The sequence below is a fragment of the Procambarus clarkii genome, chromosome 34, assembly GCF_040958095.1.
Source record: "Procambarus clarkii isolate CNS0578487 chromosome 34, FALCON_Pclarkii_2.0, whole genome shotgun sequence".
Taxonomy (NCBI): Eukaryota; Metazoa; Arthropoda; class Malacostraca; order Decapoda; family Cambaridae; genus Procambarus; species Procambarus clarkii.
In genome coordinates this window covers 9,149,653-9,221,741 of record NC_091183.1, presented here as the reverse complement: position 1 = coordinate 9,221,741, position 72,089 = coordinate 9,149,653, and the positions used below count along the sequence as shown (strand labels likewise).

General features: G+C 41.2%; 3 protein-coding genes across 3 annotated transcripts; all 3 read right to left on the bottom strand.

Annotated features, from left to right (window-relative positions):
• Positions 1-4,318: 4,318 nt before the first annotated feature.
• LOC138370990 (mucin-19-like) lies at positions 4,319-5,485 on the bottom strand. Its single transcript, XM_069335629.1, has one exon. It carries the CDS (start codon positions 5,483-5,485, stop codon positions 4,319-4,321), a length of 1,167 nt encoding a protein of 388 aa, XP_069191730.1.
• A 39,780-nt stretch (positions 5,486-45,265) lies between these two features.
• On the bottom strand, positions 45,266-57,870 carry LOC138370989 (uncharacterized). The gene is made up of 2 exons (XM_069335628.1): positions 57,385-57,870; positions 45,266-45,301 (listed from the first exon to the last, which is right to left on the bottom strand). The coding sequence occupies exons 1-2, from the start codon at positions 57,868-57,870 to the stop codon at positions 45,266-45,268; spliced, it is 522 nt and encodes a 173-aa protein (XP_069191729.1).
• A 1,457-nt stretch (positions 57,871-59,327) lies between these two features.
• On the bottom strand, positions 59,328-59,909 carry LOC138370988 (uncharacterized). Its single transcript, XM_069335627.1, has one exon. It carries the CDS (start codon positions 59,907-59,909, stop codon positions 59,328-59,330), a length of 582 nt encoding a protein of 193 aa, XP_069191728.1.
• Positions 59,910-72,089: the final 12,180 nt, after the last annotated feature.

Genomic DNA, 72,089 nt, shown 5'->3' with positions numbered 1-72,089 from the left:
CCCTGTATATATATAAAGAAATGATTTCCTTCTCATGCTCTTGTACTGTCATTTACTGCGTCATTCAGTCTTTTAATCAAATCTGTATTGAAATAATTAAATTCATATTAATGAGATAATATTTAAAGAAATCAAATTCCCCTCTTATGGCATCTTCGGTAGTCTGGGACTATCTGCTACATGCTATTCTGGTAATTAATCACCTGAATGTGGCTTGTGGGATATCTGCGGATTCGTCTTATCAGGATCTTACCAAATATATTCTTTATATCCCGCCCAGACACAAGGGTGGGATAATTCACTCAAAAATTTACTTTTAACTGGAACTAATACTTCAACATTTGTGGTGGCTGGTGACATCTGACAACTTCCAAGTCTCCAGTTCAGTTGCACATATTCTCTTGTGCCGTCGACCCCGTTATCTTGCACCTCTGCTGACCAGTCATGTACCTCTTACTGACTACCTGTACATTCCTGTTAATCTCCATCATACACCCTAGTACTTAGCTCAGGGCCCCACCTCACTCGTGGACCCTGGTGTTCTCTGGTAACCTCACAGTTCAGTTTTCTCACGGCTCAGGCCAACCTTCCCTCCATTCCTCGAGCTCTAACTGTGGGGAAATTTACTCTATAATATAATAACATCGAAAATTTCGAAGGACCAAAAAATTATTAAAGAATCAGAGAACTATTGATCTATGGATCTCATAAAATAAATTCAACAATATAATCAAAATAATTTTAGAGAAATGAACTGTAATATTTCTATTAAATTTAAGAGTTAATCCCTGACACTTTCTTTTGGGGGGTAAATTTATGATGTTAGTATACACATATTATTGAATTAACAGATTCATAAAATATTAAATCGGTGAAAGGGGGTTAATTTGTTAACTACAATATGGAGACTGAAACGGCTTAGCTGCCAAAGATGAATGTAGATTTCGTCCAGAGCTATGACACGTTTGATCTAGTCCGAGTTGGCTATCCCTAAAGACACGTGACTGTACTGGTGGAATTGTGTTTCTCTTGAAGTTAACTCCATGCTGAAAGATGAATCTTATGTAATTTCCACTCCTAGTCATATGTTCATACATTAAATCATGAAATCTAAATGGAATTAGGAAGGCCACTCACGTGGGTTATGGGGATGTTAAGCTGGATAACGACAAGACACCAACATGATTATATAAAAATGGCCAAAATTAATGAATCAGTGATACTTTGTCCTACCGAACGTGGTGTCCGTAAACTGTGGAAGCTGTGGATTGGATCTGAAGCTCGTTGATAGATGGATGCTCCTTTGTTCGATCGATGATAAACCCAACTCCAGAACACCTGATGCTAATGGCGGCTATCCCTGCCCAAGTCACTTGCTCGACTCCTCGACTGGTGGCGCATGCGCACTAGCCCCCAATGTTGGAATTAAATCGTAATAATTTATTCAACGTTCTGAATAGATGGAGACGTTGTTGACAACATATTACTTCATAATAACATGCTTTATAACAACATTTATATAACAGCAAATTGTTTCTTGCTGTGCAAGTAATTTAAATTGAATGATGTTAATTGAGCGAGAAATATTTTGAGTGGAAATTCAGTTCATCGCTGTTTACAGGAACAGCTGATCTTAACTGAATAAAATATTTCCAATAAACGGCAATATAATTGCTAGAAATGAATCTATTACGAGTCGATATTCCTTAATAAATAATGCAAGGTTAGATTGAATTTAAAAAAAAAAATCAATACGTGAATATGTGGAAATTATTCTCACGAGTTGATCGGCTGATGCAATATGCGCCATGGATACTGGAAAAGATCTGGCATAACTATGTCGCAGAATAATAAGAATTAATATTGTTACACTACTGGTTAATTGTATTAGTAAATTATTAAGTCTAGCACAAGAATTACCTCTTATCGTACTAGAGGTTAATATTGGGATGTTGGAAATTTCCAGCACTAACCTCTGGTCCCCCAAACTTACACGGAGATTGACTGATCCTCACTGAACTCCCGGGGCTCTAACTCTTGGCCCCCACTCTCTTGTAGTCTTACAGTAACTCGGTTAGTGCTGGTTCTTCTCATCTACCCTGAGGTATCCACCTCATCCATTATTTCAGCAAAACCTCGCACCACCGTTCATTCAACGGTCGACATCTGGTTGCTAAGGAATACAGCTCCGGTCCTTCACTGTTCATTTAATAATGCCTTAAAGACACTACAGGTCTTTACCTTCGGCGCCTGTAGATCATACCGTTAGTGCGCGTAGGTCCAGCTCCTGTCCACTGACCAATGGTAGCGCGCACTTGACGATAACCGAGCCTCTTCACCCAGAGATTGCTTCACTGTGGATTCCTACCACAGTGACACCTCGTGCACCAGCCCCAGCCTCTTCTTAGATGTTGCTCTTGAAGCAACGTCGTCCTCTTGACGAGAAACGACCGCCTCAATGGGGTCAAGCTCATGGTCGCCGCGATGTGTCACGCCCTCAGCACTTCCTTACCCCTTCCCGGCGAATCTGTCTGCACACGCAGGAGGACAGCTCCTTTGCCTTGGTCCTTCTGGGGGCCTCAGCCGTGACTATTCTTGGGTTCGGCCTTCTCACCAGCTTCTATTTTGTTAAGACTAAACCTGCGAAGGTCAAACACAGAGACAGGACGTCCGCCGCCTCTCATTGTCGGAAGTGAATTGACGAGCTCTCTGCCCGTCAGCGTCTTCTCGGTGTAACTTCACTATCTTGCGAGACGCTGATTGGTCCATACAGACTTCGCAAACACATTCTCAGTTCGCAAGCACTCTGCATTTCCTAGGTTCTCCCATCTCGTTCGAGAGGAGGTACATTTATGTCTGACTCCTTTCTCACAATATTTACTCCTTAACTCCATGGAATCTCATTAATCCCTCTATCTTACCTTCCTACTTTCATCTATTAACCTACATAAATATGAACAGATATCAAATAAGCAGGGCAATACCTGGACACAACTCAGACCTGAAGGCAGGCTAGGCTAGGCCTACTCATAATCATGACAGTATACATTACAAGAGCACCAAAAATAGAATGTTTATTGTTCTTTAGCAAATAATATAGTACATATGTTAGTGACACGAATATATATGTGCGTACCTATGATTTACAAGTTCTGTAATACACATAGCATTATTGACAGTCCATTGTATCATTGTACTTGAAAAACGATGTTATATCCTTAGAAATACAAATAAAATAAAATATATTCAATGCTTGCTGTTACATTTCATGCAAACCATGTTGAGACAGGCTGAACTCTTCGCCGCATGTTATGAGGTTATCACACCCATCACAACAACTTAGTAGTTCATAATCATGCTTGCAAATGCACATATTTATATTTGAAGTGTGTATACAGTATAATAACTCCAAAAATATTGTTTTTTGAGAATTCCAATGTTCCATAAATTTTATTGTATAAATTTATATAAAAAATATGGCATTGAATAACATTACTGGAAAAAATAACAAAAAACTAATAAAAAATATTGATATAAATAAGTACAAAAAATATTCGCAGCAACACCCGCCTGACGGCTTGCTCGGAGCGCAACCTGTCCTCTTAAAAAGAACGTCGCTTTTGGCCGTTTGCCCGTATGGCCGAATTTGGACGTAATTTGAAATTGAAAAAAAATATGAAAATAAATTTGGGATTTTTTTTTTCAACAACAGTAAGTTAAGGGTCCTCTGATAGGTTAGGTGGGCAGGAAATTCTCATAAAGTTTCAAAACGTTATGAAAAACGTTAATTTAAAGTGTCCTCTTATAACCTCTGCGCGTACGCCGGACGACTCAAATAGAAAACGGAACAGAACGTCACTTTTGTGAGTGGATTTCATTTCAAATTACGTCCAAATTTGGCCATAGTGCGCATACCAGCCAAAAGTGACGTTCTTTTTAAGAGGACGGGTTGCGGAGCGACCACCCGCGGCGCAACCCGTTCTCGCACTTGCTTATAGTCAATATTGTCTTATTTAATAAGTGCATATGTGACATACTAATTGATTGTGAATATTTTAGTTTACCTTGAAAAGCTTCATAGAAAACACCGTCCTCACCTAACCTTCTTAGTATGTAGAGATAAGCATCTTATTGCTTCTTATTTACAATTATTACTTAACCTATCAACGTTATAGGTTAAGTAATAATTGTAATTAAGAAGCAATAAGATGCTTATCTTAACATACTAAGAAGGTTAGGTGAGGTCTGTGTTTTCTATGAAGCTTTTCAAGGTAAACTAAAATATTCACAATCAATTAGTATGTCACATATACACATATTAAATAAGCCAATATTGACTATAAGCAAGTGCGAGAACGGGTTGCGCGGTGTTGCCTTGATGAGCGCACCTGACATGTGACGCCATTCCCAGACTCTCAGCTTTCACCACGGCCATTCCCAGACTCTCAGCTTTCACCACGGCCATTCCCAGACTCTCAGCTTTCACCACGGCCATTCCCAGACTCTCAGCCTTCACCACGGCCATTCCCAGACTCTCAGCCTTCACCACGGCCATTCCCAGACTCTCAGCCTTCACCACGGCCATTCCCAGACTCTCAGCCTTCACCACGGCCATTCCCAGACTCTCAGCCTTCACCACGGCCATTCTCAGACTCTCAGCCTTCACCACGGCCATTCCCAGACTCTCAGCCTTCACCACGGCCATTCTCAGACTCTCAGCCTTCACCACGGCCATTCCCAGACTCTCAGCCTTCACCACGGCCATTCTCAGACTCTCAGCCTTCACCACGGCCATTCTCAGACTCTCAGCCTTCACCACGGCCATTCCCAGACTCTCAGCCTTCACCACGGCCATTCCCAGACTCTCAGCCTTCACCACGGCCATTCTCAGACTCTTAGCCTTCACCACGGCCATTCCCAGACTCTCAGCCTTCAACACGGCCATTCTCAGACTCTCAGCCTTCACCACGGCCATTCCCAGACTCTCAGCCTTCACCACGGCCATTCTCAGACTCTCAGCCTTCACCACGGCCATTCTCAGACTCTCAGCCTTCACCACGGCCATTCCCAGACTCTCAGCCTTCACCACGGCCATTCTCAGACTCTCAGCCTTCACCACGGCCATTCTCAGACTCTCAGCCTTCACCACGGCCATTCCCAGACTCTCAGCCTTCACCACGGCCATTCTCAGACTCTCAGCCTTCACCACGGCCATTCTCAGACTCTCAGCCTTCACCGCGGCCATTCTCAGACTCTCAGCCTTCACCAAGGCCATTCTCAGACTCTCAGCCTTCACCAAGGCCATTCTCAGACTCTCAGCCTTCACCAAGGCCATTCTCAGACTCTCAGCCTTCACCACGGCCATTCTCAGACTCTCAGCCTTCACCGCGGCCATTCTCAGACTCTCAGCCTTCAGCAAGGCCATTCTCAGACTCTCAGCCTTCACCAAGGCCATTCTCAGACTCTCAGCCTTCACCAAGGCCATTCTCAGACTCTCAGCCTTCACCAAGGCCAAAGTAAGTCACACACAATTTTTGTATTAGTTTTCCCATGATCAGGAAATGCATTTTAAAAATATTACAAGGAATTTTTTTATGCGCACCTTGTGGGAAATATTTACTGAAGGAATTTATTTTATTATATTATTTAATTTTAATTTAATTGTAATTGTGGACTGTAACTCAGCAAATAAGCTTGATATTTTTTGTTAATTTTCCTTGCTAATATCTCCACAAACTATTGGGGGGGGGGGTTATAGTGTTAGTAGGTTAGGCTAGAGGAAGTAATTTATTTAATTTGGATGATTTTATTATTAATGTTATTTGAAATATTTTTGATAAGACCTGCTCTATTTTTGGGTTAGTATGTACAAAGGCAGCTTAGCTGTTCAGTAGAAATTATCGTCATGGCTTGGGCTTCTTCAAATAACGACGCGGTAACATGAGCCTACACAATGGAAACACGCAATAATTGTTCCCATACCGAAGTCCAATAACTTTGGTAATTACAGACCAATCAGTCTCGTGTCATGCACTTGCAAGATGCTTGAAAGGATCATCCTAAACCGACTGTTGCACAAAATAGGCAGGTTAGGGGAGGGGGTTAATGGATTTGTTAAAGGATGGAGCACAGCAAATTGTATAGTTAATTACTTGGATAATGACACGGCTAGGTACTCTGTATTTGTTGACATCAAAGGAGCCTTCGACAAAGCACAGGAGATTGCGATCCTGGACGAGCTTGCATGCATGGGTGTCAAGGGGAGACTCATGAAATGGGTTGAAGACTACCTCACAGGGAGGAAGGTCAAGGTCTGCTTCAATGGAGCAGTCTCAAGAACAATGAATATAGAACTCGGGACCCCTCAAGGCGGAGTCTTAAGCCCTACACTATTCAATATACTTATGAACGCCACTGCAAATATTGATTTCCGGAAGGAACACAACAAGTAAGATATGCAGATGATGTTCTAATACAAGCTCCCACCTTGGGAAAAATTGAACAGTCCATTGAACTCCTTGGAAGGAAATGTATTGAGCTCGGTTTCACTCTCTCCACAACCAAGACGAAGGCATACTCCCATCACAAGCGGAGAGCAAATGAAGAACTTCAAATTAATGGTGTAACACTTGAATGGGCTGACCACTATCGGTACCTTGGCGTCACTGTCGGCTCTAACAAGGGGAAGAAAGAGGAACTCAATCAACTCATAGGAACATGCAAAAGTCGACTCAGGGCACTTATAGCTATGACCTAGAATGGACATGGAGCTTCTATTGCCGTGCTTAAAATGATGTACACAGCTTATGTGCGCTCCGTCATAGACTATGTCGCACCAGTTCTGTGCACCTACTTCCAAAGTGATATGAAAAGGCTTGAAAGCATTCAAAATGAAGCCATGACAAATATTCTTGGAGATCGAACTGCCAAAACGTCTAATCTACGAGAAGAGTTGTCCTTCCCCAGTGTTAAAAGCAGAATTAAGGAGCTCAATGCTAAGCTTGCAATTAGGATAGCCAGAGATCCCCATTACAATGATATTGCTTAGAAAAAAAACTGAGTTCTGTGCTACTTTCAGAGGGAAACAGGAGAAGCAAAAAATGGCATCACAGATCAGTCTGCTACCTCGAAGAGCTTCACCTGCTTGAGCAAGCCCGTGAGCTCCTGCCTGTAGAGAGGTTACCTCCCTTGGAGGATGACTCATGTAAAATTATCATCAATGAAATGGCAATGAAAAAAATCCCACATGTTACCACAAGGAATGAGGCACAAGTATCTCGAGGAAATTTGTAAAGAAGCCGGAGATGAACTAGATCAAATCTACACTGACGGGTCATCTAATACTGTCAATGGAAGGGCTGGTGCAGCATACACGGTAATCAAGGATAATACTTTCCAACGCAGAAATGAAGAAAAAGCGCGTATTGAGAACTATGCCTCTTCAACGCAAGTAGAGCTAACTGCGATTATTATGGCGTTAAGATTTCTTGAACGTAACACTAATGGTGCAGTGATTTGCACCAATTCAAAAGCAGCACTGCAAAGCCTAAGCAAAAATCGGGCAGCAAATCTTGCAATAGTCGCTGAAATTGAGAGAGCTGTGAGAGTACTTACCAATCAGGGAGGAGTCATCAAGTTTCTGTGGATCCCCTCCCATGTTGGAATATGTGGGAATGAACGAGCAGATGTGCTGGCTGCTGAAGGCGCTGAAGGAGACCATATTGAATACTTCATACCCAAGTCTCTACTACAAATTAGAGGTAATGTCAGGCAACATCACTGTGACAAGGCAACTGAGGAAAGAAGGATAGAAGCACAAACCAGTGAATCTGTACGATGGTACAACATGGTTATAGCTGGCAATCCCACTCATTATGGCCGAAGAGGAGGAGGACGAGGGAGAGAATCAATAATAGCGAGAATCCGTCTTGGGTTCAAATATCCATGGAGATATGGAATGGAAACAACAGTTGATCAGCGAAGCTGTAGAATTTGTGGTGAGAGTGGACACCGCCTTGACCACTATCTACGTGAATATGAACACCTGAGAGACATCAGAAGTATGTGTAGAATAATGCACCCCACATTGTTTGAGTTAGGAAAACACTATTTGTCAAATATTGATACTGTTCTTAAAAGATTCCCCCATTTTGCACCCGCAAGATAACGTAAGCTATCATGGGTTGATAGATGTTAATCTTCTAAGTTTGAGGAGCTGTTCACTTGAGACAGTTAAGCAAACCCCAGGCGTGTCTGGGTACAAGTGACAGGATGAACAACCCAGCGGGTTTTCTTCCTATTGGGGAGTGTTGTATATGCTGCTATGGCAGTATGTCCACTCACAAGATGAGTGGCGCTGCCCAATAAACTCGCCACTCGGGGCAAAATTTAAAATTAATCAACACCAAGAGCACTAGAGCAAGTGAGGGGTCATTTTTACGTTCCGAAATTACCATCTTTTTTAAGGGTCTGAGCGGTGGTGCAGTGGGCTTACCTGTTATGCCAGTTACTGGAAGGCTTCTGTGCTGGCTAGGGTTCGAGTCTCCTGGTGGGAAAGTGTTCTAAAGTTGTATAACTTCACTCTCGTGTTTAGGAGAGTTGTGCATCAAGCATAGACACAGTGTTCTCCCATATTAACAGGGACTTGATGAAAAACGTAAAAAGGACCCCTCACTTGCTCTAGTGCTCTTGGGAGATGGAGGTCTTTGGTGTGTATAAATACTCCGAAATTACCATCTCTTTTAAGGGTCTGAGCGGTGGTGCAGTGGGTTAAAGGCGTACCTGTTATGCCAGTTGCTGGAAGGCTTCTGTGCTGGCTAGGGTTCGAGTCTCTTAGTGGGAAAGTGTTCTAAAGTTGTATATATATATATATATATATATATATATATATATATATATATATATATATATATATATATATATATATATATATATGTGTGTGTGTGTGTATATCACGAAAATAAACACGTGATTAAGAATGTGACCATGTCAGACCACGGAGGAAAAATGAAACAGGAAATTTCCTTAAGTACTTTTGTATATTAAATACATCTTCAGAAGGTCATTTTACAGATCGAGTGATGGGTATAAATAGGCAGGAAGGAGTGGTGAAGTAAGGTGAGGTACAATACTTGGACAACGCAGACGGCCCATTGGCCCATCAGATGCACCCAATTGGCACATCCGATGTAGCCCAATGGCCCATCTGATACAGCAGACATACAAGCATAATATATAGGTAATTATAACATAAAGAAGTAAATATATACAATAAATTAGTGAGACAAATGTTTTTCAATGATTCTACTTAAATCGCCCTTTAGCTGATCTATTAGAAATGGATCTAAGTTATATAGACCACTGCTAATATTCAAATTACTTTCTTTGGTGATCTGTATCAAAGCAGATTCAATTATGTTTCTGTTATAGGTGCTTTTACAATTTATTGAAGAAGCACTCTCCCAATCAATTTGGTGAGCTTTTTCTGACAAATGCACAAACAAAGCATTAGACAATTGGCCATGTCTTACAGAGTATTTATGTTGCGATATTCTACATTTTAAATCTTTAGATGTTTGCCCGACATAGAACTTGTTACATTCCTTACAAGGTATTTTATAAATGACGCAATTATCACTACGAGGGCTGTTCCTTACTAATAGCTTACCAACAGTGTTTTCGTAGCTAAACATTACATCTATATTAAAAAGTTTCAAGGCTTTGACAATATTCTCAAACCCAGAGAAATATGGTAAACATAACACATTCTTTGGGCGAATCCTTTCACTGCATACATTATTATAATATGTACGACGAGCTTTGTTACGACAAACTTCCAAAAAATTCAGTGGGTAACAAAGCTTAAGACCAATCGAATCAATATTCTTAAATTCTTCATCTAAGAATTCTGGACTCACAACTCGAAGAGCTCTTAGATACATTGAAGAAAAAATTGACTTTTTTACATTGTATTTATGCCCTGAAAAATAATGAACATAAGATAAATTGTTCGTAGGTTTTCTGTAAACACTAAACTTTAATGAAGAGTTTTCCCTATGAATAAGCACATCAAATGATGTGCTTATTCATGAGTCCAGAATTCTTAGATGAAGAATTTAAGAATATTGATTCGATTGGTCTTAAGCTTTGTTACCCACTGAATTTTTTGGAAGTTTGTCGTAACAAAGCTCGTCGTACATATTATAATAATGTATGCAGTGAAAGGATTCGCCCAAAGAATGTGTTATGTTTACCATATTTCTCTGGGTTTGAGAATATTGTCAAAGCCTTGAAACTTTTTAATATAGATGTAATGTTTAGCTACGAAAACACTGTTGGTAAGCTATTAGTAAGGAACAGCCCTCGTAGTGATAATTGCGTCATTTATAAAATACCTTGTAAGGAATGTAACAAGTTCTATGTCGGGCAAACATCTAAAGATTTAAAATGTAGAATATCGCAACATAAATACTCTGTAAGACATGGCCAATTGTCTAATGCTTTGTTTGTGCATTTGTCAGAAAAAGCTCACCAAATTGATTGGGAGAGTGCTTCTTCAATAACAAATTGTAAAAGCACCTATAACAGAAACATAATTGAATCTGCTTTGATACAGATCACCAAAGAAAGTAATTTGAATATTAGCAGTGGTCTATATAACTTAGATCCATTTCTAATAGATCAGCTAAAGGGCGATTTAAGTAGAATCATTGAAAAACATTTGTCTCACTAATTTATTGTATATATTTACTTCTTTATGTTATAATTACCTATATATTATGCTTGTATGTCTGCTGTATCAGATGGGCCATTGGGCTACATCGGATGTGCCAATTGGGTGCATCTGATGGGCCAATGGGCCGTCTGCGTTGTCCAAGTATTGTACCTCACCTTACTTCACCACTCCTTCCTGCCTATTTATACCCATCACTCGATCTGTAAAATGACCTTCTGAAGATGTATTTAATATACGAAAGTACTTAAGGAAATTTCCTGTTTCATTTTTCCTCCGTGGTCTGACATTGTCATATATATATATATATATATATATATATATATATATATATATATATATGTCGTACTCAGTAGCCAGAACGCACTTCTCGGCCTACTATGCAAGACTCGATTTGCCTAATAGGTCAAATGATTTTCTTTACTTTCAATAAAATGTATCCAGTTGGTTTATTTTAAATATTTTTATTATATTATATTAAGAACATAAATAATTGGTTTAGTTACGTTAGTTTACGTCAGGTTAAGATAGGTTAGGTTAGGTTAGGTAGGGTTGGTTAGGTTCGGTCATATATCTCCGTTAGTTGTAACTCAAATTTAAAAAAATTAACTGATATATAATGAAATGGACAGCTTTATCATTTCATAAGAAAACAAATGAAAAAATATTGAAATTCAGCAAAACTTGGCTTATTAGGCAAATCGGGCCTTGCATAGTAGGCCAAGAAGTGCATTCTGGCTACTAGGTACGACATATATATATATATATATATATATGTCGTACTTAATAGCCAGAACGCACTTCTCAGCCTACTATTCAAGGCCCGATTTGCCTAATAAGCCAAGTTTTCATGAATTAATGTTTTTTCGTCTACCTAACCTACCTAACCTAACCTAACCTAGCTTTTTTTGGCTACCTAACCTAACCTTACCTATAAATATAGGTTAGGTTAGGTTAGGTAGGCTTGGTTAGGTTCGGTCATGTATCTACGTTAATTTTAACTCCAATAAAAAAAAAATTGACCTCATACATAGAGAAAAGGGTTGCTTTATCATTTCATAAGAAAAAAATTATAGTAAATATATTAATTCAGGAAAACTTTGCTTATTAGGCAAATCGGGCCTTGAATAGTAGGCTGAGAAGTGAGTTCTGGCTACTAGGTACGACATATATATATATATATATATATATATATATATATATATATATATATATATATATATATATATATATATGTCGTACCTAGTAGCCAGAACGCACTTCTCAGCCTACTATGCAAGGCCCGATTTGCCTAATAAGCCAAGTTTTCATGAATTAATTGTTTTTCGACGACCTAACCTACCTAACCTAACCTAACCTAACTTTTTTGGCTACCTAACCTAACCTAACCTATAAAGATAGGTTAGGTTAGGTTAGGTAGGGTTGGTTAGGTTCGGTCATATATCTACGTTAATTTTAACTACAATAAAAAAAAATTGACCTCATACATAATGAAATGGGTAGCTTTCTCTTTTCATAAGAAAAAAAATTGAGAAAATATATTAATTCAGGAAAACTTGGCTTATTAGGCAAATTTGGCCTTGCATAGTAGGCTGACAAGTGCGTTCTGGCTACTAGGTACGACATATATATATATATATATATATATATATATATATATATATGTCGTACCTAGTAGCCAGAACTCACTTCTCAGCCTACTATGCATGGCCCGATTTGCCTAATAAGCCTAGTTTTCATGAATTAATGTTTTTTAGACAACCTAACCTACCTAACCTAACCTAACCTAACGTTTTCGGCTACCTAACCTAACCTAACCTATAAAGATAGGTTAGGTTAGGTTAGGTAGGGTTGGTTAGGTTCGGTCATATATCTTCGTTAATTTTAACTCCAATAAAAAAAAATTGACCTCATACATAATGAAATGGGTAGCTTTATCATTTCATAAGAAAAAAATTAGAGTAAATATATTAATTCAGTAAAACTTGGCTTATTAGGCAAATCGGGCCTCGCATAGTAGGCTGAGAAGTGAGTTCTGGCTACTAGGTACGACATATATATATATATATATATATATATATATATATATATATATATATATATGTCGTACCTAGTAGCCAGAACTCACTTCTCAGCCTACTATTCAAGCCCCGATTTGCCTAATAAGCCAAGTTTTCCTGAATTAATATATTTACTATAATTTTTTTCTTATGAAATGATAAAGCAACCCTTTTCTCTATGTATGAGGTCAATTTTTTTTTATTGGAGTTAAAATTAACGTAGATATATGACCGAACCTAACCAACCCTACCTAACCTAACCTAACCTATATTTATAGGTAAGGTTAGGTTAGGTAGCCAAAAAAAGCTAGGTTAGGTTAGGTAGGTTAGGTAGACGAAAAAACATTAATTCATGAAAACTTGGCTTATTAGGCAAATCGGGCCTTGAATAGTAGGATGAGAAGTGCGTTCTGGCTATTAGGTACGACATATATATATATATATATATATATATATATATATATATATATATATATATATATATATATATATATATATATATATATATGTCGTACCTAGTAGCCAGAACTCACTTCTCAGCCTACTATGCAAGGCCCGATTTGCCTAATAAGCCAAGTTTTCATGAATTAATTGCTTTTCGACTACCTAACCTACCTAACCTAACCTAACTTTTTCGGCTACCTAACCTAACCTAACCTATAAAGATTGGTTAGGTTAGGTTAGGTAGGGTTGGTTAGGTTCGGTCATATATCTACGTTAATTTTAACTCCAATAAAAAAAAATTGACCTCATACAAAATGAAATGGGTAGCTTTATCTTTTCATAAGAAAAAAATTAGAGAAAATATATTAATTCAGGAAAACTTGGCTTATTAGGCAAATCGGGCCTTGCATAGTAGGCTGAGAAGTGTGTTCTGGCTACTAGGTACGACATATATATATATATATATATATATATATATATATATATATATATATTTGTGCAATAATTGGCTGTTGATTGCTGGTGTTGACTTCTTGATGTGTAGTGCCTCGCAAACGTCGAGCCGCCTGCTATCGCTGTATCTATCGATGATTTCTGTGTTGTTTACTAGGATTTCTCTGGCGATGGTTTGAGAAAAACGGCCAGCCTACTCATGAGAAACTCTCCAGACACGAAACAGAACGCTTTAAAAGAGACTAACGTCGTCTATGCCTTCAAATGCCCACTTGGGGACTGTAAGCTCCAAAAAACCCAGTATATAGGCAAGACAACAACATCTCTTTCTAGGCGTTTAACGATGCATAAACAACAGGGCTCCATTAAGGAACATATAATCTCTTCCCATAACCAAACCATCGCCAGAGAAATCCTAGTAAACAACACAGAAATCATCGATAGATACAGCGATAGCAGGCGGCTCGACGTTTGCGAGGCACTACACATCAAGAAGTCAACACCAGCAATCAATATATATATATATATATATATATATATATATATATATATATTAAATATGACCGAAAAAGTAAGATTAATAATTCTAACACGAATTTTCTCAATCTTTCGTACATTTCTTTTCACTGTTGGAGGTAAATCAAAAATCAATTCTCCAAAATTCATTTTTATTTCTAGTCTGACGCGACACGAGCGCGTTTCGTAAAACTTATTACATTTTCAAAGACTTTAGTTCACAAATACACAACTGAATAGAACTTATGCATCTCCGATTTTATATCTACATTTGAGTGAGGTGGAAGGGGTGATGTGGCATTAACACAAGACAGAACAAGAGGTGGCATTAATAGGGAATTAATTTCATCAACACAAGACAGAACAAGAGGTGGTATTAATAGGGTATTAATTTCATCAACACAAGACAGAACACGAAACAATGGATATTGAATAGAAGTGTTTGTAGAAAGCCTATTGGTCCATATTTCTTGATGCTTCTATATTGGAGCGGAGTCTTGAGGTGGGTAGAATATAGTTGTGCAATAATTGGCTGTTGATTGCTGGTGTTGACTTCTTGATGTGTAGTGCCTCGCAAACGTCAAGCCGCCTGCTATCGCTGTATCTATCGATGATTCCTCTGTTGTTTACTAGGATTTCTCTGGCGATGGTTTGGTTGTGGGAAGAGATTATATGTTCCTTAATGGAGCCCTGTTGCTTATGCATCGTTAAACGCCTAGAAAGAGATGTTGTCTTGCCTATATACTGTTTTTTTGGGAGCTTACAGTCCTCAAGAGGGCATTTGAAGGCATAGACGACGTTAGTCTCTTTTAAAGCGTCCTGTTTTGTGTCTGGAGAGTTTCTCATGAGTAGGCTGGCCGTTTTTCTGGTTTTATAGTAAATCGTCAGTTGTATCCTCTGATTTTTGTCTGTAGGGATAACGTTTCTATTAACAATATCTTTCAGGACCCTTTCCTCCGTTTTATGAGCTGTGGAAAAGAAGTTCCTGTAAAATAGTCTAATAGGGGGTATAGGTGTTAGTTGTCTCTTCAGAGGTTGCATGGCTTTTCACTTTCCTTCTTATGATGTCTTCGACGAAACCATTGGAGAAGCCGTTATTGACTAGGACCTGCCTTACCCTACAGAGTTCTTCGTCGACTTGCTTCCATTCTGAGCTGTGGCTGAGAGCACGGTCGACATATGCGTTAACAACACTCCTCTTGTACCTGTCTGGGCAGTCGCTGTTGGCATTTAGGCACATTCCTATGTTCGTTTCCTTAGTGTAGACTGCAGTGTGGAAACCTCCGCCCTTTTCCATGACTGTTACATCTAGAAAGGGCAGCTTCCCATCCTTTTCCATCTCGTAAGTGAAACGCAGCACGGAACTCTGCTCAAATGCCTCCTTCAGCTCCTGCAGATGTCCGACATCAGGTACCTGTGTAAAAATGTCGTCAACATACCTGCAGTATATGGCCGGTTTCAAGTTCATGTCGACTAAGACTTTTTGCTCGATCTTAAACACCTCCTGGACTCCTTGCCGGAGCCTGTACTCCTGCTGGGTGATTTCAGTTGTCGATATGCCCTTTGGGGTGATTTTCTAATAAACACCTGGGGTTGCCTTCTTGAACCGTTCGTCCTCTCTTCTTCCCTGTCTCTTCTGAATTCTGGTGAGCCCACTCATTTGAACTCTCGGACTCGCACCCTTTCCTGTCTTGATCTTTCTCTTTGCTCATCGTCTCTTTACTTGGATTTCTCGTGGCAGGTTCTTGATGACATCCATGGCACTGACCATTTCTCCATCATTGTTACCCTTTTCTCTTTTCACCCTCCCGTCTCCTTCCCTAGGTGGCGGTTTGCTGAGGCAAACTGGTACCTATTTACCCTCAATGCTACTCTTTCCGACCTCTCCATTCTGCACTCCCTCGCGCCCTCCTCCTTTTTCATGACACCATCTTCGACGTTGCCCTCCACTCTGTTCCTAGCTCTTCCTCTCGGGGGACGCGGAAGTGCGTTACTTGGTGGAATGTGGACTGTGCTCGGGCTGTCCGCTGTAAGCGTGCAGCCTGGAAAGGACACCGCCGCCGGCAGACGGCTGAGTCTTATCTATTGTTTCGAAAGGCGAGTGCAGTGGCCCATAGGACCATCCGTATGGCTAAACGTCAATGTTGGATGTCTAATGTGTCCACCATTATGTCCGAAACTCCTCTGCCGTAGATCTGGAAGCGTATCCGGAAGATAGCAGGTAAGTTCATTCCCGATGCCTCGCCGGTCCTTCACCTCCATGGTACTTCTGTGGCGGACCCGTTGCAGGTCGGTTCTGAACTGGGTTCCCACTTTTCTTCTGTTAGCTCTGGTTCTCATCTTCCTCAATCTTTCCTTCTTCGTAAACCTCTTTTTGATTCTCGTCCTTTGGATTTCTCCACCCATCTCAGACTTCCCTCTAACGATCCCTTTTCTCTCCCTGAGCTTCAGTCTGCCCTGGCCTGCTGCGGTTCTATCTTGGTGCGCTCCAATGGCATTTATTATGAGATGCTTCGCCTACGGCTCCTGTGGTTCCAGTTCCTCTTCACTACCTCTCTCTCCCTCGGTTATCTCGCTTACAGGATTCTTTCAGTTCGTATTTCTAATGTTTCTCCTCGTGCTGTTCCTTCCTGGCCCCCGTGGAGGGTCCCTCTTCCAAAGTTTTGTACGTCCTTGACCCGCATCACTGAAGCTTTTACCCCTCTTAAGGTTCTGAAACGCCTTTTCCTTGAGCACTTTTCTTCGCACTCCCGCTACATTTCCATCTTCACCGATGGGTCTAAGGCTGATGACAGTGTAGGCTACTCTGTTGTTTTTCCTGACCGCACTTATATGTGTCACTTATCTCTGGAGACTAGTATCTTCACGGCAGAACTTTATGCTATTCTCTATGCTCTTCGTCTCCTGCTTTCTCTTTGTCAATCTTCCTTTGGTGGTTGTCGTTGACTCTCGTAGTGCCCTCGTGGATCTCGGGTCCTTTAATCTGGGTCATCCAGTGGTCGTCGAGATTCAGCATTGCCTACCTTGAGGTTACCTTGAGGTGCTTCCGGGGCTTAGTGGCCCCGCGGCCCGGTCGTCGACCAGGCCTCCTGGTTGCTTATTCCTCCTGGAATCTGCTGGTTGCAGATTCAGCATTGCCTACCTTGAGGTTACCTTGAGGTGCTTCCGGGGCTTAGTGTCCCCGCGGCCCGGTCGTCGACCAGGCCTCCTGTTTCTTTTTCCAGTAAATATAAGTCGGTTGAGTTTTGCTGGGTTCCCAGCCATATTGGTCTCTCTTTAAATGAGGGTGCGGATGCTGCCACTAGGGAAGCTGTCCGCTCTTGTCCCATCTCATGTTAAGGTATTCCTTATTCCGACTTTTACCGAGTTATTCATTCCTCCATCCTTACCTGTTGGCAGGATTGTTGGTCTTCTGTTACTGGTAACAAAATGCGCGTTCTCTTAAGAGTAGTGTCCTCGTGGCCTTCCTTCTACCACCGTAACCAGTGGTGGGAAACGACTCTGGCGAGGTTACGTATTGGCCACTTAACTCACGGTCACTTAATGGAACACCGCCCTGCTCCTTCTTTTCCAAATTGCCTTGTCCCTCTTACAGTCATGCATATCCTTGTTGAATGTCCTGACTTCCAAGACGAGCGTATATCTTGCTTTCCAACCGTTTCTCGCGGTCGCTTGTCCTTTGGTAGAAGTTTTGGTGAATCGGATACTTTTCTTATCATTCGCCTTATGCGTTTCTGTTCTCGTATTGGCATCCTTGGTGATATTTAGCGCCCTCTGATTATCCCGCACATTTGGTGGTGCTACATAGCCTTCCCGGTTTGGTGCCTTCTTTTGATAATTACTTACTTATTCATAACGTACTTTTCAATTGTGGCAATGCATCCATCACTCTCTTTTGCTTGTTATAACGAGCATATGTTAACAAGGCAATCATAATGACATTGACAGTTAAAATTACTGCAATCATTTTGTCCCCCAAATGGGTATTGGCTAATTAGGCTTGGTTAACTTGCTAAATGGTAATGTATAATTTGATGTGACATATAATTAAAATATTAACTATTCACTTGTTGCTAACTCAACTCCATTTACACAAATTATGAATACGATTGCATAATTAAACTCTTGTTTTATTAATTTGATGAATTTGTTATTGATTTTATTAATATTAGTAATAAATTTAAAATATATATATTTAGTATTGATTTATGTTTATTCACTGGCCACGTCTCTGTATTTGCTTCAGTCTTCTGTAATGTTAAGGACAAAACACTCAGTGGTTCATTAAGGTGTTGTTGTTATAATAATCCTGTCACGCTTCAGTGTTGTGATCACCATAAATTGTTGACAAAAAAAGTTGATCTTCTGTTTTCTGATAATCATTTTATTCTAAAATAAAACTTCATTGCTAGTTAAACTCTCGCCTACTTCTAAAATGTTGTATATATAATTATTTAAAGGGATAAAAAGGTACAACAATGAAAATGTAATTAAAAAAATATATACATATTATTAAATTCATCCACTTCGTTGAAGACATTATCACTCACATCTGGAGGGAAGATGTGTTAATAATTCAACACCATCATCATCTCAGATATTATCTGAGTGAATGGAATCATCTATATGCTAAGCCTGCTCGACTAAGCTGATGGCATTCAATGCCTAGACAACCGAGAACAGACACGAAAGTTAAGGTTGGACAAGTTTGATGTCTTTTGCCTCAAAGTCAACAGAACAAAATCCCTTGGGAAATTGAGGAGAGGGGGGGGGGTGGCAGACAAGTGCACGAAAGGAAGAATTAGGCAGGAAGGAAAGGGAAGGACGTTCAAAGGATAAAGAAGCGAGTATACAGAACAATACAGAGAGTTATATGGAGATGTAAGAGCTCGCTGGGTCATCCTACAAGGGGTAACCACAAAAAAAGCCAAACTTAATCATTTATGTAGTCAAACATAAAATTTATGTCAACTGATATATATATGAAAAATTTGCCATAATAAGAACTGACATTAACATATATGAACAAGTGAACAATTTAGCAATGTGTAGTGTAGTGTGTATATGAACAAGGAATCGTTCATTTTATTCCATACCACACATGTGAGACCATTTATGAAAGAATCAGCATAAATGTGGAATCCTTATCTGGTTAAACACAAAATGAAGTGTGAGAAAGTTCACAAGCATACCACCAGAGTGGCCTCAGAACAAAGAGGCATGAGTTGCGAAGAAATGTTAAAGGAATTACGTCCTATCTTTGAGAAGAAGAGAAGAAACAGGGAAGAAATGATCACCACATAAAAAGTTCTCAGAAAAATAAACACAACATATAAAAAATATTTTACTATTTATTCATCAAGAGTAAAATATTTTATGAATATATTTATATATATATTTATTAAATGATTTTTCATTTCGTAAAATATGTCAATTATAATTTATCTTAGTTCATAAATTCTTCACAATTCCTATTTTCTGAATATTAATATAACAAAATTAAATTGGTTTTAATATAGTAGTTGCATGTATTTTATCTTCCTTCAGTATCACGAACGGCTAGGATTAATTTTCTTAAATGTGGTGATGACCAAAACACATCAGAAGATGAAGAGACGACGACGTTTCGGTCCGTCGTGGACAATCGACTTGATAATGGTCCAGGACCGACCGAAACGTCGTCGTCTTCATCTTCCGGTGTGTGTTTGGTCTTCATGTCTTCAGCCGTTGTTAAATGTGATGTTAGCAGGGTATTCGGTGCTCGAGTACAAGACTGCCCATCACAGGATATTCATCCCACGTTGGTTTGTAATCTGTTGGTAGCCAGCTGTAGTAGAGCTGCATCTGTTGTTTATATTTAATTAAAACTTCTTAGCAATAAATGCTAGTGCAATAATTCAAAGCTATAATATCCACGTGCATGTTAATCTGGTAGTTAAATATAAATAATATACAAACGAACAGGAATATAATTATGAATAACTATCTGGCATCTGTGCAAATTCTGAGTGCGTCAGCCCTTTTAGACACAAAATCTAAGTTTATTTCAACGTCCTCACTGTTCAAGATGTATAACGCCCAGAATTTACAATCAAAACTAATAATTGGAAAATGACGTCAAACAACACATTTTTCCCGAGACTAGACAGCCAAGTACCACTGAAGATACTGAGGTAATGAACTCTCCGAGGACGTTATTTCGGGTCCTGTGTGTGACAATCTTATCAAGAACAGCCGTTGTCACTGCTCGTCAATAATTCATTATTGCCTCTTGGCTCGCATGTATTGAATTCCCTTCACTCACTTTATGTGACAAGGACCTACCAGGGGCTGCCTGTGTGGTGTTCGATCTTCAGTCAACAGGGAATCACAGAGAGCATGAAATAGTGTGTTGAATGTTTACCGAAACTTTCAAAGTGTGTAGGTAGGTTATTAATTTTTGTATTCCATCTGAAGTGCATTACTCCTTTGTGCTGATTTTAAGTCAGCCTTAAGGTCTGTTGGTTCCTCGCACTCCCGCAACGGGATGAAGGTCCACAACCGGGGAACACGACAGGTAAAGGCAGTTACAGCTTCTCTGTGATAACTGTAAACTGACCTGAGTGCGTTTGTTTTCTTACACTTTGTTACACATTTAGTATTTGTGTGTTCGTATTATGTGTATTGTTTTGTGAGGTTAAATATATACCGTCACTGTTATTAACCATTTCCGTGTATGTCTTTTATTTCGTTCCAGGAGACAGATTGTTAAAGTAAGGGGGGTGATTACCCAATTATTTCTGTGTTATTTGTCATTCATTATGTGACAGTGTTGTGTTGTGTCATTTAGTGCTGGGATTAAGCACTGTATTAGCTACTGTACTGTGTTGGTCTACGTGACCCGGTGTTGTGTGGATTTGTTATTATTAAGTCAGTGATATTGCAATTAGTGTTACCAATTTCCGTCAGTTTAATTCATGGTAATTACTTAATTAATTAGTGTGAGGTAATTAGCATTGTCTTGACTAATCGGTGTTCATCAAACGATCTCAGTGATCAGCTCAGTGTTAACGTAATTCTTTGAGCTAATTGACTGTCAGTTTGACAGTAATTAGTGCGGTTACTCATTGCTAATTACCCGGTGTTTGATTAACTTCGTTAAGCCTTGTTTGGTTGCTTAATTGTCTGTGTTGACAGATTGTAATTAATGTGAATTACCTTGCTTTTGTTTGATTGTCCAGGAGACAGTAATTAATATAATTAGTGTTGCTAATTAACGCACATTTGTTGAAACGTTTTGTTTTGATTGAAATTGCTTAGATCAATTGTCTTGTGTTTGTTATAGTGATGTAACGTAGTTGATTGCTCTGACAGCTGTCCGGAGAGACGAGTTTTAATGTAATAAACTAAGTGTTGCACGGAGGACTGTCTCTGACAGGTCTGATGTTGTGTCTTTAATTGTCGTTGTTGTTATATTGTTCTGCCGCAGTCGTTATGAACTGCTACTTGCGTCCGAGTGGTCGCTCATTGTTTCAGTTAATGTTGGAGCCCCGAGCGGTCCGAATCGGAAGTCCGAGTATACCGGATTGTTACGGCCACTGAGCCAGTAACCGGGTTCTTGACGTTATAACCTCTTATTCTATATCCGACCCCAAGTCGGTAGCAAGTAATTATCAAAAGAAGGCACCAAACCGGGAAGGCTATGTAGCACCATCAAATGTGCGGAATAATCAGAGGGCGCTAAATATCACCAAGGATGCCAATACGAGAACAAAAACGCATAAGGCGAACGATGTCAAAAGTACCCGAGTCACCAAGAATTCCATTGAGGGACAGGCTACCGCGAGGGGCGGTCGGAAAGCATGACACACGCTCGTCCTGGAAGTCAGGACATTCAAGAAGAACATGCATGACCGTAAGAGGGACAATGAAATTAGGACAATAAGGAGCAGGGTGGCGCTCCATCAAGTGACCATGGGTGAAGCGAGTATGGCCAATACGCCACCTTGCCAGAGCTGTTTCCCATCGCCGGTTACGGTGGCAGTAGAACGGCCACGAGGAAACACAACATTTAAGAGTACGAAGTTTGTTACCAGTAACAGACGACCAAGAAGTCTGCCAACGGGTAAGAATGGAGGAATGGATAACCGGGTAAAAGTCGGAATATGGAATACCTTTATGAGAGATGGGACAAGAGCGGACAGCTTCCTTGGCGGCAGCATCCGCTCGCTCATTTAAAGACACACCAATATGGCTGGGAAACCAACAAAACTCAACCGACTTAAATTTACTGTGAACAAGAAGCAGCCAATGCTGGATCTCGACAAGTACTGGATGAACCAGATTAAAGGACCCGAGAGCCATGAGGGCACTACGCGAGTCAACAACAACTACAAAGGAAGACTGACAACGAGAAAGCAGAAGATGAAGAGCATAGAGAATAGCATATAGCTCCGCTGTAAAGATGCTGGTCTCCAGAGGTAAGCGACACATAAGTGCGATCAGGAAAAACAACAGAGTAGCCAACACCGTCCGCAGACTTAGACCCATCGGTGAAGACAGAAACGGAGCGGGAGTGAGAAGAAAAGTGCTCAGGGAAAAGGCGTTTTAGAACCGTAGGAGGGGTAAAAGCTTTAGTGATGCGGGTCAAGGATGTACAAAACTGCGGAAGGGGGACTCTCCACAGAGGCAAAGAAGGAACAACACGAGGAGAAACATTAGAAACACGAACGGAAAGAGAATCCTGTAAGCGAGATAACCGGACAGAAAGAGGGAGGTGAAGAGGAACAGGAATCGCAGGAGGGGTAAAAGTTAAAGCACAACAGAGGCGAGAGGAAGGATGTTGTAAGGACCGCGCAAGATAGCGAAGACAGTAGCGATCACGGCGGTCCTGGAGAGACAGGAAGCCAGTGTCAACATACAAGCTAAGGACGGGAGTCGAATAAAAGACACCAGAACTGAGGCGCAACCCAGTATGGTACAAAGCATCAAGACGGCGAAGAGTAGAAGGAGAAGCAGATGAGTAAGAGCAGGGCAACCATAATCGAGCTTAGACAGGACGAGAGGGGAATGTAAACAAGGAGAGTGCACCTATCCGCTTCCCAAGAAGTATGGGACAATACCCGAAGGAGGGCAAGGGCCTTAGAGCACTCAACACGGAGGTAAGAGATATGGAGAAACCAAGACAAACGAGTGTCAGAGAATAACCCCAAAAGCTTCGTGGAATCTTTGTACTCAAGGGTATGACCATAAAGTGACAAAGAGGGACGAAGAACGACCCGTTTCCTAGTAAAAGACATGGCACAAGTCTTAGAAGTTGAGAACTTGAAGCCATGATCGGTGGCCCAAGACGACACGGCATCAATCGCAAGTTGAAGTCGGCGCTGAAGGAGAGGCAAATCATCACCTTGACAGCAAAGGGTAAGATCATCGACATAGAGAGCGGAGAAGACACCTGAAGGAAGAGAGGAAAGAAGACCATTGAGGGCAACCAGAAAAAGAGTAGTACTCAGAGCACTACCCTGGAGGCACACCTTCATACTGCTGAAAAGAGGCAGAGAGAGCGGTACCAAGGCGCACCCGAAAGGAACGACGAGAGAGGAAGCTGCGGAGAAAGAGAGGGAGATGACCACGAAGGCCAAAAGAATGAAGCTGGGACAGAATATGATAATGCCAAGTGGTGTCGTAAGCCTTTTCCAGGTCAAAAAGGACGGCAATAACGGAGGTCCTCGCAGCAAAAGCAACACGAATATAGACCTCCAAGTTCACCAGGACATCTGTTGTGCTGCGGCACTTGCGGAAACCAAATTGAGAATGGGAGAGGAGGTGATGGTGTTCTAGGAACCACATCAGACGAACGTTAACCATACGTTCAAAGAGTGTGCAAACAACTTGTGAGGGGGATAGGACGAAAGTCCTTAGAGGAAGATCCCAGAGACCCTGGTTTGCGAACAGGGAGGACAACGGCATCGAGCCAGTCCTCAGGGACTGACGACGACTCAAAGATCCGGTTATACAAACTCAGTAAATACCGAGACGTGCACGGAGGGAGACGGCAAAGCAGCTCATAATGAATACTATCGGAGCCCGCCGCCGTAGAACCACAGAGGGCCAGGGCAGAACAAAATTCAGAGAGAGAGAAGGGATCGTTATAGGAAAGTCGAAGACGAGAGCAGAAATCTAAAGGACGAGACTCAAGGACAGGTTTACGAAGAAGGAAAGATTGGGGAAGATGAAGACCAGAGTTAACAGAAGAAAAGTGGGAACCCAGTTCGGTAGCAACCTGCAACGGGTCCGCCACAAGAGTACCACGGAGGTGAAGGACCGGTGAAACATCGGGAACGAACTTACCCGCTATCTTGTGGATATGCTTCCAGATCTGTGGCAGGGGAGTTTCGGACGTAATTGTGGAGACATAAGATGCCCAACATTCATGTTTAGCCGTATGGATGGCCCTACGGGCCACCGCACTCGCTTTCCGAAAGAAAAGAAAAGAATCAGCCGTCTGCCGACGGCGATGCCTCTTCCAGACTGCACGCTTACAGCGGACAGCCCGAGCACAGTCTGTATTCCACCAGGGAACGCAATTCCGCGGACCCCGAGAGGAAGAGCGAGGAATAGAGCGGAGGGCAGCGTCAAAGACAGTGTCATGAAAAAGGAGGAGAGCGAGAGGGAGAGGCAGAAGGGAGAGGTCAGAGAGAGCAGCACCGAGGGTAAATAGGTTCCAGTCCGCTTTAGGAAACTGCCACCTAGGGAAGGAGAGGGAAGGACGAAAAGAGAAAGGAAACAAGGATGGGGAAATGGTTACTGCCATGGAGGTCATCAAGAACTTGCCACGTGAAATCTAAATAAAGAGAGGAAAAGCAAAGAGAAAGATCAAGACAGGAAAGGGTGCGAGTCCGAGAGTCCAAATGAGTGGGCTCACCAGAATTCATTAGAGACAGGGAAGAAGAGAGCATAAACGGCTCAAGAAGGCGACCTCGGGTATTCGTCAGAACATCACCCCAAAGAGAATGACGACAATTGAAATCACCCAGCAGGAGCACAGGCTCCGGCAAGGAGTCTAAGAGGTGTTTCAAATCAGGAAGAGAAAGCGGGACACTCGGGGGGAGATAAATGGAACAAACTGTGTACCATTTCCCCACAAAGATACGAGCAGCAGAACAATGGAGAGGCAAAGGAAAAAGTAAGGGGACAAAGGGAACATCAGTGTGAATCAAGAGAGCAGAAGAATTAGGAGCCCCAGCAACGGTTGGGGGGAGGGGGGGAGAGAGAGAAAGGAATAGCCACGAAAACGACCAGGACGAGCACCAAGCATCGGCTCCTGGAGACAGACACAAAGGGGCGAAAACCATGAAATCAGAAGTTGGAGTTCGAGGAAATTGGCGTAATAACCTCGAACCTTCCATTGAAGAATAGACATCGACGATAAAAGAAAGGACAACAGGAACAAGGAAGAAACAAAGGCGAAAGAGCAACAGAGCACCTTAAAGAATATCAGGGTCGGGATCAGGGTCAGCAAAGTCAGGGTTAGGGGGCATGGGTAAACTGAGCAAAGACGGAGGGAAGCGGGAGAACAGACCAGAGGGTGGAGTCCGGGGTCCAGAGGAGGAGGAGGAGGAAGAGGAGGAGACAACGGAGAGGAGTAATCAAGGACAGCAGCAAGAAGAGGGGGAGTAGAAAGAAGGGAGCGCACCTCAGCAAGGGCAGCAACCGAGAGGGAAGAGGGGGCCAAAGAAACCTCCATAGCAGGAACAGGGGGCGCAACCACCGAAATGGGAGGGGAAGGAGCGATAGAGGCAGAAGTAGGGGCCAAGGAAGAAAGCGAAACCTTCTTACCCGCCGGGGAGGAGGAAGGAGAGGAGCCAGGCTTACGCTTCTGACGTAAAGAGACAGGCGTCCCAGCAACTACGTACTGGGCAACGGATTCTAGCGTCTCAACAGGAGAAGCCGAACGAGAGTACACACAACGGCCGTTAGGAGAGCGATGGACATCAGCTTGCACTGACAGGCGGTGGGGAGAGTCAAGAGACGGAGGGAAAGGATGGGAAGGAGGAACGGAGGGAGATGAGGAAGAAGACACAGGAGCCAAGACAGACCGGGTAGAAAGGAGGGGAACCCCTGATAGAGGACCAGGAGGTGGATCCTTCGGGACAGAACTCAAAGGAACAGAGGAGGGGGCAGTGGGCATATCAGGGTCCAAGGCCCGGAAACGGTTGTGAGTCTGAGGAAGGTGGGAAGAATGAGGAGAGGAAGAGCGCAACATGCGAGCATGAGAGATATTAGCATAAGGCGGGAGCCGGCGAACCAGGCGCCTCGCCTCAGGAAAAGATAAACTCTCCCGGTGCTTCAAGTTGAGGACAGCTGCCTCAAGCTTGTAATAGACACACGCACGGGAGAAGGTACGATCGGCTTCACCGCAGTTGAGGCAACGAGCTCGGGGAGAAGTGCACTCCGACTTAGAGTGACCTTCGCCACCACACAAAGGACAGAGAGAGAGTCACAGAGCAGCGGAGGGCACCATGCCCACACCTCCAGCACTTGTTACAGAGCCTAGGAGAAGGAATGTACTCCTGGACAGAGCACCTGGCACCAGCAAGAATGACAGAGGGTAGAAGGGTCCGACCATCAAAAGGTAATCTTCACAACCCGAAGGGGTTGACGGCGACTACCACGAGGGGGACGAGTAAACGTGTCCACCTGGAGAATAGAATGGCCTTGGGCATCAAGGATATGACGAATATCGCCGTGGCAGTCTCGCAGATCCCGAACACTGGTCGCAACATGGGGCGGGAGGAGAATAGTGCCAACACTGGCATTCAACTGAACGTTCTTTGAGACCCGAACAGGGGTCTCGCCAAGGCAGGATAAGGCAGCCAAGCGGGAAGCAGCATCCTGAGAAGGAGCAGCAATGACACGTGTACCGAGACGAGTGGGGTTGAAAGTAACAGAGGCATCCACGGAATCAATGAGATGTCGATGGAGGGAGAAATCGTCAGGAGGTGCAGAATCAAGAGGGAGGAGATCAAAGTATTTGGCCCACGAAGCGGGACCAAACAAAGCTTGATAGGTATCAGAACGGGAAGGAATCGAGCGAGGGCGGCCGTGAGGAAGACGGCGGTGAGAACCCCCAGAGAGAGGAGTTGAAAGGCACAGTGGTTACAACTAGAGATGGAGCCACGGCAGGGGACGAGGTAGTCACCACTGGGGGCTTGGGGCTCGACCCATCCACAGAGGAGGGAGGGGAGCCGAGGGGAGGAGTCAGAGATGCCAAAGGAGGAGCAAGGTCGGGGCCCAATGCAGCGGAGGCTACAGAGCCCGGTCTTCCAACACGGACCAACTCGGAGGCTTGGTCGCCCACCCCACGAGCCTGAGAAGGTAAAGGGGAAACAGCAGAAACAGTAGATATCATTGCTACGAAAAATAAACATTCATTCACGAATGTGCCCCCATACCCACCATGGAGCCACAATTAGAGGCAGGACACCCAACAAGAAGCTATCGCCGATCATGCCGGGGCCTCCTAGGGGTGCGTCGTGAGTATACGCCCCACAAACGCCACCTTAAGAACCGACAGTCCGTCGAGATCGGGTTCAGTGACGAAAGGGGGATTGACAATAAAAGGTTCCCCTCGCTCTCGACGTTGGGTACTACAGTTCTACGGGTGCAAGAGTATGCCTCATCAAGCACCCAGGCGTCAAAATAGAAGAAGTCCAAAGAAATAACCACAACAAGCAAAAGGTCGGCAGGAAACGGCAAGCAGATAGGAGAAGAGGGGGAGGAAAAACGAAACAGAAGGAAAAGGAAAAGGTGCTCAGCACAATTAGAGAGGACGGCAGCAGGAGCACAAGGCTAGAAAAGGACAGAGGACTGCCCCAAGGAGCATCACAGTCCGGCAGCCGCCCACTAAGCCCCCCTCACGGCGTCAACGGGCTGAACAGGGAGGGGGGGGGGGGAGTCGGTAGCATAAATAAGGGGGGGGGGGAGGGCGAGCCAGACAATTCCCTTCACCAATATATTTACACTATAATAGATTATTACTACACGTGTGTACAAAAATGCCTTTCACTCAGGGCACAACACAACTACAGTGTTCGTCAAGCCCGGTGAATCCACTTTCCAAGTGTACATTGTCCACTGGCAAACACTGGTGAGTTCACCTTCTACATGGGCCACTCCACCCACACAGTATCTAACTCATCCTCCGAATTGACAGTAAGATTTAATACTAAGTGTAATAAGTACACTTCCTTACTGTCATAAACAGTGTATAATTGCACTTAAGAGGCTGTTACATTTACCAAACTCCCTCCCCCAATTTAATTCTCCTCGTTTTCTGTTAAGACACTCAGACCTTTAGGATGAAATTTTCAATTTCAATGTTATACACAAGTTTTAAATATCAGGAATTTCTTTTTCAGGTTTATTAAACAATACAGATTTTATACAAAATTTTAAAATATCCTGAGTTTCTTTACAATTTATTGATATATTTTAGTTTTGTTTTATTAGTTGTATAAAACTAATATCAATAAAGCTATAGGTTAAGTACTAATTGTAATTAAGAAGCAATAAAATTATTATCTTTAAAAACTAAGATGGTCAAGTGAGGTTGTGGTTTTCTATTCAGTTTTTCAGGTAAACTCAAATATTCACAATATATTTGATAATACGATTTAATACCAAGTGAAAATAAGTACAATTCCTAACTGCTATGAATAGTACATAATTGCACTTATTTGTCTTCTTACATTTACCACCCCATTTTTGGAGGACGGGCTGCAGTATCACAATGTGCCTAAACCCCACCTTCGCTCTCCAGCTACTCACTGGCAGAGGGCTTCAGCAACACGCTTACAGGGGTCTCAAACTAACATACAAACAGGTGGTAGCAAACACCCTGGTAGAACCCTGCTAGCAGCACTTCACAATAGACACCTCACTGCCTTCTTTAACCCTTATTAGCCAATCCCGGTTACGCCGATCTTCACCAACACTGTATATAACATAAGAACATAACATAAGAACAAAGGCAACTGCAGAAGGCCTATTGGCCCATACGAGGTAGCTCCTATTTATAACCACCCAATCCTACTCATATACTTGTCCAACCTGCGCTTGAAACAATCGAGGGACCCCACCTCCAGCACGTTACGCGGTAAATGGTTCCACAAATCAACAACCCTGTTACTGAACCAGTATTTACCCAAGTCTTTCCTAAATCTAAACTTATCCAATTTAAACCCATTGTTTCGTGTTCTGTCTTGTGTTGATACTTTTAATACCCTATTAATATCCCCTTTGTTATGTCCATTCACCCACTTGTAAACCTCTATCATGTCACCCTTAACTCTTCGCCTTTCCAGTGAATGCAACTTAAGCTTTGTTAATCTTTCTTCATATGAAAGATTTCTAATTTGGGGAATTAACTTAGTCATCCTATGCTGGACACGTTCAAGTGAATTTATATCCATTCTATAATATGGCGACCAAAACTGAACTGCATAATCTAAATGGGGCCGAACTAGAGCAAGATATAGCTTGAGAACCACACCAGGTGTCTTGTTACTAATGCTGCGATTAATAAATCCAAGCGTCCGATTTGCCTTATTACGAACATTTATGCATTGATCCTTTTGTTTTAAATTCTTACTAATCATAACTCCCAGATCCCTTTCGCAATCCGACTTCGCAATCTCAACACCATCTAGCTCGTATCTTGTAACTCTATCATCATTACCTAACCTCAGAACTTTACATTTATCAGCATTAAACTGCATCTGCCAATCCTTTGACCATTTCAAAACCCTATCTAGATCAACTTGAAGTGATAGTGAGTCCTCCTCCGAATTAATTTCCCTACCGATTTTCGTATCATCGGCAAATTTGCAAATGTTGCTACTCGAACCTGAATCTAAATCATTTATATATATTATAAACAACAGAGGTCCCATGACAGAGCCTTGAGGCACTCCACTTACAACATTTTCCCACTCTGACTTGATTCCATTTATACTAACTCTCTGTTTCCTTTGGTATAGCCATGCCCTAATCCAGCTTAATATAGCACCCCTAATACCATGAGACTATCTTTTTAATCAGTCTTTCATGTGGCACTGTATCAAAAGCTTTGCTAAAGTCAAGGTACACAACATCACAATCCTTACCACTATCAACTGCCTCAACAATGCTAGAATAAAAAGATAACAAATTTGTTAAACATGAACGGCCATTTATAAAACCATGTTGCAACTCAATTATTAATTTATGTTTTTCAAGATGAAGACGAATTTTATTTGCTATTATAGATTCGAGTAACTTTCCCACAATAGACGTTAGGCTAATTGGTCGATAGTTAGACGCAAGTGATCTATCTCCTTTCTTAAAAACTGGTATCACATTAGCAACTTTCCAAAACTCTGGTACTCTGCCTGACTCTATTGATTTATTAAATATGGTTGACAGTGGGTCACAAAGCTCCTCTTTGCATTCTTTAAGCACCCTGGCAAACACTTCATCCGGCCCTGGGGATTTGTTTGGTTTGAGTTTTACTATTTGTTTAAGAACATCCTCCCTGGTAACTGCTAAACTCGTCAACCTGTCCTCGTCCCCACCCACCCACCCACATATACCAGCAGCTAACACTGCTCAGATCGATGGCGGCTACCTAGTCTTTTTGCAGATCCAAGCTAAGGGTTCGTGGACTGCCCAAGGTAAACTGCCCTAGACAGCTCAATTGCCTCTATATGTCACCTCTGTGGACATAGGAACGTCATTAGCCAGACGGACAGTACACTGTGGAACACTGGGATAACTCTTGTTCACCGGGGACTTGACATTATGCCTTGTAGCTACAACCTAGATGGCGTTGATCGTGATACACCACCCGCCAGAGGTCATCCACATCGACCTCTTCTTCTGACTGGGGTAGGAAACTGGAGCCATTCGCCGCTGTCACATCACCACCAACAAATGGCATTGTCTACAAAGCGTCCAATACTAGGGGAGTTGGAGTGCAGACCCATAGATGGCGCTGACATTGCCACTCCTCTCACTGACGATGGTGTCAATACCATAACACGGATTGTATAGTGTTGACAGCGTGCCACTACTGAAATTAATGTAACATTAAGCTATTGTTGCCTTGTATTGTTATTAAGTTTTATGAATAAATGTAATTGTTTAACTACAAGTGCCTTTCCGTTCACACCTTCTAAGACCCTTGTCCACAGTAATTAACTCTAGCTTATGTTGCTCTAGATATTTGGACTCTAGCCAAATTTCATAGACACACACACACACATACCAATACATGTTGGTGTGAGAATCGACTGAGCTACTCTGACAACTTCCCTCAGCAGTTACAGAAGCACACAACTCAGTGGATCAAAGAGTGCCAAGGATTTGGACTCTGGTGGCAGCTCTACACTACTGTAGTCTTAGAGTAAAAGCTGCCAGTGTGACATTTGTTTGTTGTCAGTTACAGGCCTTTCTGACTGAAGTCACTTGCATTAGTACCACCCTAGTAGGCATCACCTCACACTTGGAATACCAATTTACATGGCCCAATGAAGGATGTCACCTTCACTGTCCTTATATTGGTATGACCACCAGAAAGCTTTCAAGAAGACTGACCTGCCATCTACAAGCTGCTGCCCCTAGACACCATATGCAAAGTATACACAACAGAATACTCACTAGGAACATGTTAGTAGATAATACAACAAACATGGCATCCACTACTCACTAGAGACGACTACAAATACTGGAATCTATACTCATAAATTAAAAACGACCCACCCTAAATATACAGAGTAACGACTTGAAAACATTGCCTACACTCCGACCCAGACCTTACCATACATCACCGGATAACGACATCTCTACTGAGTTCTCCCAACCCATCGCCTTACCCCCTATGTTTAATTGGCAAACCTCCCCATTATTCCCCTTTGTGGGAATTAAACATAATGTTTTAGTGGTTTCGCTTTCCAGTCAGTTCGATTATGAACTATTCTTTCTGCAGTTTTGGACAGACAGCTTGTTAATGAGATGGGTCTTAGATTTCCTGGGTCTTTGGGTTTTGGAATGTGAACTATAATTGCACTATTCCAAAAGAATGGAAGAGTTTTTGTTACCCAAACTTTGATGATGAGATTCAAGAAGGCTTCTTCACCCTTTTCTCCTAGCTTGGCCAGAATGTTATAAGTGATTTTGTCCTCACCTGGAGTTGTATTTTTAGTTTTCTCTGTAGCTCTTCCGAGTTCTTTTAGATTGAAAGGTTGGTCTAGTTCGTCACGTAAGGCTAAAGCATCGTCTACTTTTTTCCATGTTGCTGCTTGAAGTCTTTGTTGGTGAGTCAGAGTTGCTTGAGGAAGTTAAGTGGAACTGGCTCTTGAAGTAAATAGATTTGCTAACCTTTCTGCTTCTTGCTCTGGACGAACATGATGGGGCGGAGCAGGAGGCGGTCTTACTTTGGCTCATTTGATCTGCCTCCAGATGTCGCCCAAAGATGTATCCTGATTTAGCTTGGCACAACACTCAAGACATTTTTCTTCTTAGATTTTTGCTGTTTCTTCATGCACACGATCTCAGACAACTCTAAAAATTTCTAGATTAGCTTCAGTTCTGTTTCTTCTGAAATTCATTCATGCACAATTTAGTCTGTTATGTAGTTCTTTGATCCTATCACAGTGATACCAATGGTCCTTCTTCGGTGTTGTCATGAGGAGTGTAGTTTTGGTGCCAAGGTTCGAGAGGTTCCTGAAACTTCGTCCAATCTGCTTTGATAAAGTCCCATCCGGGCTCGGGAGCTGGAGGTCTAGGAGGTAGTGCTATATTAATAACTGTTCATGTAGCAAAGTGATCACTAGTCAGAACATGATCAACTGACCAATGACACAACTCATAAATACTGGTGGAGACAAACGTGAGGTCCAGCTTCCCTCCACCAATATGGGGGGGGGGGGGTCCGTCGAGCTAAGTAGACGGACTTCAGGCACTTCATCCAAAAGGTGTTCAGCATGTCTATCGTTGTCGTCGGTTCTTGGCTGCTTTATCCATTGAAGATGGGCGGCATTGAGTTCCTCATAGTGAGATTAACTCCCATAATTTCGACGTCCTCACAACAGTGAAGCTGGTTTGTGATTGCTGTGGCATTGATATGATTTCTTACTAGTACTGAAGTGCCTCTGGTGCCACCTTGTGCAACTGGGCAGTGGAAACCTTGGTATCCTGGGATATTGATATATCTTTCAGTCCTGGTGAGTGTTTCTTGAAGTAAAACAATATCAATGTTGTCCTTGAGAAGTGCTCCTCTGAGTGTTTACGCTTTGTTTTTGAATCCTTGAATGCTCCATTGTATAATCTTGAAATTGTCGTTATTGTCTATTATTCTGTTAGAGTTGAATCCATTGAGTCCAGGTGGTTTCTTATGTGCTTATTTCCCTGGCTTCTTGGTTGGAGTGGAGACTGCTGTTGGGTGCTGAAACAATTCAGTTTCGTCCCATTCTTCGACCTCTACTTCGTTAACATTTTCAGGCAGGGCTGGTCGAAGTGTGGAAGAAATACGTTCATTAGGTTGTTTGTTGAACTGTGTTAACATTTCCTTCCTTGACTATGGGTTGGTCTGTTCCAGTGCTTGAAATGTTTTGTCAAGCATCTTGCTGAAAGTCTCTGTTAGGGAGGCAATAACCATTGGAACAGTGGTCACTTGATACGCCTTTGGCTGCCTTTCTTTTGTCTTGGTAGGTGAGGAGACTCTTGGTTGGGTCCTGGCGTCTTTGCTACATCCAGCTACTTTGGCATTTGATGATGTAGGGATCGTCATTCGTGCTTGGTAGGTCTTGGAGGCAATAGCAAGTGTATTCATTTTGCTGCTCTGATCTATTCGGTTGTTGTTGCCTTGTGGAGTAGTGCTCTGTATATTCCAGTTATTCGAAGTCCTGTTCTTATTTAGAATGGAAAGAATTAGTGCTTTAGTCTGTTGCTGATTTATATTTTTCGGACTTGCCGAGAAGTGTTGCACTGGCTTTTAACTGATGGTCTGGTAGTCTGTGGTCTTGGAGTTGTGGCTTTGGGTTGCTGGGTAGATCCGAATCTTCTATTCTTTTTACCCTTTGTGGACATCGTTTGTTACAGGCGTGATGTGTATCCCCGCAGTTTAGACATTTTGCGTTTGTTAGTTTGCCTTCTGTATGTAGATTCTTGCATATGTCGGTGTTGTGTAGCTCGCTGCATACTCCACATCGTTCCGGTCCTCTGCAGCCATCTTTATGGTGGACGAAGCGCTGACATCTGTAACAGCACATGGGGCTCTGGACTGTATAGCTTTAGTCTGAATGGTCCATAGATCCCAACATACAGAGTGTTGATGCGAGGTCTTTTCATTGTTAGAAGGACCTGTCTTGTTTCCAAATTATTGTGCATACACCTTTCTGCCGTTGTGACATTTGGGCATTCTGTGAGTCATGTTTGCATTGATTTAAACCGGGAAATGTTGTACTATCATCATGGTGACTTTTTCCTCAAGTTTTAGTTCAACCAGGTCTTCCGTATTCCTGAGGTTTGTAATTATATCTGGGTTAGTTGTGGATATGTTATATCTGCCTCTAATGTCAGGTTTGGCTCTAAGATCTGATCCTGGATGATCCTTTCCCAATGCGGCCATGTTGACATAAGTGGGACCATCTACTGGCTTTTTGGTTTTGAAGATGGTCCTTGGCATTGGTTTAGGGGCTGCTCTTGGGTTCTGGTTCGCTTCTAGATTGGTTTCTTTGGGCGTTTCTCCAGTTCTCTTTCGTTTATTTGCCTCTACGTTTTCTACAATTTTCCAAGGTGCCTCATTGTGAGTGAGGTTAGCCTCTGGTTCATTGTTCCTCTCATCTTCAGCAATTTGCTTTGCTCTCACTACGAGATTACTGTGTCCTTCTGATTTCAATAATTTCAGAATGGTGGTCAGGAAAGTCAGTTCCTGGGGGGGGGGGACATGGTGTCCTCTGCTGATTGTGGTGTGATGTGGAACTGTAAATTTATTAATTGATGAAGATTAAGCCACCCAAGAGGTGGCACAGGCATGAATAGCCCGTAAATGCTAGATTTTTTGTTTGGAGTGAATGTATACTGTATGCTGAGGTCGCATTTAAATCGTCAGGCTGCTATTGTGGTGGAGGATACTGCTTGGCAGTATTTATGAGGGTGCCCAGCTGCTGAATACCTTTCTTAACCAGAAGTGTGGCAGTGTTGTTTGCTTCATGGTGATTACTGCAAGATTCAGGGACTCTTAAAGCTCTTCATAGGTCGTTGGTTGCTTCACATTCCAGGAGATAGTGAAGTAGTGGCTTTTCTGCGACAGTTTGGCAGAAGATGCATTCTCTCTGTCGGGGCTCACCAATCTCCCAGTTGTATCTGTAACCTAGACGTAGTCTATATAATCGAACTGTTATTTCCCTGAAGATTCCTTTTGGGATAATTAACCAGTCTAACTTGGTGGTCTGAAGATACCATATTGCAGAGGGCGAACCTTCTGCTATTTTCTGGTGTAGATGGGCTTTGTTGAGGTGTGAGAGTTTTTTAGTGATGATGTTTTTTATGTTCTCTAGGCTGGGTTGGATTGTTTTAGGTATCACTGGATGACGAGTTGCCAATTTAGCAGTTTCATCGGCTTTCTCATTTAATAGGATTCCAATATGGGATGGGATCCAGTTTACGGTTATGGTGAGTCCTTTGCCCCTTTAGTGACTGCTCCAAGATACAAAATGGTGGTAATTATTTCCACATTGTCTTTCCATTGCTTTTTTCCTAATATTTGAAGTGCAGGTTTTGGGTCTGTGTGTATAATTGCATTTTCAGTGCATTGTGCAATCACATACGCGAAAGCCTGTTGTATGGCAAATACTTCAGTTTGGGTTGATGATACTGGTCCTCCCAGTCTCCAATATTTGCTGTCTGTGCAAAGAGCAGCGCCAGTACTCTCATATTCTGTGTCAACTGATCCGTCTGTGAAGATGTGGGTGGCTCCTGCTACTGTAATGCTACTCATATGTTTTTCTATGATGCGCTTTAGGATTGTTGGATCATAGGCAGCCATTTTCATAGGAAGATCCTCTGGTACTATTCTGAAGGTAGGCTCCTCCCACGGTGGGGAACAAGTGTAGTTTGGGTGTGGTTGATCACCACCTCTATCAAAGATCATGCTCTGGTAGTCTGTTTAGGACATTTCCCACTCTGGCAGCCCAAGAGTTTCCGTTGTTTTGGCCAAGTCCAACCACCAAGGCCAGTTGTACTGGGACTGGATCAGGGGAAAACATTTATCTTACTGTTAATCGTAGCTGTTCTTTGATATATTCTTTCTTGAAGAGTGAAGCAATCCCGTTTCCAGTCTCAGAGTTTCAAGCCTGGTCCACATAGGGGCTCCCAGGGCAGCTCTCATAGAATTGTCTTGGGCAACTTCAAGCTTTTTCCACTGTTAGAGTGATAGACTTGTGAGAGGAGGTGCGGCATAGTCGATCACTGATCTGACTGCCTATACATAGTATGTGCGAAGGACTTGCTGATTGCTCCTCCAGAGAGAGAGGTTAGCGACCTGAGGATTGTCGTCTGGGCTGCAGTTCTCTCTCCCAAGTAAGTGACCTTAGCATTAAAACTTGTGTGTCCAGGATTATTCCTAGATACTGATAAGTGTCCACTCATTCAATTGGTTGACCTTGTACTGTCAGTTGGATGTTGGGCTTCACTATTTTTATGGGCATGGTTTTTGTCTTTGTGGGGTTGAGTTTGATACCAATCTGTTTTGCCTCTTTACTGATGCAGTCTAAGCATTTGGGTGCAAGGCGCGCCGCATCCCTTCCTTTTATGATGATGACAAAGTCGTCTGCATAGTTTAGCAGCCTGCAGTGATGTGGAAGTTTCAACCTCATTATTCTTTTCATTAAACAGTTGAAGAGAAGGGGGCTGAGAAGGCCTCCTTGTGATGTACCATTTTCATGTCTTTTGTATTCAGAGATTACCATGAAGTTTTACTCTTACTTCTCTGTTTATGCGATAGTTTTTCGTCCAGGAGAGCAGGGTACCTTTGACCTCTTTGTCGATGAGGCAGCAGAGAATTGTTGGGGCGCTAGCCAGTTCAAAGGCTTTCTCGAGGTCCAGGAATATCAGCATTCCTGGTCTGTCATTCAAGTGGGCTAACAGAGTTGTAATACATTCCACTGTGCCAACCCCTTTTCTATAGGCATACATACCCTGGTGCAGTTTAGGCATTTTCCACTGAAGCTTGTTGAGTGACATTCTGTCAGCCGTCTTGGCTTCACAGCTTTAGAGAGAGATGAGCCTTGGATTAGCTGGATCTTTGGGTTTCTGGATCGGCACAATATCTGCTCTACTCCAAGCTGTAGGTCGAGTTTGAGAAATCCAGGCTAAATTAATTAACCTAAGGTGTGCAGCGTCTCCCTCTGAGCCGAGGTTTCTAATAATTTTATAGGCTATTTAGTTTTCTCCGGGGGATGTATCTTTGGAGTTTTTCTTAGCCCGATTGAATTCGTCAAGTATGACAGGGATATTAGTGTTAGAGGCTACTGTACATGTTGTTAGGATTCTGTGCCACCTTTCTTCAAGAAAGATGGCACAGCAGTGTACTAGCAGTGCTCTCTGCACTGTTAGTACATTTGGTGGAAGCTGGTTACTGGCTGCTCTTTCTGAAAATTTGGTTGCCAGTACTTCGGCTTGGAACTGAACTGGTCGTATTGAATTTTTATTAGGAGGTCAGGTACTTAATCATAAATTGGGTGAGGAGTACGGCGTAAAGGGGGGAAGAATAGTTCATAAATAGGGATGAACAAAGCGGTAAAAGAGGGAAGGAAGCAAATACAGGAAGGAAGTACGCCGTGGACTGCTTCAGCGACTATCCAACCCTATCCTCCTGCCTAGATAGTACTTTTTGTAACTATGTGCACCATAGTACAAACATTGACGTAAAAGACAATTAGATAGTAGAATTTGGCATTATTCACTTTATCGAGTTCGAAAATATAAAGCTAAAAAACAAACTTAAATATTCCTAGGCCTAGTATAGCACACATATGTACTATAGTAGGTCTTTGCAACATAAATACAAAACCTTTTCCGGTTTATCGAAATTGAATTGTAACGATTTTTATTTTCTAATTATCTATTACATCATATATGTACTGTGGTTGTGGTTACTGTGAGTACTAACTAAAGAGGGGTTGGGCTGGGTTATCACATACTAATGTGGAGTACCTGAGGAGTACTGAGTGTTTATAGTGATGTGTATAACCTGTGATGGTGTACAGTGAGTAAATACGATGTATACTGAACATGTATTACTGGGAAAATTAACAATGTTTGTGGACACATTAGTAACAAGTGTAACAGTTCCCTTGAACAATACGGATGTTCCACTGTGCAAGTATTATATACACCCAAGGAATAAGCGTAGGATAAGTCAGGAAAAATACATTACAACTAGTGCGAAAAAAATGTAAAATATAAAAGTTTGTAGCAACTCTTGCTTCTTGACTCAGCGGAGTGAAGGTCTCCTGGAGTCCTGCCCAAGACACCCGTCGGGACGCCGCTCCTCACTTTGATAACCGAACACCGGCCAAAGTAAATGTTTATTTGCATGGATTTCAACATATAAATGGTCAGGAGGTTATCTTGAGATGATTTGAATGGTCAGGAGAGAAAATTTAAGAGTTTGGGAGCTTATTTTATTTGGTAAATAACTGTTTTCAGTGCATGAGAGGCATGGCATATTTAACTCCCAGGCACACTCTGATGGGATTTCTTTGTGTATTTAAAGAGACGTGGAGAAAGTAGAATGCCAAGACTACAAGCCAAATTGCACTGGAGTGGGGGGGGGGGGGGTGTTAACCCGTCCTCGACTCAAGTCCATTATATCAGCGGTCGACCCCACAGACCAATTCATAAATAAATGTTTACATGCTGTTCATTCAAAACGAGACTTTTCTCAAATATAAATTAATATTATATCATCTTAGTATGTTGTGCATATATAGGCATAGGTTTGGTTAGGTTAGGTGTTTAGGTTCTGTTGGCTATTATTTGCATTTGTAGTACGTGGGTGAAGCATTTACAGCGTTGTGGTTCGAACAAAAATCGTAAGTGAAGCACTTGTTCCGGAAGTGTTTGAACGTCATCAGTTGTGAGTCGTGTGTAAACCGTTTTTCATTCATAAACAGGGGTTTTGGCGGGTGCATGGAATCACTTTTGAGTCTTTGTTTGGAGGACGGGCTGGGGATTGTGTGAATCTCCCTGATTAGGCTTCAGTCGAAGCCTCGGAGACCCTAGAGAATTAGTGTACATCATGACTGTACAAAAGTCATTGGTAGCCAAGGCTACATCCCCAATGACCCGACAGCACTTGGTGGTAAGCTTGGCCATAGATATTTTATCAAATCACCTCACTATGTGGGGCCACGTGAGCAACACAAATGCGAACAAGTTTGAATGGTCCCCAAGCAAATATGTAACTGAAAGCTCCCCAGAACCACAACACCACGCCGCGGCAACCAATGGCTTTTGTACAGTCACGGTTCTCGAGTGGTTAAAGTACCAGGTATGTCAAGGTACATAGTGCTCCTGGCTGTCTGAGTTCGAATTCTTCTGGGGTGTGGAGTTTTCCGTTGTATATTGGCTTGGAGACTATATATTCTTCAATTAGTAAGACTATCCACCCCAAACCTGATCTCACCAAGCGACGGACGTGTCTGTACACGCCGCAGGGAGCTTCCTCCCGGGTCGCGCTGCTGGGGCCTCCGCCCCTTCAGTTGCCTCTTGACCACCGTCGAGAGAAGATGTACCGCTACTCTCTCCAGCATATCATCTAAATTCAAACCCCTTTTTTCAGCTTACTGCCTCAATAAATTATTTATCCTACATATACATATGTTCATTATGATCGCTGGGCACACGATCAAACACTAGTGGCTAAATTAACAACTGATTAAATAGTCTTACCCCCTAAATCTGTGATGTGAGGACGCTCACTCACTGAAGCTCAACATGGCGCTCACACAGGCCGCCCACGAAAATGCTTCAGGACTGTTTCACATAAACTATGAGGAAACTATGAGGAGATAAGAAAATTCCTAACAGATATAGCATGGGAAACAGAGCTCAGGGAAAAGACGGCCCAAGATATGATGGAATACATCACGCAAAAATGCAAGGACGCAGCAAACTATTTTGTCCCAGTCCAAAAGGAAAACAGTGAAATGAAGATGAGAAACCCATGGTTTAATCAGAGATGTAGGCTAGCTAAGCAGCAAAGTAAAAGGGCATGGAGAAACTATAGGAATAACAGGACACTGGAGAGCAGAGAAAGATACCAGAATGCCAGGAATGAATATGTCAGGATGAGAAGAGAGGCAGAAAGACAATACGAAAATGACATCGCAAGCAAGGCAAAGACTCAGCCTAAATTGCTGCATAGCCACATCAGGAGAAAAACAACAGTAAAGGAACAGGTTATGAAATTAAGGATAGGGGCAGAAGGATTCACTACAAACGACAAGGAAGTATGTGAGGAACTGAATAAGAAATTCCAAGAGGTCTTCACCTTTGAGCAAGGAGAAATCCCAGAGATAAGAGTGGGAATAGCTAACCAGGAACCACTGGAAGAGTTTGAGATCACCAGCGGGGAAGTAAGGAAGTGTTTACTAGAATTGGATGTGACAAAGGCTATAGGCCCAGATGGAATCTCTCCTTGGATACTAAAGGAAGGAGCAGAAGAACTGTGCCTCCCGCTCTCCATGGTGTATAACAAATCACTGGCAACAGGGGAACTGACAAAAATTTTGAAAGCAGCTAACGTAGTCCCGATATACAAGAAAGGGGATAGACAGGAGGCACTGAAGTACAGGACAGTGTCCCTAACCTGCATACCATGCAAGATGATGGAGAAGATTGCGCGAAGAAAGCTAGTGGAGCACCTGGAGCGAAAGAACTTTGTAACACAGCATCAACATGGATTCAGGGATGGCAGGTCCTGCCTCACAGGGTTACTTGAATTCTACGACCAGGCAACAAAAATAAGGCAAGAAAGAGAAGGGTGGGCAGACTGCATATTTTTGGATTGTCAGAAAGCCTTTGATACAGTGCCACACAAGAGGCTAGTGAAAAAACTGGAGATGCAGGCTGGAGTGAAAGGGAAGGTACTCCGTTGGAAACAGGAGTACCTAAGTAACAGGAGCCAACGAGTCAGTGTGAGGGGTGAGGTCTCAGATTGGCGAGACGTTACTAGTGGAGTACCGCAGGGGTCAGTCCTTGGACCTATACTGTTTCTGATATATGTAAATGATCTTCCAGAGGGTATAGAATCGTTTCTCTCAATGTTTGCCGATGATGCAAAAATTATGAGGATTGAAACTGAGGACGATAGTAGGAGGCTACAAGATGACCTAGACAGAATGAGTGAATGGTCCAACAAATGGCTGTTGAAGTTCAACCCGAGTAAATGCAAAGTAATGAAACTAGGCAGTGGAAATAGGAGGCCAAACACAGGATACAGAATAGAAGATGAAGTACTTAATGAAACGAACAGAGAGAAAGATCTAGGAGTTGATATCACACCAAACCTGTCTCCTGAAGCCCACATAAAAAGAATAACGTCTGTGGCATATGCGAGGCTGGCTAACATCAGAACGGCGTTCAGGAACCTGTGTAAGGAATCATTCAGAATCTTGTACACCACATATGTAAGACCAATCCTGGAGTATGCAGCCCCAGCATGGAGCCCGTATCTTGTCAAGCACAAGACGAAGCTGGAAAAATTCCAAAGGTATGCCACTAGACTAGTCCCAGAACTAAGAGGCATGAGTTACGAGGAAAGGCTGCGGGAAATGCACCTTACGACACTGGAAGACAGAAGAGTAAGGGGAGACATGATCACAACCTACAAAATCCTCAGAGGAATCGACCGGGTAAACAAGGATATACTATTCAACACTGGAGGGACGCGAACAAGGGGACACAGGTGGAAACTGAGTACCCACATGAGCAACAGAGACGTTAGAAGGAACTTTTTCAGTGTCAGAGTAGTTAACGGATGAAGTGCATTAGGCAGTGATGTGGTGGAGGCTGACTCCATACACAGTTTTAAATGTAGATATGATAGAGCCCAGTAGGCTCAGGAATCTGTACACCAGTTGATTGACAGTTGAGAGGCGGGACCAAAGAGCCAAAGCTCAACCCCCGCAAGCACAAATAGGTGAGTACAAATAGTTGAGTACATAGCTTCCTGCAGTCCCCGACTTGAGTCCACAACGTTTCCCAGACCGGCTCCGCAACAGAAGCACCTGCTCACTTCCTTCCTCTTGAAGGTACAACAATTAGAGTTTCACCAAGGCGCGGCCAACACTCACTTCCAGGCCGCCTCTAATTATCAAATTCACAGAGAGATGGTGTACTAAGTCCCCAACAGCTTCTTCACACTTGCAGACAAGTAGTCTTCATTCCATTGCAGGAGATCAACACAGTACATCCACCTCTGATGACAGTTGCCACTCAAGTGAGGTCAAGATGTCCTGCGAGCCTCACATAATGTCAGCAAAGTATCGACATCTCATGTCATGTCACTTATTTACATGTTGATCCCCTGCTCATGCCTTGAAACTATTCACCAACATTTGTCATGTATTTAGTATATATTCATATGTCTACACTTCCTCTGACCTCTTAATCAGGTCCAGATCGCCGAATAACTCTCATTGTGGTAGACTCGTTCTTCAGGCTCCCTGGGATCATAACTTTATGCAGGGCTAAGTTCAGCCAGACTAGCTGCCTAAATGTCGTACCGCTATTCCCACATCTCTCCAACTGAACTGGGGGACTAGTCACTTTATTCATAGGGTAATCAATCCTATGTAACATATCGGAAAATTAATGGAGTAAGTGAGGAAAGGGTGAGGGAGGTAGAGAAGTGGGAGGGAGGTTTGAGGAGTAGTCAAGGGAAAGGGAAAGTTTAGAATGAAAGGGAAAAAATGAGATCACGGAAAAAGTAGAAGACTAGAAAGCAAGAGTGTTAGAATAGTAGGAAGATAGAAGGTAGAATAGTAGAAAGTAGAAGGTTGCTGCCACTATCGTTTGAAGTTAATTATATATAACACACGGAATGGAACTTGTCTTCACAACAATATTACCTGATGTTATCATGTAGAAACTGTAGCATGTACTCGTATAACCAAGAATCTTTGTCATAATCTTAAGCCAGTAAACCTCAGAGTGCACTTCACTCTAGCCTACAATATATCATAGAAAATCCAAGATCTAGGGATCACAATTAAATACAATTAAAAAAGTAAGTTAATCAATTATATATTTGCTCATATAAATATCATTATTCAACCATATCACCTGATAATCAAACGTCAACATTAATACATTCATTTGAGTCACCACACATGAAATTGAGGACACCTACAGCTGACTGCCCCCGAGAATCACATAAAAAATTATTTGAAATCACAAAAAAACTTCACCTACAAGTTCACTCACCAAAGTCTCTGAGACTAAGTTAAGGAAGGGGGGGGGGGGCAACATCTGACAGTCCCCACCCGGCCTGGGACAGGCCTGGTCTGGCTGCGGGCCTCTCGACAAGCAATCTGTCTATCACTGTCCTGCTCATGGTCTAAAATGTACAGTTTCACGGGTATATATGAGGTGACCGGGAGCTAAGCTTCGCCCTCCAGGAGGTATCCTCTGGCTATCTACCTATCACCTAGACAGCGGCTTATTTAATGAAAAGACACAACCAACCTTAGCTAAAGCAAGGTCACTTCACGCGATTTGACCTGAGGACAACCTGTTACAATTAACACCTGAAAAGCGTGACTCTTAGAGTAACTATAGGACGACTGTCTGGCGTCTCCAATATCATGTGCGACTGACTCTCGTTGTATGTAAAATAATATACAAAAAAACATTTATGATGTTAAACCTAGACCAAGAAAATTACTCAAAATATTAATATTTCTCCCAAAATCGACTAACCTGTTTGTCAAACCAACATTAGCACATACACATACATACATAAATACATACATACATACATACATACATACATACATACATACATACATACATACATACATACATACATACATACATACATACATACATACTTACATACATACATACATACATACATACATACATACATACATACATACATACATACATACATAAATTTATACCATATTAATTTCTAAACTGTATTAAGAGCAAGATATCAGTATGCAAACAGCTCACTCACCCCAATAAATCTGTCATTAATGTTCTGGTAATTCATATTGATGCTTGACAATCAGTAAGACAACCATAATATTCAAGCAAGTCCAAAAATATTTGTAACTACCCTTATATATTCATACACACCAAATATTGTAATTACATATGGGACCTGACAGCTGAGTGGAAAGTGCTCAGGGTTCGTAGTTCTAAAGGTCTGAGTTCGATCCCCGGTGGAGGCGGAAACAAATGGGCAGTTTCTTTCACCCAGATGCACCTGTTCACCTAGCAGTAAATAGGTACCTTGGAGTTAGACAGCTTCTACGGGGTGCTTCCTGCGGATGTGTGTATGTATGAAAATTAGGATTAAGGACTTGCCCAAAATGCTATGCGTGCTAGTGGCTGCACAAGATTGTAAGAACTTTTGTATATATAAATAAATTAATAAATAAAACATGATGAAATACCCACCCAGCTACTGTTCATATGGTTAAACCAGGCTGTTTATGTCACACTGAAATAAAACTCAGCTTAAATTATAAGTTTAGATAAAAGTTATACTAAAATGAAAAAATAATTTATCAACAAATACACAAAATGTTACACTTGTATAATCATTAAAAATACACAAAATCAAAGCATACAGCATAAAACGCACATATTTGCTCTCTGTATATCACTTATGCACAAAGTATGGCATTTCCACACAAAATATGCCATTGCTCACAAATATGTAATGTACACAAGGTATAGTTTTTTGCACACATATCACAAATGACATACACGCTTGCACGAATTAACATGAACTTTAAAAAAATTACACAATTTCATAAACATCACTTTCACAAAATGCCTGCACAGTCACAAAAACCAAATACACTTTCACACTTACAAAAGAAGACCGATTTTTTTATATATAATAACAACAACAGAACTTGCACAAAATACAATTGCACTAGTTCTATTGCGGCAATTAAAACACAACTAGTATAAATACAATCAATATACAACTGGCGCAAATACTTAAAATACACAACTGGTGCAAATACTTAAAATACACAACTGGTACAAATACTTAAAATACACAACTGGTGCAAATACTTAAAATACACAACTGGTGCAAATACTTAAAATACACAACTGGTGCAAATACTTAAAATATACAACTGGTGCAAATACTTAAAATACCCAACTTGCATAAATACATAATTCGCACAAATACAATTTTAAAACACGCACAATTAATACACATTTTGCACAACTACAAGCAATACACAACTAGCACAAATACACAATTCGCACAAATATAATTACAAAACATTTACAATTAATACACAACTTGCACAAACAATACAGAACTTACAAAAATAATACACAATTTGTGTGAATATAATGAATAGACAAATGTAATCATTACACAACCTGTGCAAAACACTATCAATACATAACCGGCTCAAATACACAACCTGGACAATTAATACAAAACTTGAATAATTATAATCAAGGCCCAATTTGCGCAAATGTAATCAAACACAGCTTTGTCAATCAATATACACAATTTTCACGGGATTTACCTATATATGTTTAGAACATAATTTATAATAGTTTAAACAAAATTGCCCCCCCCCCCCCACACACACAAAAAAAATCATAATTTGTCATATATGAATTGTTCATCTGTACGATCCTCATAAACACATTCATTTCCATAAATATTTCAACATTATTTATGCTAACCTGTTCTGTCACCAGTATTTCCCAATTTAAGAACATAAGAACAAAGGTAATTGCAGAAGGCCTATTGGCCCATATGAGGCAGCTCCTATTTGTAACCACCCAATCCCACTCATATACATGTACAAAACACGTTTGAAACAATCGAGTGACACCACCTCCACCACGGTATGCGGTAATTGGTTCCACATAACAACAACCATGTTACCGAACCAGTATTTACCCAAGTCTTTCCTTAATCTAAACTTATCCAACCTAAACCCACTGTTCCGTTTTCTGTCTTGTGTTGATACCCCCAACATCCCCCTTGCTATGTCCACCCACCCACCTGTAAACCTCCATCATGTCACCCCCAACCCTTCGACCCTCCAGTGAATGCAATCTAAGCTTTGTCAATCTTTCCTCATATGAAAGTTTTCCAATTTGGGGAACTAACTTTGTCATCCTACGCTGGACACGTTTAAGTGAATTTGTATCCACTCCACAGTACGGCGACCAAAACTGAACTGCACAATCTAAATGAGGCCCAACCAGAGCAAGACACAGCTGAAGAACAACACCAGGTGTCTCACCACCAACGCCTCGATTAAATTATGGATGTTTATATCCATAATTTTAATATAATAAATACCTACCCCTTGTTACATCCTCTCCAGTTATGTAACCCATATTTATTTAGGCAAATCGTCCAACGACCTTTTTGGATTTAACCTTACTTATGTTAGGCTAAGCATGCAGGCGATAAATCACAATAACGTAGCTAAAGTAATTTGACTAGACCACACACTAGAAGGTGAAGGGACGACTAGAAGGGAAAGGATGTCGTCCCTTCACCTTCTAGTGTGTGGTCTGGTCAAATTAGGCTAAGCATAATTAGGTTAGGTTAGGACAGGTTGTGTTAGTTCAAGTCAGTAAATCTATCTAAATTTAAGCAATTTGTTATATTATACCAAAATTTATCCACTCAAATTCTATATAAATTGATAATGTCCAACCCTTGCCTATAATATCCTATCCCAGGCTAAGGTACTCCTTAACCTGGAATAGGATATTATTCAGGATATTTTTATTAATTCAGCTATACTAAGGTATAGCTGAATTTTGCTAAATATGACTTACTCATCTAAATTTAACCAACAAGTGCTAAATCTAACTAAAATTTATGCATGTTTATTATATCCTACCAAAATGCATCTTAACAGAGCCTAATTTTAACTAAATCTAGCAAATATTTCACTCTTCTTACTCAAATTTGTCAAAATTTACCAACCAAACCCAACACAATCAAAGCTAAATTTTTAATGGAATAGATATAGTGAATCATGTCACTTTCCAAAAAATATGATATAAAATGAAGTTCAGAGCTAGGTATATGAGGTTAGGTTAAGGATGTTCAAGTTGAACTGATATATAGAAAATGCCCAATAGTGAAACATTTCATTTAACCTAGGTAATAGAGGTTAGGTCGGGGATGGGTTGGTTGTAATGATTTAAGACCAATGTCTCCCCCCCAAAAAAAAACAAATGGCTAAGAATAAAATGAAATATTGAAACACGATCTTAGTATCAGAGGTTAGGTCCGGTCAATTGGGTTGATGCAAACAAAAAGAATAAAAATAAAAAAAAATAAAAAAAAATATGGTACATTTGACATTAGGTCAAGGCTAAAGGTTCAAGGAGGCTTAGTCCATGTCTAAAACCAAACATTGCCTGGAGTATTGAACAAAGATCCAGGCAGGTTAGGTGCAAGGTAGCAAAGTTGAAGTGTAAAAACAAACACATTCCTACCAATATAGTTATCATATTTAACATAGATCCAGGCAGGTAACGCGAAGGGCAGTTAGGTTTATATCCAAGAAACAACACTTCTCTAAGAATAGAGATACAATATTCAACAAAGATCCAAGCATGTTAGGTACAGGTCATTTAGGCTTATATCCAAAATCAACCCTTTCTTAACAATAAAGTTGGAATATTTAACAAAGATCCCTGCAGGTTAGGTTTATATCCAAATCCACCAGTCAGTTAGGTTTATATCCAAATCCACCAGTCAGTTAGGTTTATATCCAAAATTAACACTTACAAAAGAATGTGTCTTATTAATGGTTATGCCCAAGGTGGTTTGAGTTGTGGTAATATGAGGAAAATGCCCAGTAACAACACACTTCTAAGAACATATTAAAATTCGGTTGTAATCCAGGGTGGCATGTATGTTGGAAATAGACATTAAAAGCTCTGACAGTTAGATTTAACTTTGGGGTGTGATATGGTTAGTTACATTGGTTAAATTAAGCTTTGTTATGCTATAAATAGGGTAAATTTAGTTAAATTGACTTCAATTGGGATAAATTTTGTTGAACTTAGCTTTGGTTGTGTTAGGTTGGGTTCGGCTGGATTTGGTCGGATTGATGCCAGAAAAACTCATCTGGATGTAGGAAATAGTTAGGCGGACACAGCACTCATAAGTGAAATGGTGTTGAGAATGAGGAAGTTATGCAAAGACTGAATGTTGGTAATAGATGTTAACAGCTGTAACCGTTAAATTCAGCATTTGGTTGTAATATGATTTGTTACATTTAGTTAAATTCAGCTTTGGTTTGTTATAATTAGGGGCAAATTTAGTGGAATTGACTCTAATTGGGATAAATCTGGTTAAATTAAGCTTTGGCTGTGTTAGGTTAGGTTAGGGTGTGGTTTGGTAGGATTGATGCTAGAAAATCACATATGGATGTAGAAAAGAGCTAGATGGACACAGCACTAACACTATGAAATAGTCTTGAGAATGGGTTATGTTATACAAGGTCTGGATGTTGGTAATGGCTAGACGGACAGAGCAGCAACAGTAGTAAATGGTCTTGAGGTTGGGATATGTTATGTGACGACTGGATATTGGAAATAGACATTAAATATAGATGAGATACGTTAAACTTGGTTAAATTTGGCTTTGGTTGTGCTGTGACATGGTAAATTAGATAAATTTGGTAAGAATTACCTTAAATTAGGAAGTTCATCTAGAGGTTATCTTGAGAAGATTTCGGGGCTTAGTGTCCCCACGGCCCGGTCCTCGACCAGGCCTCCTTTTTGTTACACCCCCCCGCTCCCAGGACGCAGCCCGCAACAGCTGTCTAACTCCCAGGTACCTATTTACTGCTAGGTAACAGAGCATCAGGGTGAAAGAAAGTCTGCCCATTTGTTTCCACCTCCACCTGGGATCGAACCCGGAACCTCAGGACAACGAATCTGAAGCACTGTCCACTCAGCTGGTCAAGCCCCAACTGGATGTGCTATTAAGGGTCAGCTTAAATTTTGCTGAATTAAATAAAATTTAGCTTTTGTTGTGTTAGGTCAGGTCAGGTAAGATAGAAGAGGGTAGGATATATAATACTTTCAGAGTAATAAACTAGCTTGTTCAGAAAATAGTGTAAATTACCCTATTTGGGGTCTGAATTACAGCTAGCTCTTGTAATGGATGGCGAGAGGGTAGAGAGGATTGTATGTGAAGAAATGGGTACTAATATATAGTTAGTTTAGCTTTTACTTAGGATAAATTAGGACACATTTGAATAGGACAAGTGAACTTTTTGCAATATTTAGTTAACTTTAGGTTCTGTTAAGATGCATTTTGGTAGGATATTAAATATGTATCAATTTTAGTTGGATTTAGCACTTGTTGGTTAAATTTAGATGGGTAAGAAAGATTTAGTTAAATTCAGCTAGATATAGATACTGTTAAGTCGGATTAAAATGGGATCGATTACCATTGCGAGGGATAGGATATTATAGTTATGGGTTGGACATTATTAGTTTATACAGAATTTGATCGGATAAGTTTTTGGTATGATACAACAAGTTGCTTAAACTTAGATAGATTTACTGACTTAACCTAACCCAACCTGTCCTAACCTAACCCAACCTGTCCTAACCTAACCCAACCTGTTCTAACCTAACCCAACCTGTCCTAACCTAACCCAACCTGTTCTAACCTAACCCAACCTGTCCTAACCTAACCCAACCTGTTCTAACCTAACCCAACCTGTTCTAACCTAACCCAATCCTGCATAACCTAACCCAACCTGTCCTAACCTAACCTAACCTAACCTAACCCAACCTGTCCTAACCTAACCTAACATAACTTAACCCAACCTGTTCTAATCTAACCTAACCTGTCCTAACCTAACCCAACCTGTCCTAACCTAACCTAACCTTACCTAACCCAACCAGTCCTAACCTAACCCAACCTGTCCTAACCTAACCTAACATAACCTATCCCAACCTGTTCTAACCTAACCCAACCTGTTCTAACCTAACCCAACCTGTTCTAACCTAACCCAATCCTGCATAACCTAACATAACTAAGGTTAAATCCAATAAGATCGCTGGATTGTTTGCCTAAATGAATATGGGAGACATAACTGGAGAGGATGTAACAAGGAGGGTAGGTATTTAATATATAAAAATAGGGATATAAATTGGGAAATACTGGTGACAAAACAGTTTAGCATAAATAATGTTGAAATATCTATGGAAATATATGTGTACAAATCCACAAGGGCCGTGACGAGGGTTCGAACCTACGTCCAACAGGATCCCTAACGCTGCCTTAATCGACTGAGCTACGACATGGTAAAAGAATTGCAACCAGAAGTTCTACTGACCTTACGCCCTTGTGGATTTTTTATATGATGTATCACACTATTGTGATTTCTGTGTGAAATATATGTATGTTTATGAGGATTGAGCAAATATATGAATGTATGATTCATATATGTGAAATTATGACTAATTGTTTGGTGGGGGGGAAGGCAATTTTGGTTAAACACAGCAAATTATAAATGATGTTCTAAACATATATAGGAAAATATCGAGCAAATTGTATATTGATTGACAAAGTTATGTTTGATTGCATTTGCGCAAATTGTGCATTGATTATAATTATTCAAGTTGTGTATTAATTGCGCAGGTTGTGTATTTGTGTAGTTTAAGTATTGATAGTATTTTGCACGTATTCCAAGGAACTAGTGGGTAAGATTTACCCATGAGCAATGAGAAGGTAAAGTTCTCAGCCTGCTAATAGGCGTCAGCAGCCGTGTGTCCTGTATCCTCCTGTGTAAATAAAAATAAACGTAGACAGGTATGGGAAGTGCTGCGGAACTACGGAATTTCGTAAGCCATTTGTAATCCAGGATGACGTGACAGGCCTTCTGCCTCAAACTGAACACACCATTCCACCAGGCGATGTTTCTCCTGTCCTGACACATTACTGGAGACTCCAAGAACAAGCCAAACAGTTACCTCAAGATGAGTAAAAAGGATATTACGACAGAATACCATGGAAGCTAGTCCAACGTTCTCCAGTAAAGATAGTGTGCAAAAATTACCGTGGCTATTGGTTTTGTATAGACTATTACAAAGTTAATAAAGTGACAACAGCAGACGCCTACCCATTGCTGCCGCTTCCTGGAGATCCTGGACAGTTTTGGCTCCGCTTAGTGTTTTTCACCATTTGCAGGTAAGTCAACTCAGAACAAGACAGCGAGAAAGTATGATTCTCTGATACATTCACTTGCATACATTCCAGCGCATAACATCTTGATTAAAGACTGCACTTTCATCACATCAAGGAACAATTAATTACATTTGTGAGTCCAATTTTAGGTAGGCACTCATTAGCATAATTCATTGATGAACCATTCTATTTGAGAATATTTAATGAACACCTCCATGATTTAACCGAGATGTCGCTATTGATCAATGCAGGGTTCAAAATGTTGCCAAGATGGCAACACCAAGGACAGCAATGGATGTACGAAGGTTTCTGGACACAACTGGGTATTGTCGTTGATATACAGAAGGCTTTACAATAGAGCTTCATGGACAAATCTCACGAAAAAACGATTGCGAGCGAAAAATCAAAGAACTTCAGATGAATGACCAAAGATGGAAGTAAATTATTGAACATTTGGAAAGAGGAAAATACCTTTCGAAAAGACATAATATCTTAATTAATGATTTCGAGTTAAAAGTGGGTGTTTCATACCACATAAATGCTCGAAAGGACTTAGCAGTATTTTAATTAGTTATTCCTTATATGTTAAAGTCATCAGCATTGAAACTTGTGTCAAAGACTGTGATTCAACCAGAAGTGTAAAAGACACAAAAAAGCCCAAGCTATTATTTGGTTCCGTCACCTCCTGTCACATGGTATTAGACATGTGAAGTAGTGTGCGAATTGTCGTAGAAAGATACAAGAGTTCAGACCCCACTGAAGCAGTTCCCTCAGACCGTCCATTGACTAGGTTGCTGCCAAGTTAATAGTAACATTAACTATTTGGGTAACATATATGCTCCTGTTCCAGTGAATTATCTGTCGAAATTTTTTGAGGAAATTAATTAGTTTTTGGGATGTTTTGGGAAGATAATTAAATTAAAAATTTAATTAGGAAGGACTTCTTTGGAAGCCCTTCCTCAAAACCACCACCCAGACAGTTGCAGTCACATGCTTAGCTTGGCTTGTAACTGTGTTATGATCGTCAGAATTTCTAGTACCAGGCAGGGGACAGCAGTTTATCTGTAAACTATCACAGCAAGTATGGAAAATCTTAAACATCACTACCACCAACAGCCTAGCATCCCCATGCTATAGCATGATGTGATGCATTAAGAGGACGGTAATTAACATACTTGTCATTTTAGCGGAGAATGATCCAGCCACTCGGAATGAACAGTTGTCCTACATTCAATTTGCATTGAATACCACCGTGCACGGACTCCTGGTGCTTGAAGCAGGGTGGAAGTCTTGACGCCTCCTTCGCTTGGGAGCCGCCACTTCACGTTTGTTTTTGCGATTTTCGATTTGATACTGCTGTATGGCATTCCTCTTCAACGGTCCGGTTGTATGACGCCTGGCGCACATATCGACTTGGGTCTTCGGGTTGTTGATAGAATTTTTTCCACGTGTTCTGACTGGTTCTCCCGGCAGGGTGATGGTGTCCGGCGCCGGCTTGGCTGACAGGTCCCAGGAGTTGGTGGGTTTTGGTGGGCTCCAGGTGTGCCCTCAGCCGTAGTGGGTGGCCGGCATCTGCTCTGTCAGAGGGCACTGGATGACTTTTGCGTTTTAGCTGGGAGCCGAGATTTTAGTTTGCTACCCAGTGTTCTCTGTGTGGGGCGGGGCCGGTGCTTGTCACCCTGAGGTACTCCTCGGGCTTCCTGATCATCTGCCTGTCTGCGTTTCTTTGCTGCGAAGCGTATTAGTCTCAGTGATTGGCGTCACTCGTTTTGAGGTTCGGCTTGGCGATTAACCCTACACGGGTACGTCGGGGCGCATCCGATCCCACGATCGTCGTCGCCCCTAAATCAACAACAACAACACACCAGCGTGCACCACTCCATAAACACTCAACCATGCTTCCTGTTTACTGCACACATGTAATTTTGCGTCAGGTCTGCTTATTATGCATAATGTTAGCAGTGAAGAGGATTGTCCTTCGGAAATCCAAGATGAAGAATGCACGGAGGTTGGCAGCTGAAGCGTCAAGGAAAGTGAGGACACACTATGCCCACTATTATGATAGATGTGCCTGGCCATTACTAATATAGAAAGGTAGTCTAGTGATGCAGCTACACAGAGCAAAATTTGCCAATCTGATCAGGAAGTTGGCATCCAGATGTTGGGGCTCTTAGAGAGTAATTAGGAAACTAGCCAGAGTCAAATTCGTAATTAGGAGAATATTTGATGATTAGGCTAAAATCCATTCATATTAATAAGCTGAAAGCATATATTAGAAGAGAACTGGAATGACCATCAGAAGTAAGTAAGTCCCCCGAAAGAGTTGAGGGAATAGATGTTCCCAGGAATCAATCGGAGGAAGAGTTAGTTACTCTCTTCTCTCATGTAAGGGACTCTAATCAGCCTCTTGATTGGTCTTCTTAAACAATCTTTCCTGCCTCTACTCCACACAGCCGCCGTCGTGTTGACTCGGCTCTGATACACAACCTTCCCAACATGAACCTGAGTCCTGACTTTGTTGCTGTTGACTCTTGCCTCATAGTACATACTCTAATGCTCCAACTTTCTTAACAAACGTGACCTGACTTAGTTTTGCTGCCATTAGGCTCTATTTCCTCTTTTGTCACTAGATTTTTTATTTTTTTTTTTAGGCTTCTTCTAGTTTTCTTTCTTTTATTTTTATGTTCTATTTTTATAACATTTTCTTATTTATTCCTCTTTCTATTCTTCCATTTTTCTTCCCTTACTTCTAATCTTTCCTTTAATTTACCTGATTATCTTTATTCTTATATTTTCTCTTTTCATGCCTTTTCTTATTATTTTCTTTCATCATTTTGTAACCTTTCATCCCTTTTTTTCTTTCATCTTAGTCATATTTTAATCTTTTACAATCATCGCACTTTTCCTCTCACTCTCGTCCCTCACATTGTTTACGTCTTCCCTCACACTGTTTACGTCTTCCCTCACATTGTTTACGTCTTCCCTCACACTGTTTACGTCTTCCCTCACATTGTTTACGTCTTCCCTCACATTGTTTACGTCTTCCCTCACACTGTTTACGTCTTCCCTCACATTGTTTATGTCTTCAGTCACATTGTTTATGTCCTCCCTAAAATTGTTTATGTCTTCCATTAATTTTACATTATGAGATAATGTAAATGTTATTCACTTCTTGGTCATACTTGTGTTAAGGGTTCGCATAAACGTTCATATACTGACCTCCACCACCCTAACAACCACCTTAACTACCTCACTACCACATTAACTACCACCTTAATTACCACCTTAACTACCACCTTAACTACCACCTTAACTACCACCTTAACTACCACCATAACAACCCCCTTAACTACCAACGTAACTATTACCATAACTACCACCTTAACTACAATCATAACAACCACCTTAACAACCACCTTAACTACCACCTTAACTACCACCATAAATACCACCTTAACTACCACCTTATTTACCACCTTAACTACCACCTTAACTACAACCATAACTACCACCATAAATACCACCTTAACTACCTCCTTAACAACCACCTTGAACAACTACCTTAACAAACATTTTAACTACCACCATAACTACCACCATAAATACCACCTTAACTACCACCTTAATTACCACCTTAATTACCACGTTAACAATCACCCTAACTATCACCTTAACTACCACCATAACTACCACCATAAATACCTCCTTAACTACCACCTTAACAACCACCTTAACAACCACCTTAACAACCACCTTAACACCTTAACTACCACCATAACTACCACCAAAAATACCACCTTAACAACCATCTAAACAACCACCTAAACAACCACCTTAACTACCACCTTAACTACCACCTTAACAACCACCTTAACTACGACCTTAACAACCACCTTAAAAACCACCTTAACAACCACCTTAACTACCACATTAATTACCACCTTAACTACCAACTTAACAACCACCTTAATTACCACCTTAACTACCACCTTAACTACCACCTTAACTATCACCATATTTGCCACCTTAACTACCACCGTAACAACCACCTTAACAACCACCTTAACAACCACCTTAACAACCACCTTAACTACGACCTTAACCACCTTAACAACGACTATAACTACCACCATAACTACCACCCTAACTATGACCTTAACAACCACCTTAACAACCACCATAAATACCACCTTAACTACCACCTTAACAACCACCTTGAACAACCACCTTAACAAACACCTTAACTACAACCATAACTACCACCATAAATACCACCTTAACAACCACCTAAACAACCACCTAAACAACCACCTTAACTACCACCTTAACTACCACCTTAACAACCACCTTAACTACGACCTTAACAACAACCTTAAAAACCACCTTAACTACCACATTAATTACCACCTTAACTGCCAACTTAACAACCACCTTAATTACCACCTTAACTACCACCTTAACTATCACCATAATTGCCACCTTAACTACCACCTTAACAACCACCTTAACAACCACCTTAACAACCACCTTAACTACGACCTTAACCACCTTAACAACGACTATAACTACCACCATAACTACCACCCTAACTACGACCTTAACAACCACCTTAACTACCACCTTAACAACCACCTTAACCACCACTATAACTACCACCTTAACAACCACCTTAACTAAAACCATAACTACCACCGTAACAACCACCTTAACAACAACCTTAACTACCACTTTAACTACTACCATAACTACCACCTTAACTACCACCTAAACTACCACCTTAACAACCACCTTAACAACATCTTAACTACTACCATAACTACCACCTTAACTACCACCATAACTACCACCTTAACTACCCCTTTAACTACCACCTTAACTACCACCTTAGCAACCACATTAACTACCACCTTAACTACCACCTTAACAACCACATTAACTACCACCTTAACTACCACCTTAACAACCACCTTACCTACCACCTTAACAACCACCATAGATACCACCTTAACTACCACCTTAACAACCACCTTAACAACCACCTTAACTACCACCATAACTACCACCTTAACTACCACAATACCTCCCACCTTAACAACCACCTTAACTACCACCCTAACTACAACCTTTACTATGCCTTTAACTACACCTTAACAACCACCTTAACAACCACCTTAACTACCACTTTAACAACAACCTTAACAACCACCATATATACCACTTTAACTACCACCTTAAAAACCACCTTAACAACCACTTTAACTACCACCATAACTACCACCTTAACTACCACCTTACCTCCCACCTTAACAACCACCTTAACTACCACCTTAACTACCACCTTAACAACCCCCTTAACTACCACCTTACCTCCCACCTTAACAACCACTATAACTACCACCTTAACTACCTCCTTAAATACCACCTTAACTACCACCTTAACAACCCCCTTAACTACCACCTTAACTACGACCATAACTACCATTTTAACTACCACTATAACTACCACCTTAACTACCACCTTAACAACCACCTTAACAACCACCTTTACCACCTTAACTACCACCATAAATATCACCATATATACCACTTTTCCTACCACTTTATCTACCACCTTAACAACCACCATAAATACCACCTTAACTACCATAATAATTAACTACCCCCATAACTACCACCTTAACTACCACCTTACCTACCACCTTAACAACCACCTTAACTACCACCTTAATTACCACCATAACTACCACCATAACTTCCACCTTAACTACCACCTTAACTACCACCTTAACAAACACCTTACCTCCCAGTTTAAAAACCACTTTAACTACCAGCTTAACTACCACCTTAACAACTACCTTAAATACCAACTTAACTTCCACCTTAATAACCACCTTAACTACCACTTTAAATACATCCTTAACTACCACCTTAATTACCACCATAACTACCACCTTAGCTTCCACCTTAAATACCACCTTAACTACCACGATAACTACCACCTTAACTACCACCATAACTATCACCATAAATACTACCTTAAGTACCTCCTTAATTACCACCTTAACAACCACCTTAACAAACATCTTAACAACCACCTTTACAAATGCCTTAACTATCACCTTAAATATGACCTTAACTACCAACTTAACAACCACCTTAACTTCCACCTTAACTACCACCATAATTACCACCTTAACTACCACCTTAACAACCACCATAACTACCACCTAAACTACCACCTTAACTACCACCTTAACAACCCACCTAAACATCCACCTTAAGAACCACCTTAACAACCACCTTAACTACGACCTTAACAACCACATTAACAACCACTATAACTACCACCATAACTATCACCTTAACTACCACATTAACATCTACCGTAACTACCACCTGAACAACCTCCTTAACTACCACAATAACTACCACAATAACTACCACCTTAACAACCACCTTAACTAAAACCATAACTACCACAATAACAACCACCTTAACTACAACCTTAACAACCACCTTAACTAAAACCATAACTATCACCGTAACAACCACCTTAACAACCACCTTAACTACCACCTTAACTACCACTTTAACTACCACCATAACTACCACCTTAACAACAACCTTAATACCATCTTACCTACCACCATAACTACCACCGTTACTACCACTTTAACTACCACCATAACTACCACCATAACTACCACCTTAACTACCACCTTAACTACTACCTTAACTGCCACCTTAACTACTACCTTAACAACCACCTGAACAACCACCTTAACTACCACCTTAACTACCACCATAACTACCACCATAACTACCACCTTAACTACCACCTTAACTACCACCTTAACAACAACCTTAATACCATCTTACCTACCACCATACCTACCACCGTAACTACCACTTTAACTACCACCATAACTACCACCTTAACTACCACCTTAGCTACTACCTTAACTACTACCTTAACAACCACCTTAACAACCACCTTAACAACCACCTTAATACCATCTTAACTACCACCATAACTACCACCTTAACTACCACCTTAACAACCACCTTAACTACCACCTTAACTACAACCTTAACTACCACCATAACAACCACCATAAATACCATCTTAATTACCACCTTAACTACCACCATAACTACCAACTTAACTACCACCTTTGGTACCAACTTAACAAATACCTTTTCAACTACATTAAAAACAACCTTAACTACCACCTTAACAACAACCTTAACTTCCACCTTAACTACCACCTTAACAACCACCTTAACTACCACCTTAACAACAATTTTAACTACCACAATAACTACGACCTTAACAACCACCTTAACTACCACCTTAACTACCACCTTACCAATCACCTTAACAACCACTATAACTACCACCTTAACTACCTCCTTAAATACCACCTTAAATACCACCTTAACAACCCCCTTAACTACCACCTTAACTACGACCATAACTACCACTTTAACTACCACTATAACTACCACCTTAACTACCACCTTAACAACCACCTTAACAACCACCTTTACCACCTTAACTACCACCATAAATATCACCATATATACCACTTTTCCTACCACTTTATCTACCACCTTAACAACCACCATAAATACCACCTTAACTACCATAATAATTAACTACCCCCATAACTACCACCTTAACTACCACCTTACCTACCACCTTAACAACCACCTTAACTACCACCTTAATTACCACCATAACTACCACCATAACTTCCACCTTAACTACCACCTTAACTACCACCTTAACAAACACCTTACCTCCCAGTTTAAAAACCACTTTAACTACCAGCTTAACTACCACCTTAACAACTACCTTAAATACCAACTTAACTTCCACCTTAATAACCACCTTAACTACCACTTTAAATACATCCTTAACTACCACCTTAATTACCACCATAACTACCACCTTAGCTTCCACCTTAAATACCACCTTAACTACCACGATAACTACCACCTTAACTACCACCATAACTATCACCATAAATACTACCTTAAGTACCTCCTTAATTACCACCTTAACAACCACCTTAACAAACATCTTAACAACCACCTTTACAAATGCCTTAACTATCACCTTATATATGACCTTAACTACCAACTTAACAACCACCTTAACTTCCACCTTAACTACCACCATAACTACCACCTTAACTACCACCTTAACAACCACCATAACTACCACCTAAACTACCACCTTAACTACCACCTTAACAACCCACCTAAACATCCACCTTAAGAACCACCTTAACAACCACCTTAACTACGACCTTAACAACCACATTAACAACCACTATAACTACCACCATAACTATCACCTTAACTACCACATTAACATCTACCTTAACTACCACCTGAACAACCTCCTTAACTACCACAATAACTACAACAATAACTACCACCTTAACAACCACCTTAACTAAAACCATAACTTCCACAATAACAACCACCTTAACTACAACCTTAACAACCACCTTAACTAAAACCATAACTATCACCGTAACAACCACCTTAACAACCACCTTAACTACCACCTTAACTACCACTTTAACTACCACCATAACTACCACCTTAACAACAACCTTAATACCATCTTACCTACCACCATAACTACCACCGTTACTACCACTTTAACTACCACCATAAATACCACCATAACTACCACCTTAACTACCACCTTAACTACTACCTTAACTGCCACCTTAACTACTACCTTAACAACCACCTGAACAACCACCTTAACTACCACCTTAACTACCACCATAACTACCACCATAACTACCACCTTAACTACCACCTTAACTACCACCTTAACAACAACCTTAATACCATCTTACCTACCACCATACCTACGACCGTAACTACCACTTTAACTACCACCATAACTACCACCTTAACTACCACCTTAGCTACTACCTTAACTACTACCTTAACAACCACCTTAACAACCACCTTAACAACCACCTTAATACCATCTTAACTACCGCCATAACTACCACCTTAACTACCACCTTAACAACCACCTTAACTACCACCTTAACTACAACCTTAACTACCACCATAACAACCACCATAAATACCATCTTAATTACCACCTTAACTACCACCATAACTACCAACTTAACTACCACCTTTGGTACCAACTTAACAAATACCTTTACAACTACATTAAAAACAACCTTAACTACCACCTTAACAACAACCTTAACTTCCACCTTAACTACCACCTTAACAACCACCTTAACTACCACCTTAACAACAATTTTAACTACCACAATAACTACGACCTTAACAACCACCTTAACTACCACCTTAACTACCACCTTACCAATCACCTTAACAACCACCTTTACAACCACCTTAACTACCACGTTAACAACCACCTTAACAACCACCATAACTACCACCTAACTACCACCTTGACAACTACCTTAACTACAACCTTAACAACCACCTAAACTACCACCTTAACAACCACCATAACTACCACCTTAAGTACCACCTTACCAATCACCTTAACAACCACCTTTACAACCACCTTAACTACCACGTTAACAACCACCTTAACAACCACCATAACTACCACCTTAACTACCACCTTGACAACTACCTTAACTACAACCTTAACAACCACCTAAACTACCACCTTAACAACCACCATAACTACCACCTTAAGTACCACCTTAACTACCACCTTAACTACCACCGTAACAACCACCTTAACTATCACCTTAAGTACCACCATAACTACCACCATAAATACCACCTTAATTACCACCTTAACAACCACCTTAACAACCACCTTAACAAACACATTAACTACCACCATAACTACCACCATAAATACCACCTTAACAACCACCTTAATAACCACTTTAACAACCACCTTAAGGTGGTTGTTAAGGTGGTTGTTAAAGTGGGAGGTAAGGTGGTAGTTAAGGTGGTTATTCAGGTGGTAGTTAAGGTGGTTATTCAGGTGGTAGTTAAGGTAGTTGTTATGGTGGTTGTTAAGGTGGTTGTTAAGGTGGTATTTATTAAGGTTGTTAAGGTAGTTAAGGTGGTTGTTAAGGTGTAGTTAAAGGGATAGTTGAGGTTGTAGTTATGGTGGTAGTTAAGGTGGTTGTTAAGGTGGTAGTTACGGTGTTAGTTAAGTTGGTTGCTAAGCTGGTTAAGGTGGTAGTTAAGGTGGTTGTTATGGTGGTAGTTATGGTTTTAGTTAAGGTGGTTGTTAAGGTGGTAGTTATAGTGGTTGTTAATGTGGTTGTTAAGGTCGTAGTTAAGGTGGTTGTTAAGGTGGTTGTTAAAGTGGTTAAGGTGGTTGTTAAGGTGGTAGTTAAGGTGGTAGTTATGGTGATTGTTAAAGTGGTAGTTATGGTGGAAGTTATGGTGGTAGTTAAGGTGGTAGTTAAGGAGGTAGTTAAGATGGTAGTTATGGTGTTAGTTAAGGTGGTAGTTAAGGTGGTAGTTAAGATGGTAGTTAAGGTGGTTGTTAAGGTGGTTGTTAAGATCGTAGTTAAGGTGGTTGTTAACGTGGTAGTAAAGGTGGTAGTTAAGAAGTTTGTTAAGGTAGTTCTTAAGGTGGTACTTAAGGTGGTTGTTAATGTGTAGTTTAAGGGGTAGTTAAGGTGGTAGTTAGGTTGGTAGTTAAGGTGGTAGTTAAGGTGGTTGTTAAGGTGGTAGTTAAGGTGGTAGTTAAAGTAGTACTTATGGTGGTAGTTAAGGTGGTAGTTATGGTGGTAGTTAAGGTGGTTGTTAAGGTGGTAGTTTAGGTGGTATTTATGGTGGTTGTTAAGGTGGTTGTTAAGGTGGTTGTTAAGGTGGTTGTTAAGGTGTAGTTAAGGGGGTAGTTATGGTGGTAGTTATGGTGGTATTTAAGATGATAGTTTAGGTGGTAGTTAGGGTGGTGTTAAGCTGGTTGTTAAGGTGATAGTTAGGTGGTAGTTATGGTGGTTGTTAAGGTGGTTGTTAAGGTGGTAGTTAAGGTGGTTGTTAAGGTGGTTGTTTAGGTGGTAGATAAGGTGGTAGTTAAGGTAGTAGTTAAGGCCGTTGTTAAGTTGGTAGTTATGGTGGTAGTTATAATGGTTGTTAAGGTGGTAGTTAAGGTGGTTGTTAAGGTGGTAGTTATAGTGGTAGTTAAGGTAGATCTTAATGTGGTAGTTAAGGTGGTAGTTATGGTGGTAGTTATAGTGGTTGTTAATGTGGTTGTTAAGGTCGTAGTTAAGGTGGTTGTTAAGGTGGTTGTTAAAGTACTTGTTAAGGTGGTTGTTAAGATGGTAGTTATGGTGGTTGTTAAGGTGGTAGTTAAGGTGGTAGTTAAGGTGGTAGTTAAGGTGGTAGTTATAATGATAGTTAAGGTGGTTGTTAAGGTGGTTGTTAAAGTGCTTGTTAAGATGGTAGTTATGAAGGTTGTTAAGGTGGTAGGTAAGGTGTTACTTATGGTGGTAGTTAAGGTGGTAGTTATGATGGTAGTTAAGGTGGTTCTTAAGGTGGTAGTTTAGGTGGTATTTACGGTGTTTGTTAAGGTGGTTGTTAAGGTGGTTGTTAAGGTGGTTGTTAAGGTGTAGTTAAGGGGGTAGTTAAGGTGGTAGGTATGGTAGTAGTTAAGGTGGTAGTTAAGGTGGTAGTTAGGTTGGTGTTAAGGTGGTAGTTAAGGTGATAGTTAGGTGGTAGTTATGGTGGTTGTTAAGGTGGTTGTTAAGGTGGTAGTTAAGGTGGTTGTTAAGGTGGTTGTTAAGGTGGTAGATAAGGTGGTAGTTAAGGTGGTAGTTAAGGCGGTTGTTAAGTTGGTAGTTATGGTGGTAGTTATAATGGTTGTTAAGGTGGTAGTTAAGGTGGTTGTTAAGGTGGTAGTTAAGGTGGTAGTTATAGTGGTAGTTAAGGTAGATCTTAATGTGGTAGTTAAGGTGGTAGTTATAATGGTAGTTATAGTGGTTGTTAATGTGGTTGTTAAGGTCGTAGTTAAGGTGGTTGTTAAGGTGGTTGTTAAAGTGCTTGTTAAGGTGGTTGTTAAATGGTAGTTATGGTGGTTGTTAAGGTGGTAGTTAAGGTGGTACTTAAGGTGGTAGTTAATGTGGTAGTTAAGGTGGTTGTTAAGGTGGTTGTTAAGGTCGTAGTTAGGGTGGTTGTTAAGGTGGGAGTAAAGGTGGTAGTTAACGTATTTGTTAAGGTGGTTCTTAATGTGGTACTTAAAGTGGTTGTTAAGGTGTAGTTTTGGGGGTAGTTAAGGTGGTAGTTAGAGTGGTAGTTAAGGTGGTAGTTAAGGTATTTGTAAAGATTGTAGTTAAGGTGGTAGTTAAGGTGGTTGTCAAAGTGGTTGTCAAGGTGGTAGTTAAGGTGGTAGTTAAGGTGGTAGTTAATGTGGTAGTTAAGGTGGTTGTTAAGGTGGTTGTTAAGGTCGTAGTTAGGGTGGTTGTTAAGGTGGGAGTAAAGGTGGTAGTTAACGTGTTTGTTAAGGTGGTTCTTAAGGTGGTACTTAAAGTGGTTGTTAAGGTGTAGTTTTGGGGGTAGTTAAGGTGGTAGTTAGGGTGGTAGTTAAGGTGGTAGTTAAGGTATTTGTAAAGGTAGTAGTTAAGGTGTTAGTTAAGGTGGTTGTTAAGGTGGTAGTTAAGGTGGTAGTAAATGTGGTAGTTAAGGTAGTACTTATTGTGGTAGTTAAAGTAGTACTTATTGTGGTAGTTAAGGTGGTAGTTATGGTGGTTTTTAAGGTGGTTGTTAAGGTGGTATTTATGTTGGTTGTTAGGTGGTTAAGGAGGTAGTTAAGGTGGTTTTAAGGTGGTTGTTAAGGTGTAGTTAAGGGAGGAGTTAAGGTGGTAGTTTTGGTGGTAGTTAAGGTGGTAGTTAAGGTGGTAGTTAAGGTATTTGTAACGATTGTAGTTAAGGTGGTAGTTAAGGTGGTTGTCAAGGTGGTAGTTAAGGTGATAGTTAAGGGGGGTAGATAAGGTGGTAGTTATGGTGGTATTTAAGGTGGTAGTTAAGGTGGTAGTTAAGGTGGTGATTAAGTTGGTAATTATTGTGGTTGTTACGGTGATAGTTATGGTTTTAGTTAAGATAGTTGTTAAGGTGGTTGTTAAGGTGGTAGTTAAGGTGGTAGTTAAGGTGGTTGTTATGGTGGTAGTTATGGTGGTAGTTAAGGTAGATCTTAAGGTGGTAGTTATGGTGGTAGTTAAGGTAGATCTTAAGGTGGTAGTTATGGTGGTAGTTAAGGTAGATCTTAAGGTGGTAATTATTGTGGTTGTTACGGTGGTAGTTATGGTTTTAGTTAAGATAGTTGTTAAGGTGGTAGTTAAGGTGGTAGTTAAGGTGGTAGTTAAGGTGGTTGTTAAGGTGGTAGTTATGGTGGTAGTTAAGGTAGATCTTAAGGTGGTAGTTAAGGTGGTAGTTAAGGTGGTAGTTAAGATGATTGTTAAGGTGGTTGTTAGGGTGGTTGTTAAGGTGGTAGTTAGGGTGGTTATTAAAGTGGTATTTATAGTGGTAGTTAAGGTGTTTGTTAAGGTAGTTGTTAAGGAGGTAGTTAAGGAGGTAGTTAAGGTGGTATTTATGTTGGTAGTTATGGTGGTAGTTAATGTGGTAGTTAAGGTGGTATTTAAGGTGGTATTTAAGGTGTTATTTATGGTGGTAGTTATGATGGTAGTTAAGGTGTTTTTAAGGTGGTTGTTAAGGTGGTTACTAAGGTGGTAGTTAAGGTTATATTTATGGTGGTAGTTATGGGGTAGTTAAGGTGGTAGTTAAGGTGGTAATTATAGTGATAGTTATAGTGGTAGTTAAGGTGATAGTTAAGGTGGTATTTATGGTTATAGTTAAAGTGGTAGTTAAGGTGGTATTTATGGTGATAGGTATAGTTGTAGTTAAGGTGGTTGTTAAGGTTGTTGTTAAGGTGGTAGTTAAGGGGGGTAGTTATGGTGGTAGTTAAGGTGGTAGTTAAGGTTGTTGTTATGGTGGTAGTTAATGTGGCATTTAAAGTGGTAGTTGTGGTTGTAGTTATGGTGGCAGTTAAGGTGGTATTTAAGGTGGTAGTTATGAAGGTAGTTAAGGTGGTTGTTATGGTGGTAGTTAAGGTGGTAGTTAAGGTGGTATTTAAGGTGGTATGTGGGAGTTATGAAGGTAGTTAAGGTGGTTGTTATACTGGTAGTTAAGGTGGTTGTTAAGGTGTTTGTAAAGGTGTAGTTAAGGGGTAGTTAAGCTAGGGTGGTAGGGTGGGTAGATAGGGTAGCTAGGGTGGTAGTTAAGGTAGTAGTTAAGGTAGTAGTTAGGGTGGTAGTTATGGTGGTAGTTAAGGTGGAAGTTATGTTGGTAGTTAAGGTGGTAGTTAAGGTGGTAGTTAAGGTGGTAATTATGGTAATAGTTATGGTAATAGTTAAAGTGGTTGTTAAGGTGGTAGTTAAGGTGGTAGTTATCGTGGTAGTATTTAAGGTTGTAGTTAAGGTGGTAGTTTTGGTGGTAGTTAAGGTGGTAGTTATCATGGTAGTTAAGGTGGTTATTAAGGTGGAAGTTAAGGTGGTATGTTGACCAGACCACACACTAGAAGTTGAAGGGACGACGACGTTTCGGTCCGTCCTGGACCATTATGGTCCGTTTCTGTCCTGTCTGCCTTTAGAGGGGCCCTTATCCCCGTTCTTGACATCTTGTTTTCTAAAAATCACCACCTTCCTCGTCGCTTCCAGCTTGCCCTTGCCTCCCTGAAATCTAACAACTTTTTTCTTATCCTTCCTTCCGACAAAAACAATTCGGTGGTTGTCCTTGACCGTGAGGACTACCTCCGAAAAGCAGATGTCTTGCTCTCTAACTCTCACACTTATGCTCCTCTGACTTCTAACCCTTTGGATCGCCTCAAAACTTCCTTTAACCGCAAACTAAGACAGCTCTCTAGTCTTTGCCCTCCTGACTTTGATCTCATTAAACGTTTCCGTGTCATCTGCCCTTCTCTTCCTTATTTCTATGGTCTTCCTAAGACTCATAAACCTGGTGTTCCTCTTCGTCCTATCATTTCTTCACGGGGATCTGTCAGCTATCCTCTTGCCTCCTGGCTCGCTAAAACCCTGACACCTTACCTTGGCACTTTTTCCCCTGCCCACCTTCGTCACTCTCAGGACTTCATAGAAAGACTGCGCCTGCAACCCTCTTGTAAGATGCTTAGTCTTGATGTCGACTCTCTGTTCACTAATGTTCCGCTCGATGACGTTCTCTCTTTCCTCAGACAGAAGGCGTCAGAGGGCCTCCTTCCTCTCCCACTTCCCACTGACGTTTTCCTCGATCTCATTAGACTCTGTGTTGAATCTAACTCTTTCTCTTTCAACGGTAAATATTACACTCAAACTTTCGGTGTCGCTATGGGTTCCCCTCTCTCCCCTGTTCTTGCTAATTTCTACATGAAATACTTCGAAACTGTTCTTCTTCCTTCTATTGATACTCGTCCCTCTCTCTGGCTTCGCTATGTTGACATTTTTGCTTTATGGCCTCATGACCTTAATCTTTTCCAGCCTTTCCTCGCCTCTCTTAACAATCTGGCTCCTTCTATCCATTTCAAAGTTGAGTGGGAATCTAATTCCCTCCTTCCTTTTCTTGATGTTCATGTTCACAGCTCTGTGTCTGGGTTCTCTTTCTCTGTCTACCGTAAACCCTTGCATAGTGGCATGTACATTCACTTCTTTTCCTACCATCCTCCTTCTTGTAAGAAAAGTGTCCTCGTCTCTCTCTTCCTCCGCGCTCTACGCATCAGCGACCCTCAGTTTCTTGATTCTGAAATTGCCTTTATCTACAAATCATTCTCTCGCCTTGGTTATCCTTTGCATTTCATCAACTGTGCCTACTCTCAAGCTAAACGAAATTTCTTTCATCCTAAACCTGCTTCCAACACTAGTAGCACTGTACTATGCCTTCCCTTCATATCTGAACTCAAAACTTTTACCAATACCTTTCGTCCTCTTGACATTAAACTCGCCTTTCGACAAACTAACACACTTCGTAGCAATCTAGTTCACACTGCTCCTCCTGCTTCTAATGCTGCTGGTGTCTACTCTATTTCCTGTTCATCTTGTCCTCTCCAATACTTTGGCGAAACTGGCCATACACTGAATGACAGACTTAAAGAACACAAGAGAAGTGTTAAGTCTGCAGACACTAACAATGCTCTCTTCTGCCATGTGAGGGATTCTAATCATCCCATTGATTGGTCTTCCTCGAAAATAATCTTTCCTGCCTCTACTCTACACAGACGCCGTCTTGTAGAATCGGCTCTTATACACAATGTACCCAACATGAACTTGAGTCCTGGCTTTGTTGCTGTGGACTCTTCCCTTTCACAGTATATACTCAAATGCTCTAATCTTTCTAACAAACGTGATTTAACATAAGCTTTCCCCCTTCCATTTATCTTTCTTTCTCTTTCCTTTTCTTTCTCTCTTCTCCCTTTTTCTGTTCATTGTCTTCTCCTACGCTCCCTTGCTATCCTCTTCTGATTCCTATTACTATCTCCTTCGGTGGTTATAATAGGAGCTGCCTCATATGGGCCAATAGGCCTTCTGCAGTTCTCATTACTACTATCCCCTACACCTAACTTTCCTCCTCAGCTCTCTCTTGCCTATTTATTGCCTGTCCCTACCTCCTCATCACAATCGACTTGATAATGGTCCAGGACGGACCGAAACGTCGTCATCCCTTCAACTTCTAGTGTGTGGTCTGGTCAACATACTTCAGCCACGTTATTGTGACTCATCGCCTGCTTAAGGTGGTAGTTAAGCTAGTAGTTAAAGTGGTATTTAAGGAGGCTGTTAAGGTGGTTGTTAAGGTGGTTGTTAAGGTGGTAGTTAAGGTGGTTGTTAAGGTGGTTGTTAAGGTGGTAGTTAAGGTGGTAGTTAAGGTGGTAGTTAAGGTGGTATTTATAGTGGAAGTTACGGTGGTATTTTTGGTGGTAGTTAAGGTGGTAGTTAAGGTGGTAGTTAAAATGGTTGTTAAGGTGGTAGTTAAGGTGGTAGTTAAGATGGTAGTTATGATGGTTGTTAAGGTGGTAGATAAGGTGGTAGTTTAGGTGGTATATATGGTCATAGTTATGGAGGTAGTTTAGGTGGTTGTTAAGGTGGTAGTTATGGTGGTAGTTAAGGTGGTTATTAAGGTGGTAGTTAAGCTCTTTTTTTTTTTTTTTTTTTTTTTTTTCCGGGTAGATGGGACTCGATAGCCTGGGAAGGCTCTTTCTGGTTAAGCTCTTTTTTTTTTTTTTTTTTTTTTTTTCCGGGTAGATGGGACTCGATAGCCTGGGAAGGCAGCCCATCTAGGGGAAGGAAAACCCTGATTTTAAACCTCCGCTGCCTTGCGGCCATACCCTTGTTTTTGGGAAGGCTTCAGGAGTCAACCTCGAGGAAAAATCCGGAGTTGGAGCCCCTAAGGCAGTTCGTTGTTGACGTCGACCTCGTTCTGGCAGCTCCTGCGACGTTGCTGGAACCATGCGTATTGGCATTTGCCTCTCTATTGGATAATTTCAGCAACGTGGAGAGGGGGGACCTGCTGCATGGGTAACAGCTTCTCCTCCATATCTACCTACCCAGGCTTTGCGCCCTGGAGAGGACACTCCAGCTTCGCCTCACAGCGTCGAACCAACACGGGAAGCGACAGTCTACCGGTTTTAAGTCTTCTGCTCGATTGGCGAAGAGTGTGACGCCAGGGGTTGCTTCCGACGGTGGGAGGGGTCATCGCGCCCCACTGGGCAGCTACCGCCCGCCTCAAGCTGGGCAAACCCCAGCCAATAAGGTGTTGCCTCGCCACGGTCCGTTAACCTCACTGGGTGCGTGGGGTTTAGGGTGAAAACTGACAAGCGGCCCGACAACTTTGCAACAAGCAATACCAAACCAAAGATTTGTGCTCGGTGTGGGATGGACTGCCACTCTCGGATTGGCCTCATCAGTCACACCAGACGCTGCACCAGGATTGACAACTAGGGCGCAACTCCACAGTCTCCCGAGACTGAAGGATGCCTACTACAAGCTCTTTTTTAAGGTGGTTGTTAAGGTGGGAGGTAATGTTATGGTTAAGGTGGTAATTATGGTGGTAGTTAAGGTGGTTGTTAAGGTGGTAGTTAAGGTGGCATTTATGGTGGTTGTTAAGGTAGTTGTTAAGGTGGTAGTTAAGGTGATTGTTAAAATGGTTGTTAAAGTGTAGTTAAAGGGATAGTTAAGGTTGTAGTTAGGGTGGTAGTTAAGGTGGTTGTTAAGGTGGGAGGTATAGTGGTAGTTAAGGTGGTAGTTATAGTGGTAGTTAACGTGGTTGTTAAGATGGTTGTTAAGGTGGTAGTTTAGGTGGTATCTATAGTGGTTTTTAAGGTGGTAGTTAAGGTGGTAGTTAATGTGGTTGTTAAGGTGGAAGTTAAGGTGGTAGTTAAGGGGTAGTTAAGGTAGTAGTTATGGTGGTAGTTAAAGTGGTAGTTGTGGTGGTAGTTAAGGTGTTTGTCAAGGTGGTTGTTAAGGTGGAAATTAAGGTGGTAGTTAAGGTGGTAATAATGGTGGTAGTTATGGTGGTAGTTAAGGTGTTTGTTAAGGTGGTAGTTAAGGTGGTATTTATGGTGGTAGTTATGGTGGTTGTTAAGGTGGTAGTTATGGTGGTAGGTAAAATGGTTGTTAAGGTGGTAGTTAAGGTGGTAGTTAAGGTGGTTGTTAAGGTGGTTTTTAAGGTGGTAGTTAAGGTTGTTGTTAAAGTAGTTGTTAAGGTGGTAGTTAAGGTGGTAGTTATTGTGGTTGTTAAGGTGGTTGTTAAGTTGGTAGTTAAGGTGGTTGATAAGGTGGTAGATAAGGTGATAATTAAGGTGGTAGTTAATGATGGTGGTAGTTAAGGTGGTAGTTAAGGTGGTAGTTAAGGTGGTTGTCAAGGTGGTAGTTATGGTGGTAGTTAAGGTTGTAGTTAAGGTGGTATATATGGCGATAGTTATAGTGGTAGTGTAAGGAGGTAGTTAAGGAGGTAGTTAAGGTGGTAGGTAAGGTGGTAGTTAAGGTGGTAGTTATAGTTATGGTTAAAGTGGTGGTTAAGCTAGTAGTTAAGGTGGTTGGTATGGTGGTAGTTAAGGTGGTATTTAAGGTGGTAGTCACGGTGGTAGTTATAGTGGTAGTTAATGTAATAGTTAAGAATGTAGGTAAAGTGGTATTTAAGGTGGTTATTAAGTGGTAGTTAAGGTGGTAGTTAAGGTGGTTGTTAAGGTGGTTGATAAGGTCGTAGTTAGGGTGGTTGATAAGGTGGTAGTAAAGGTGGTAGTTAAGGTGTTTGTTAAGGTGGTTCTTAAGGTGGTACTTAAGGTGGTTGTTAAGGTGTAGTTTAGGGGGTAGTTAAGGTGGTAGTTAGAGTGGTAGTTAAAGTATTTGTAAAGGTGGTAGTTAAGGTGTTAGTTAAGGTGGTTGTTAAGGTGGTAGTTAAGATGGTTGTTAAGGTGGTAGTTAAGGTGGTAGTAAAGGTAGTGCTTATGGTGGTAGTTAAGGTGGTAGTTATAGTGGTAGTTAAGGTGGTTGTTAGGGTGGTATTTATATTGGTTGTTAGGTGGTTGTTAAGGTGGTAGTTAAAATGGTTGTTAAGGTGGTTGTTACGGTGTAGTTAAGGGAGTAGTTAAGGTGGTAGTTTTGGTGGTAGTTAAGGTATTTGTAAAGATTGTAGTTAAGGTGGTAGTTAAGGTGATAGTTAAGGGGGTAGATAAGGTGGTAATTATGGTGGTATTTAAGGTGGTAGTTAAGGTAGTAGTTAGGGTGGTGTTAAGGTGGTAGTTAAGGTGGTGATTAAGTTGGTAAATATTGTGGTTGTTACAATGATAGTTATGGTTTTAGTTAAGATAGTTATTAAGGTGGTAGTTAAGGTGGCAGTTAAGGTGGTAGTTAAGGTGGTAGTTATGGTGGATGTTAAGGTGGTAGTTAAGGTAGATCTTAAGGTGGAAGTTATTGTGGTAGTTATGGTGGTTGTTAAGGATATAGTTAAGGTGGTAGTTAAGGTGGTAGTTAAAATGATTGTTAAGGTGGTTGTTAAGGTGGTTGTTAAAGTCGTAGTTAAGGTGGTAGTTAAGGTGGTAGTTACCACCATAACTAGCACCATAAATACCACCTTAACTACCACCTTAATTACCACCTTAATTACCACGTTAACAATCACCCTAACTATCACCTTAACTACCACCATAACTACCACCATAAATACCTCCTTAACTACCACCTTAACAACCACCTTAACAACCACCTTAACAACCACCTTAACACCTTAACTACCACCATAACTACCACCAAAAATACCACCTTAACAACCATCTAAACAACCACCTAAACAACCACCTTAACTACCACCTTAACTACCACCTTAACAACCACCTTAACTACGACCTTAACAACCACCTTAAAAACCA

Bases quoted from the DNA above. Each gene is read 5' to 3' on its own strand.
- LOC138370989 (XM_069335628.1), bottom strand. From the start codon at position 57,870: ATGGTGGTAGTTAAGGTGGAAGTTAAGGTGGTTGTTAAGTTGGTAGTT. The intron at 45,302-57,384 runs GTAGGTAAGGTG...GTGACTGTGCAG, and splicing joins TTAAGGTGGTTGTTAAGGTG to GCATTTTGTGAAAGTGATGT.
- LOC138370990 (XM_069335629.1), bottom strand. From the start codon at position 5,485: ATGGCCTTGGTGAAGGCTGAGAGTCTGAGAATGGCCTTGGTGAAGGCT.
- LOC138370988 (XM_069335627.1), bottom strand. From the start codon at position 59,909: ATGGTGGTTGTTAAGGTGGTAGTTAAGGTGGTAGTTATGGTGGTAGTT.